The 72,089-nt window shown below is 37.4% G+C and overlaps 3 protein-coding genes across 3 annotated transcripts; 1 reads left to right on the top strand and 2 right to left on the bottom strand.

The window, feature by feature from the left end:
- Positions 1 to 985: 985 nt before the first annotated feature.
- On the bottom strand, positions 986 to 11,806 carry LOC140244741 (uncharacterized). Its single transcript, XM_072324353.1, has 9 exons — positions 11,721 to 11,806; positions 10,895 to 10,966; positions 8,057 to 8,131; positions 6,883 to 6,977; positions 6,025 to 6,060; positions 4,918 to 4,990; positions 3,681 to 3,846; positions 2,567 to 2,761; positions 986 to 1,366 (listed from the first exon to the last, which is right to left on the bottom strand). The coding sequence occupies exons 1-9, from the start codon at positions 11,730 to 11,732 to the stop codon at positions 1,071 to 1,073; spliced, it is 1,020 nt and encodes a 339-aa protein (XP_072180454.1). The 5' UTR covers positions 11,733 to 11,806; the 3' UTR covers positions 986 to 1,070.
- A 2,125-nt stretch (positions 11,807 to 13,931) lies between these two features.
- Positions 13,932 to 33,803, top strand: LOC140244967 (alpha-1,2-mannosyltransferase ALG9-like). The gene is made up of 18 exons (XM_072324574.1): positions 13,932 to 14,098; positions 14,308 to 14,383; positions 15,009 to 15,171; positions 16,386 to 16,520; positions 17,217 to 17,287; positions 18,136 to 18,224; positions 18,864 to 18,937; positions 20,978 to 21,039; positions 21,432 to 21,519; positions 24,278 to 24,383; positions 25,174 to 25,262; positions 26,705 to 26,824; positions 27,560 to 27,631; positions 28,235 to 28,364; positions 30,364 to 30,511; positions 31,008 to 31,137; positions 31,734 to 31,864; positions 33,343 to 33,803. Exons 2-18 carry the CDS (start codon positions 14,331 to 14,333, stop codon positions 33,521 to 33,523), a joined length of 1,842 nt encoding a protein of 613 aa, XP_072180675.1. The 5' UTR covers positions 13,932 to 14,098; positions 14,308 to 14,330; the 3' UTR covers positions 33,524 to 33,803.
- Positions 33,804 to 38,052: 4,249 nt separating this feature from the next.
- Positions 38,053 to 57,219, bottom strand: LOC140244547 (26S proteasome non-ATPase regulatory subunit 1-like). Its single transcript, XM_072324173.1, has 8 exons — positions 57,109 to 57,219; positions 56,451 to 56,567; positions 48,251 to 48,353; positions 42,298 to 42,467; positions 41,647 to 41,817; positions 40,675 to 40,992; positions 39,514 to 39,589; positions 38,053 to 38,826 (listed from the first exon to the last, which is right to left on the bottom strand). Exons 1-8 carry the CDS (start codon positions 57,145 to 57,147, stop codon positions 38,753 to 38,755), a joined length of 1,068 nt encoding a protein of 355 aa, XP_072180274.1. The 5' UTR covers positions 57,148 to 57,219; the 3' UTR covers positions 38,053 to 38,752.
- Positions 57,220 to 72,089: the final 14,870 nt, after the last annotated feature.

The raw sequence follows: 72,089 nt of genomic DNA, 5'->3' as shown, positions 1-72,089 counted from the left end.
CATTGTTATAATGAGCTTGCTTACAACAAGGTATTGCTTTTATTGAGGTGAATTCAGTAGTCTCACTTTTCCATTACTGTAATGAGCTGCTCTTTCTTGTATGTTAACAAGTACCTGCTATAAAATGGTAAAATCGGCAGTCCCGACAAGCCTTGTTATAAAGGGGTTTCCATCTAGCTGCTCCATACAGATGACTTAGAATGGCTCAGTGATATGTAAAAATGTAGTGATTCAAAAGAGTAAATATTTTGTTCATTCTGCCTCATTCTATTCAGATTTGCATGAATTGACAAATGTAGCCTCACTATCTTCATGTTAACAAGATATCCTGTTGACTTCTATTCTCCTTAACATTCATTTTCAAATACCTGGAGACAGTTATGAGAATATGTACTTTAAAGAGCTAAGCAATATTTAAACGAACGAACAAACAGAACAAACAAAACAAAAATAGCTAGAATCAGCTTCTTGCCATCTGCTATAACCAATTTCTGTGAGTGTAATCTTACATAAGTTATAAATAGGGCAAAATTCCATTCATGACCACAAACTTCACACAGGTGTATTTCAACAGTAGACAAATTGACTTGTTAATTCTTCAATATAGTATTTCTCATTCAATGAAGACTTGCTCCAAAATGCAACCATAAGTTATATTCTTTTCAGAGAAGTGCATTCAATGCAATGAATCCTACTGAGGAGCATATCAAGATATTCAAAATAAGATTACATCAAATATCTGCAACATTATTTTCATACATTGAAAGGGTTAATTTTTCCTCAGCACTGTGACCCAGCAGACTCGATGCCAGTATAATCTTCTAGTAATAGTTTAGAGTGCTCTGGGTTAATCATCAGTACCTATTCCCTTCCACGTTATGTAGTCAAACCTGTCAATGAAAACCATCAGAGATAGAGAGAAGACACAGCCTACACAGATACATAGAGTTCACTGGACAGATTTAATTACATGGGTATGCTATTCAATAAGTATCAAATTGAGCTATGCTCAAAGACAGGTGCTCAGTATAAAAGTGCTAAAAAAGGTTAATTGGGTAGAAAAAATTTGCTTAATATGCTTGACCTGGCCTGCCATAAGTCACTGCCCTTCCCCCTACCCCTCGTGCCCCACCCGGGGGTTGACGGCTCTGACTAACAGCCATACCTGGTCCCCTGGGTGACGACACGCCCTGCCCCGCCCTCCTGGCTCCTGATGATGATGATGATGATGCCCTCTTAGTTTGCTCCACCCCACTGGTCTGCCTCTGTCTCAGCTGGTCCTGCTTGTGAGATGCCATGTTCTCCTGCAACAACTGCTGGAACTCCCTAAGATGCCATCGCTGGATTTCTCGCAGGTCATCCACAACTAGTTCAGAAAGCATCAAAGAAAAAGGGGTAGAGAAAAACGGTTGGTAAGACTACCCTTAAAATATATCATATATATTTGTAGCCGGTAATCTAAATCTACTGACTAATATGTTATCTTACCTTACAGCTGCACAATTTGCCAACTGCCCACAATCTTTTTCAAAGTCTTTTTCTACTATTTTGTGCCCTTCCCTATTGAATGTACCATTTGGTGTCAGGTCAGAACACAATTGTTCCAACTTGTTGTTGTTGTTGTTGTTGTTGTCGCCGTCGTCGTTTAATCAAGCTTAGGTCAGGGTGGTCCACAAGGGATTTGAACATGTTACTGTGGCATGCTCAAATTTTGTGCAACATCCTAAAAAGCCAGCAACATGCTACACAACATCCTCAAGAATTGGCAACATGCTCAAAATAAAATGTAATCAAACATGTGCAAAACTTGAGAAACATGGAACTACTCAGAAAATTTGTGCACAAAACATGAGACAGAACATCAATTGTAAGCAGAACAACAAAGAAAAAGTGTGCAAAATATTGCCCGCTTGTGATGTGCACTCTGTGCACATACACTTTTCGCAATACTCTCACATTCAGAGTTTGCAACATGCTCAAATTTCAAGTTGTGGACCACCCTGCTTTAGGAATCAAGGAACAAATTTATTTTCTTAGTTTCCTTCCAGCATCCTTGAATGCTTTGAGCATCTCACAGTAACCTCAAGATAAAAATGTATACTTCACAAAGTGGATGTTGTAGGGCCAGCACGCAATGAAGGTTGCCCACCTCCCCTCCCATCCTGTGATTGGCCAAAGAGGGCCATTGCCACCAAGCCAATAGCGTCTTAAAGTGCTCTGTGAACATATTAAAAATATCAGTCAGCTAACTTTATGGCACTTTGTGGCTACTAAAAATCACTCTGAACAGGTAGAAAGAGGTATGTTGTGTGTACCATCCTTTGGGTATAGCTATCCCCTACCAACAGTTCCAATATCACCACTGTAATGTCACTGCTTTCCCTCATTGTTTGTGTCCCAAAGGATAGGACAATCTTATGCTACATGAAACAAGGTGCAGCGACACAATCTTATGATAGGAGTGTGAATAAAGAGGCTACAGCTACTTAACCTATCAAACAACTATCAGAGCTGTCTGAAAGAAAAAAAAATGTATAAAAATGTAAGTGACCAGTAGGCTACTTACCCAGACCACTGAAGGACCTGTCACTGCCCTGAGAAACAACACATTGAAGAAAGTAGGCCATGGCACCCAAGGCAATGACTCTTTCACCTCTTTCCAAACCCTCAAAGTAATCTATGTCCACTTCAAAGGGGTTCTTGGGGGCGGGGCGTGTGCACAGCTTCACCAACTCTGCCAGGATCTGCCAAACTTTAACGTCTGAATCCGAAGTGAATTGGAGACAAAATAAATAAAATAAAGCATGAAATAAAGAATTAATGAATTAAAAAGTTGAGCAATTTGAATAAAAAAAAAGAAAAATAATAATAAAGTTCACTGTCTACACATTATAGCATTGTCTTTACAGGCTTTGCCTAGAGGTCTATAAGATGTTTTTGTTGCAAATAGTAAAATTCTGCATTCAATGACTTTGATTAAATATTTCATTTAATTTCTTTATTTCAATTAATTTCTTTATTTGTCCAAATTATATATAAAAACATGGCACAGAAAATTGGTTTCGTCACACATTCATAAACACATATTGTGTGTGTGTGTGTGTGTGTGTTCATACACAATAGCTCAACAATAATAACAATAACAAAAACACCACCAACAACAACAAAACATATGAACATACATTAGGATGACACATTTATCAACCAAAATGAACAAAAAATATGAAGGCCAGAATTTTAGCAAAAGATAACTACAGTATACAAATTGAGATTAGATGACCTAACTTACCCACACGTTTTGCAACATATCATTATAAAAATGAATATTAAAATATTTAGTCTTCAGTAAAAGTCTGTACTTTCTCTTCCTATTGCTGCTAGATAAAATTCATGAAATATTACACTATTTCTACATGATCAGTAACTCAGCACAAATTGCAACAAAAATGACTCTACAAGCAAATTAGTCAAAGGTATAATGGAAAATCTGAATAAAACAGTCCTTGGTACTGGACAATATTGCTATTTTCAAAGTGACTATATTCAAAGGAACATGTCTCATTATGCCCACAGAAAAAAAAAAAAGTGTTACAAAGAAAGGATTTCATCATATCACATCCCACTTGAAAACCAAGTTTCTCATATATATAAAAGACTGAATGTTTGGAAAGTAGACTAACCCTTTTCTGCCCACATGGCAGTGGATTTGAGCCTGAGAGGACTGTCCTTGGAGAAAGAAGGATTGTCCGATAGCTTGATCAGTCTCTCATGGTTGCTTCTCACCCAGACGTAGGGGCAGGAATACTTGCCGTAACCAGCTAACAGGAACAGAGTGGACTCCTTGCTCTAACAGTATAGGATTGGTCAAAGAAGCAACAATATTAAAGTTCTTGCGTCCCTGTTGCAACCCTGAAAATTGGATTCCTTTCACAAGCTGGTATACTGTAGAGGTAGGCAATTTAGGCCTTTCCTCAGAATGATAAAACAGGAAACTTTTTCATGATGCGAGGGGGAACAATTTCATAGATTTCCAGTGAGTTTATTCAGACCCTAAAAATTCCAACCGTTGTTCTCCTTACAAAGGGGGAGCATATTTTCGAGTGACATGGGTTTAGTTTTTAATTTTAAACAAGAACAAACTCAAAGGTGTATTACCCTAAGATTTTATACAAAATGTTGGAAGACATTATTCTTTAACCATGCAAAAGCTTGTGACATTTGTAAAAGGGATGTATGACCTTTAACACATGCTTTGACTGCCTGTTTGGGTAAAACCTTAAGGTTCACAAAGTAAACTGCAAAGACCACTTGGCTGGTTTTACTTTCATATTCCTCCTTTCCTTCATTCAGTCAATACATACATTTATGTACATAAATGTTAATCTCTGATTACTTGATCAATTCAATACAATTCAATTCAATTTTCCATGATTTTTTTGTACCGTATTTCATAGGTTTGTCTGTCAGAGTCTAGACATTTTTTACTCACTGGGTATGAAGTCTCATATTCCCACAATGTTATGCCTATCGAGCTTCACAGAGGAGAAGACACAGTACAAAAAGACAAGTAAAACTGCACGATCAACAATGTCATATCACAAACTCTGACACCACACAGTCAAGAACTCAGGATGAATTACATCTGACTGGAATATCTGTTTGCTGACACTGATACCAGCAGGTTATAACCACCAATCTACTGGTATTCCACATGTGATGGCCTATGTTGTTGATTTAAGGCCTTCTACTTTGACACCATCCCAATATCTTTCAATTTTTAATGCAGCTGTTTATCAACTAAAAACATGGAGGAAAGAATCCCAAATGATGGTAATTTAGGCAAATGAAAATGTTGGTTACACAACGACATTCTCATTCTCATATGTTTACAAAACAATTTATTCTTGGAGTACTTACAATAGGACCTATTTCACGCTCACTAGGAGAGGCAGGGGGCAAGCCAATATCCATGTAACCAAATCCACTCAACCTGATAGAAGATAAAGAGAGAAATAATCAACTGCAATTATATTTCAATTTCAATTTTCAATTTCAATTTGTTTCATATTTTCCATTAAAATTTCACACATCAACATTACAAAATACAAATGGTGTGAAATTCCACCTGAATGTACAAGTGTCTCAATGAACAAAAAGGTATGTTTACAGTAGTATGAGACAATGTTCAATATATTAAACAGTAGAGGACGAATCCGGAGTACACTCGGGCAGGTGTGTATGGGAAATGCGCATTGTAGCAAAATCAGTCCGTCTTCAATTGGTTAATGTCCCCTCAAGAATTGATAGATCGCATGATAACAAATGAAGTCAATGGCACCATTAAAGTTCAACTGGAAAAAAAAAAAAGGAGGAAACATAGTACACATTGTTATCTGCCAATAGACCTGCAGCTGTATTTGGTTATAAAACATTGAGAAATGTTGGCCATAATTGGAGGGCTTCCAACATAAGAAGAAAAGATGATTCAATGAGTTATGCAATGGGTCAGGTGCATTACTATGTTGGCGCATAAGTTAACTATTATCAGACATGTTAAAGTCCCCCCCCCCCCCCCTTATGGCTGAAATAGACATTTACATGAAACATATAGCCATAGTGCCCAAACCAAACAGGTCTATAGAGGCTTGCAACATTTGTAATTCATAAGACCGTTCCATTCATGGCAAATGGTGGTGCACAGTATGCTAACAACAGGGATATCTCTATTAAAGTATGATCAAAATAAAAGTCCTGTATGTTGATACAAAGCTTCCACTGTAAATCTGACAACAACAAAAAAAGCACTTCAGTTAGCACTGCAAATTCATCAGATGCTTTGAAAACTTTCATTGGGTCAGTTTGATTATGGACAGGTTGTCAAATGCAGCCCCTGCTGAATTTACATTTCCAATTCTGAAATGGCAAATTGGGTTAATTAAATAACTTAGTAACAGGTCTACTCATCTGCATTTTGAAATGCATTCTGAAATTACTCTCAAAACTTGTGAGACAAATGATACTCACTTTCGTTGTGTGTTCTGTGATAAAAGCAGTTCTTTTCTGGAATGAGGATGATTCAGAAAAAAACAAACAAACAAACAACAAATTATGCATGCATGAAAGACAAATGAACTAAGCTGTGAAGTGGCAATGAAGGACATAAATGGTTTCCACATTACATGAAGTGTACAAAGATTTACAATCCTGTGAATGTGATTTTATTGCAATCATGACATATTAGTAGTTTTTCAAAATTGCTGTGTACTACATGCAAGACAGACTTATATAAAAAAATGATAGCAAATAAAGCTGCATCCACTTACAGTAAAACCAGAAAATTTTTGTGCGCATGAAACTCTGCGAATTTTGTGAGGGGGCAAGATTCGCAAATTATGTAAAATGCATCTAAGGAAAGATTTTGTCTACACAATGCATTGAATGCAAGAAGCAATTTGCAAAAGTTTGACGCTGCAAAAAAAGGCTGTCGGCTCCAGTTTACAAAAATTTCATGCCGCAAATGTTTCTGGTTTTACATGTGCATTAGATCATACTCTCATGCCCTCATGCTGTTGACACACATACCTAGACACACACTCAGAAATGACACTGGTCTGCATGACACAAATGACAGTGCGAGTGTAATGGAGAACAGAGAGCGCTGGAGGGACATCATCTATGAATCTCGGGAATACATTTGTACTACTAGTACCTGACTTAAGTCAAGAAAGTCAAGTCTCATGTTGTCAGGAGTCAAGGATGTGAGGATATGCACACACAAACACACATACACACATACAAACCCTCAACATTTATGAGATGCAACAAATGCAACAAATGCAAACAACACCAAATTTCTCTGAGTAACCACACGTATGTACTTACTGCTCCAGTGGTAGTTCATCATAGCTGCCACTTTGAGTTTTACTGAAAGAAAATCTGGTCTTGTCAACAGCAGATTGGGGTGCAGCTCTTAACATCTGCAGATAAAGAAAATTTGTTGGATTCTATCAGAGTAATAACAGACATGCATCTAGCATTAGTAAAGATGTTATTTTGTAGTCTGACATACAAATTGTAGCATATTAACCTGTATGAAATTCAACACAAGATGTTTTGAGTTAGAGCGTCATTTATGCAGTTACATAAACTGATGACTTGTTAGTGACAACATGATTCCTGAATATATTTTTTCCATCCTTATGTGATTATTTACATAATATATATATATACATGTATATATATGTCATGCTTTGGTTTTTGATGAAAGTTGTCCTTCACGAAAATTGGCACAAAATAATCACACTGATAAGCAAATCTGACTTCAGTACAAGCACACTGCTGTAAGTAAACACTTAAAAAATAAAGAAACAAACACAACAAGTAACTATTTCAGGCGACATCAACAGAATATGCTTTCTAAATGTGCACAGGCGTTTGTTTCATCTATGAGTATACAAAGTTTGATATGTGTTTGTCTCATTGGCTGTGTGTCTACTAACAAGAGAGTACTGAACTGAGTTCACCAGGTGCAACTTACTGGATGTTCCATACACTTCATGGGGGTTTTATTTGAACAAATTTCATGAGCAGGGTGTTATCGCACAAACAAACTAGCTGGCGATGCAATCCTCTACAGCTCCCAGGCTGTGGAATAAGCTCCCTCCTCTTCTGAAATCATCACCAACACTCGATCACTTCAAACAAAATTTGAAGATCTACTTATTTTGATATACCTATATATGCACTGGACTTATACTGTCACAGCCTGGTAATTTGTATATATATTTTATCTCCTGTGGCAACCAGGGATGACATCTCATAACGTTTTATATCCAGTGGAAAAGGCGCTCTAATAATATTAACTATTATTATTATTATTATTCATAAAGTCAGTAACATGCTAAAACATTAACTCTGATCACAACATGAATGTGACATGCATGCGTGCATATACTGCTGTGGAGACTCGCTAGTGAAATAAAAAAAAAAAAGAAGAAATTCCGGGGTAGTTCACCCGTTTGCTGCAAGTCAATGACAAAACTTAGTCAACACTCACCACTTCATCATCATTGAGAACAGTACATATCATCTCTTCTCTCCCTCGCATGTAAGTGTTGAAATACTTGAAGCCCTGTTCAGTATAAAAAGTTACAACATTCAAAACAAAATCTGAAAGCAAATCAACTCTTTAACTTAACCATATCTTTTAAAAGGTAAACAACATTGCAGTGTATTTAAACGTGTAGTACAAGAAGCTTCCTTTACCAGTAATACAAATATTGAATGGTCTACAAAAATATCAGTCAGTAATAGGTCATGATGTAATCTTGTGACTAATGCAGTGAGGATCGATAGTGTTGAAAATATTGCTTGCAGTTACATTAAGTCAGGTGATATGCATTGTACATATGTAATTCCCGAATTTGACTGGCTGCTGATGGGGCTAGAAAGAAACAATATTTATATACACTATTGTATGGTAGACGATATGATATAACAAATATTGACTTGTCTATCATTGTAATAAACACTAAACTACAGTCCCTTGGGAGTTACACTTTTCCCCTCAGCGCTGAGTGCTTTGGGATTATACTCTCTTGAGGAAAATATAACTTCTGCGGGGATGTCAAGTTTTACATATCATTGCACCTCTAAAAAGACCAATATCTGTATGATTTGCTCTTTAAAGTGTCTTTTGTGCACAACCTTTGTAAAACTGTCGTGGAGAATTCTTCAAATAATGCTGGAATGCAACCTGAAAGTGGTTGATTCCAAGAAAGCATCAGTGGAAACGAGCAGATATCACTGCCTGACACAAACACAGAGATATTGCAAATGGTAAACTGCTACAAACGCAATTGTTAAAGGGGAAGGCTAGTAACTGATCAGTGGGAATCAGTGTAAATACTGGGAGATGATTGTTCCAATCCTTATGGGATTCATTCAAGAGTTCATCGTATATCTATTGTTGTGTGAAAATGATTTGCTTCAGAATGGTCTCATATTCAAATAATATGCAGTTTAATGCTTCCAGGTTAGCGTCCCTGGTCAGTGACGGAGCATTAATCTGCACATTACTTGAATATGAGACCGTTCTGAAGCAAATCATTTTCACACAACAATAGATATACAATGAACTCTTGAATGAATCCCATAAGGATTGGAACAATCATCTCCCAGCATTTCCATTGATTCCCACTGATCAGTTACTAGCCTTCCCCTTTAAAGTAACTTTAAACATTTCTTATACCAGTAATTAACTGAATTACATAGCAGAATAACCAAAACAGCACTTACTGGTCATGACTGTTGAAATGATATTTACAGGTAGGTGGCATCTGATGGCTTAAGAGGTACATGTAAAGGCCGTGTCACACCATAACGCGGGCTTGTGGCGAGGAGGTAGTTTCCAGCATGTAGAAGATTTTCAGCGGGCGAACAAGAATGTTTGCAATTTTCATTCATGCCTTGTCATACCGTACGGGGGAACTTCTGCGGCTTGACTTGCGGGGAAACAAATTTACTCCAAGGAGCTCTCCGCAGTTGGTCCGCACCTGACAGTATCTAGCGCGTAGTTGCCTGGAGGTGCTCACGCAAGTCCGATTTAACCGCAGCCAAGTTTTGAGCATGACCAAAACTTTTTCCGGGTGAGTCGCGGGAGTGCCCGTAGAGGTTCACGCAGAACGCCAGTAGGAGATCCGTAGCGGTAGTACTTCCCGGGCAATTCCAACGCAGGTACTTCGCAGTCCCGTATGCAGCCAAGATAATGAAATTCTGTGAGATTTCAGCCATTCCATTAGAGGAATTCCTTCACTAAGTTGTCAGCCCCCACGCGACTGGTACAAAGGTCACACAGTATACTCGCAAGTATAACGCGTCCAGCAAGTAAGACACATGCGCTGACTCGTACAAATCCTTTTCCGCCCTCAGGAATGTCCGGTATGCTAGAAAATCCCTACACGTAACAAGCCCGAGTAGCTTGCCCGGAAAGGTGTGACAGGGCCTAAACACGGTTGCGGGTAAAAGAATATGCGTGCGCACCTCCGGGCGACTACTTTTGAGATACATGCTAGGTACTGTCATGTGCGGATATCTACGGGGACCTCCGGGTAGTCAAAATTGTTCTTTGCAAGTCGCACGCAAGGCTGGTGTGACACGGCCTTCACAGTATGTGGTCCATTTCAAAAACATACATTATATGTACAAGTGTAGTTATAATCAGAGATGGCCAGGCCAGAGAGCAGCTAGGTATGAGAATTTATCATGCAATAGAGTAAAACACCCTCTCTGCAGCAGGCTTTGTAAAGGGTGCCTATCTGCGGCAGGGGCCATCTTATTCATCGATGAAAAGGCCCAATCAGGTGTTACTTCCCATAACACTTGTGAGTAACTGCTCCTGCTTGTGTTCTAAAGTGGGACTAAGCAAACATGATGTTTATTATCTGTTTTATTGAGGAATGAAAGTGCCCCTGCCAGAAATAGACACCCTGCCCACAAACAGTTGTTTAATACTCTATATATACTATTACTAGTGCCCCATCTCACAGTAAGGAGGTTTAGCATTTTCAAGCTGTATATCATGGTATAATATGATGCATTGTTTATGTAAAATATACACTTTTTTATTATTGTTGCAATATAATGGTGGCTAGAAATCCATGTTTTGTTTTGGTTTGGTTTGGTTTTTTTAGGTGGTTGTTTGTGCAATATTTGAGCGTCTGCTCGCATTCTTGTTTGTTTGTTTTTCAAAAAGTTTTTGCAGTGAGAAAAAGCTTGTCAGGCATGTGAGCATGAGAAAGACCCCTGAGGTGGGACTCTCACATCAAGTAGAAAACTCGCATGAAACTTGTCTTGGTAGGTCTGCACTAGTTACTAAGTTACATGTAATACTCACTTTCACACACCCCATTTTTAGCATCTGGGCCAGGAAATACTGTAGTTTTTTCTTTGCAGCTCTTTCTCTTTCCTTCAAATGGAAGAAATTCAAAGAAAGAAAGAAAATTGCTGATTGAAAAGAAACCATAAAACAAATCAAATTGACAACGACAGAAGAAGAGTGACACTGACTAGACTGAGTATGGATTCCTTACATGTATATTCAATGTTTTAAAAACTCAAAGTCGACATCTAGCTATACAAAGGAAAATTCAAGAAGATTTAACAAGCAATCCTTCCACTCAGTGGCCCAGATCCAGCTGATCCAGCTAATGTAAAGGATTATTTACTGTTATTGTGTTAAACTCGCTAACGTTAATGTTGGCGTTAGAGCCACGTCTACACTATTTTGCAAAATCAAATTTGACAATGAATATCATCACTGCACTGACGTCTGTGTGTGGGTGCTAGGCCTAGTGCAAATTTACTTTCGAGTTTCGTATCCATCAAACACCTTTTGTTACATTATAACGTTATAGGTAAATTACACTGTATTCGACTAGACCTAGCTCTAACGCGGGCCCGTTAGACGAATCTATATATCTCGAACTGGCTAAAACCAAGCTGTACGCCATGAAATGCACAGAAAGACCTTCCCGCACCAATTCAGAGGCGGGTTTCCTTATTAGAATATGGTACCGCATCCACATTACATATACACGAGCATTCAACGTACTTACATTGTAAGAGACGCGACAGATAATTTTTCGTTTCCGAAAACATTAACTGAGTAAACATTGGACTCTCGAAAATAAAAGGGTCTAAAGTATCTATACTCTGCTTACCTCAGCTGCCATTGTTGGGAAGTAGAGTGAAGGGAACTACTTCAAGCAAATGAAATTGACCCGGCCTTTAGTTTTTTCCCTGCACCAGAGTCAGCGAGTGAAGATAAACACATTTGTTGGAAAGTAGATCACTAATGAAGATGACCACTTAGGCTTATTGCCAATTTGAAGAGGACACACCGTATTTTTATTCTATAATATTATTATGCCTAGATAATTTATACACACAGTAAAATTCTAACAACGTTATTGATTGATTGATTGATTGATTCATTACCTTTATTGTCCATTATGGAAATTATTCGTACACTATATAGGCCTAGATATTACATATAATATATATAATATAATAAAATATAAAATACACTCCGCAAAAAAAAAAGAAAAGAAAAGAAGAAAGTAAACACTTTTTCAAGCTCACACTTCTCATAGAATATTAGGCTAAAATGCTTTATACTACCATGTTAAAGGCAATTTAATTGGCTATTAACTTGGTAGGTCAGTAGAAATGGAAGTTTTTCTCTTTCAAGGCACAAAAGTAAAAATTGAAAAAAAAAATAATGGACAATTTCTCATCAGTATGCGTATGTGCTCTTTCACACAACAATGAGAACAAATTAGACAAATCCATCACAATAGGAAACACAAATTAATGTTATGAAAATTTACTCATTGATCTCTATATAATGACAATGTCTTTGCAGCCCCAAAGATAAAGAAAAGCAAAAAATAATGGAGAAAATGGAGAATCTTCTGTCAAACACAAATTCAAATGACATTAGAAAAGAGGCAATATCAACAAAAATGATAAAAACTTGAAATGTTATTTCGAATTTAGCACATTGAATATGATAACTGGTTCTCGAATTTGTCTAATGATTTTTTAAATCCCTAAAGTAATAAAATGATTTATACCACTGTTGCATCTTACTCTCTTTTACATTTCAATTTGACCTGACAGAAAATTCTACTCCTTCTTAATTAGTTTCCTACTTTGTTCTTGTTTGAGGATATAAAGAGATGCAAGGGAACAAAAACTTTATTTTTGCTATTTATTCATGTCTCTCATTGTGTTGAATTTGTCTTTTGTTATACCATTGCTATCTTGAAGGCAAGTTGCCAAATGAATCACTACATGTAAAATTTTGCAATTTTTACTTTAGTGCCTAGGAAGACAAAAACGAATGTGTTCACCCATGTTTAAAATGTCTCTGTATTAACCTACCAGGTCGACAGCCAAAGAAATAACTTTTAATGAGGTATTATTATGACACAAACATTTTTATCAAAATCTTCTATGCAAAATATGCCTTTGAAAAAGTGTTTATTTTAATATTTTTATTTTTTTATTTTTTTATTTTTTTTTGCTGAGTGTACGTAAAAGTAGGCCTACACCCAAATTGAAACTGAAACATATTTACAAGTCATAGGTCATGCCATGGTACTAGTCAAATTTATGAAGATGTGTGCAAAATCACCGCTTTTTTTTTTTTTTTTTTTTTGGGGGGGGGATACATTTTTGCATTGGTTGTTTCTATCCCTAACTCACATTTTAGAACTAGTTTAAAGCACTAATGCTGGGTTTTTGTTCCTCTGCAAATTGTAAATAGGCCTAATGCCTTTAAGTGACAAATTTTCGGACTACCGAAAATAATGTAGGCAGGCCTATTACAGGGATTTTTTTTTTGTTTTGTTGTTGATATAATGAACTTTACGAAGCTAATAAGCTCTCGTTGAATGTTCAAAAAACAAAATATATGCTTTTTGGTAATACGGTTGACACTTTAAATAGGGCCTACAGACATAGTTTTGGATGGCACTCATTTAGAAAGAGTTTCACATTTTAAATTCCTTGGTGTAATTGAAGATGAGGAAATTGCATATTAATCATGTTTGTAATATAATTTCACGTAATACAGGCATTATCAATAGACTAAAATTGTGTTTCCCTCAAAAATCATCATTTATGTTATGCTCGTCATTGATATTGCCTTGTCATGCTTGTAATATCAGCCGCCGCGCCGCCTCAGCGCCGCGGTATGTGTTCACACCGAACCTCTTTGGTTCACACCGAAGAGATTTTCACCAGTGACTGGTGGGGAGGAGAAAACCTCTTTGGCTCACACCAACCTCTTTGGTTCGGAACACACCTATGGTACACACCTACACGAGAGTATTGTGTGTGTGTGTGGATCTTGCGCCCAACCCACTGCACTGTACGGCAGTTGTACGCCACGCCACGCGTACAGTACGTTCTCTAATCAACACACACGAAAGCAGTCAGGTGGGACTGAGAAGGAACTTATTGGACACTGCCTGGGCCTGATGACATTTTTGATAGAAGTACTTGAAGTCCAGCTAAACTGAAAGGATTCTTGGTACTCTCCGCTTAAGCTTTTTCTGACTAACAACAAGGCATAAACAGTAATACTTGAAAGCTAACAGGTATTGAATGATCGCCGTAAGTAAGACCATGAGTGATTGTGTGATTAGTGTGAGACTGACGATTCCATCTAAGCTTGTGTGATCACTGAATTGTTTTGTATTTTGATCATCTCTTTTTATGTTTTTTTTTTTTGTTACATAGAAAGCATTCTTGAATCTGCAGCCATGAAGTCAACTAGGATAAGGAATGCTCCACGGAAAGAGGAAAAACCACCAAGGTACGTAACTCGGCTCTCGAGTTGGCTGTCATGACATCCAAAGCATCTGTGTAATGTGGACAAAATATGGGTGCTGCACCACACCTCCATATCACTTTATTAATTATTTTTGAACACACAGTCTTTCTAGGCCTTTATGAAGTGTATCATTTTATTGTTTTTGCAACTGCAATATACATTGTACATGTACTGTTTAGTTTAATAGGCATAGGCCTAAGGAGTTACACCTCCTATGACCTTATCATTACCTTACACAGGGATCTCCTTTTCAAATAGTCCTTGGGGAGTTGTACACTGAGATGCTAGTAGCTGTAAGAACTGAAAGTACTCTCTTTTATTTGTTTATTTGTTTGTTTGTTTTTGTTTGTTTGTTTGTTTGTTTAGGAACTTCTATTCTGAAATTTAAGGACAAAATTATTTTGAGAGCATCATGATTAATCAGCATTAACCATGGGGATGTGATTCTGAACCATATGCTCTACCATCATCCCTTCATGTACACTGTAATCTTTTTTTTTTTCAAGCATGTTTGAATGGTATGTTAATTTCTAAAAAGCTAAATTAAATGATGAAGTCAAAACTTTGCTAGAGAATCATTTCCTGAATATTTGTTTCTCTCTCCAAGGCCACCTGAAGAGGAGGGTGGGGCCAAGAAAATGCCTCCCAACCTGTACTGCTGGACCCCGTCCTCTGGTGCTGCCCTCAAACTTCTCATGGCGGTCAGGTTTTGTGCCGCACTCCTCAGTAACATCTCAGATTGTGACGAGACCTACAACTATTGGGAGCCGGTGGGTTTTACTTAGCTGCTCTTTCTTGGAAAGTGTCCAAATATTCAAAAACCCAGCAGTGTGGAGATTCATGCAATGGGAAGGCTGGCCAGATTCAGATTGTAAGAGAATCTTCATAACAAATTGTCAGTGATTTCTTGCTGTAAGTACACACAGCCAAAGATTCTTGACTGGAGTTGACCATGACTGATGAGTGTATTAAAGCTACGATGCACATATTTGCTGACAGGTGCTATTTATGGTTTTCAAATGTACACCAGTGAGCAGCAAATTAGGTTACCCTTCTCTCATGCTGCCAGGGGTTTGGTTCATGAAATCATCACTAAATCTCAGAATGGCCAAGGTTGCTCATGTAGCTATGAGAGACTTTCAAAGAGAAGTAAAATCCATTGCATGAAGTCTCTCATAAGTGTGTCTTTTGAGCAAAAAGTGTCTCATAAAACTTTCATGAAATGGATCCCAGGTCTTTCAGTATTTCTGGATGTTTGCCATTCGTGTTGTGAAGTTCACTCAGCTTCTATATTCCTTCAAGTTAGTTTTTAAGTTGTTGTTTTGTGCTTGAGATTGAACATAACAATGCAGTCCCCTGTACTCCACTTTCTGCTCATTAAAGTTCAGTGTAGTTTCTTGTTGAGTTTACAATTATTAGTTAACGTTTGAAATGCTTGTCATCACCACATGTTTGTAGTGGAAGTAACTCCAAGTGGAGTAACATTTTAGTGTTTCATCTTTATGATGTGCTGAGTTTGACCCTCACCGTTGTTATTAAAACACACAGACTCTTAACTAGTGAAGCAAAAATTGTTCAGGTATTGGTCAAAATCACTGTACAGAATATGTTATCTTTGTAGGGTAAGGGAAGGTTTCAAAGTGTGAATCAAATTATGTAGGACAAAATGCTTGATGAGAAAGGAAATAAAATTATGTATAATGACAGCATCCCACTGTCACATCATTGTAAGAGTTAGTGTATTTGTTTGGATTTCCCTGGCATTTGGATTTGGTTTTTACCTTTGATAAATGACAGAAGCAGATCTGAAGAACAAACGATACTACTCTGTAGTGGCTCTAAACTTGCTTGGTTGGTGTGTGTGCTTTCTTCTAACCATGTTGATGCAAATTTATGTTTAACTTGATTAAGGTCATGTTAAAGCAAATAAAAAATCACATGAATGTAAACTAGTCTTTATCAATGATGTCTTTGTCATTCACAGACTCACTTTCTCATCTATGGCCGGGGCTTTCAGACGTGGGAATACTCTCCTGTGTATGCCATTCGATCCTATGCCTACATCATGCTCCATGCTATCCCTGGAAAGATTTATTCCTGGATTCTTGATTCCAACAAGGTATGGGATGGGACATGAAGTTCTGACACAAATTTCTTCTACTGCCACTAGCCATATTCTATTAAGGCGAAGTAAAAAAGAAAAAAAAGAAAAAAAAAAAAGAGAGAGAGACATGTTTAGCATCCCCACCTTTTTTCCTTTTGGAGGCCACCTACTTTTGTCTTTTCCTTGTTTTTAATTGGGAAAAAAAACTTTAACAACAAAGACAAACAGAAAAAAAAATGATCCCCCATTTTTTCATTGAGGAAAAGATTGCATTTTATGTTTAGAAAGATTGTATGTATCAATTTATCATAGTCTCTTGCATCAACTTTTCCAATTATGGGGTCCATTAAAAAAAAAAGAAGAAAGAAGAAAAAAGATGCTGATGGCCATCTTTCTTTTGACTGAGAATCAACACTCTGTTATAGATTACTGGTACATTTCTTGTGAGCGTCTATTGTAAGTACATGTATAGTGATTTAGACCCGTGGAATATATTCTTGATTTAAACCAAGTGCCTTGCGGAATGAGGATGGATATGAATTGAATGAACTAGGCAATACACAAAAGGAAAGATAGAGAATTTTTCTGTGACATGAATTGTTTGTGTTAGTGTGTGCCTAGGCATAAGCAAGTAGGAAAATAGATCTGCTAGACTTGCTGATCTTTAATGTTTTTTATACTTTCATTCTATGTTCTTTTTTTTTTTTTTAGATTCTAGTCTTTTACTTCATAAGATGTCTCCTTGGAATGATTTGTGCTGTCAGTGAATTCTATTTTTACAGGTAAGATCTGACACTATTCATCAAAGAGCTTTTAGTTGTAACTCCATTCAGTGTAACATAAAGTTCCTTTTCAAGTAAAGCAGATACACATCTTGAGAAGTTTTTAAAGACCAATTACAAAAAAAAAAAAAAGAATATAAAAGCATTTTCTTTTTGTTTGAATAAGCTAGGTGATCTGAGCACTTACTCTGAAACTTTGTATCGGTTCCAAGCAACAACTGATCCTTCAAAATCACTTTGGTTGTCAGCTATTGAGAACTAACAGGAGAGATCTCAGCTCAGTGTCTCCAGTTGACAATAGTAATGATTGCTTCCTCATCAGCCCCAAAGGTGGAACAAGTGCCATGACATGAAGTGATAGTGAGGATTAGTTACTTTCTTTCATTCCTGTGCATATATGTGTTTGAAGCTTGTTCCTAATCAAATGTTTCACCCTGAGTAGGCCTAGAGTTTTGAGAAAAGAGACATGGAAAGTAGATATTACCATGAAAGTCCTCTTGGTGTCCTGACTGTACACCAAATCTTATCTGACAGTGGTATTTGGGATCGGTGTTCAGTATCTTGATCTCATCAAGTTCAGCAGAAAAATCAAATTCTTTATGGCGAGAGCAGGTGTTTGCCACCCCCTCCTGCATGTCCTCTCAAGAAGGCAATGCTGATTTAATCGCCTCCCAAATATCTGCCATTTCAGCTGTTAGTTTTATGATAATCAAGTTTTTAAAGAAAGGATATTGTTCAAGTGGGGTAATGTCTATTTGTGTATATGAAATGCTGTCTTTTCCTTCATTTCTGAGTCCCACATGTAATTGATAAGTGAACTTTTTTGTGTTATTTGTTTCCCTCCTCAGGGGTGTGTGCAAAAATTTTGGAGGAAGTGTTGGGAGGCTCACACTGTGCTTTCTCATTTTGAGCACAGGAATGTTCATATCAAGTACAGGTAAGATGTTACCAACTTTGTTCTGGAGGCAAGCTATTGATCCAACTCAATTCTTCCTCTTTCCCACTGATATATTGCCAACAAATTAAAAGCAAGCAAACTTGACAAAATGATTTTGATTTTTGCTTGCACAACATCCCAGAAAGATGATACTACAGTGTGAGTTTATTGCTCAAATAGCAGCTGATTTCCGAAGTATTCCTCAATCTTTAAAAGAGCTCTGTGTAGACATGCATTCAGACTTTCTCAGCACACTGCATATATTTGATTATGAATTTTTTTAATGATTTAGATATATTTATCATTCTACTTTAACATTTATTGAACATTTGATGATCATCAGGTAGTTGTGATAGACTTATCACATGGTTTCCTAAGGTAAGTCACTGGGCAAAAGTTTGCTTTGATGTGAGTTGAATTTTGTTTCTCAGTGTTTTCATATTTTTAACTTGTGAAGAGTTTTATTCCAGAGTAATGTGAATTTAACTAACATTTTTTTTTTTTTGTCAGTATGTGTCTTCTTAGCACAGAGAGAAGATAAGATCAGCACAAATGATAGATTTTGTTGAAATGTTACTAGGAGTAAATGAGAAATTGTTGTTTTTTAACAGTTTCAATCCTGCTTTTGCTTTTTTCCAGCCTATCTTCCCAGTACATTTTCCATGTACATGACAATGCTGTCCATGGCTGGCTGGTACTTGAATAATCTACCTGTGAGTATTTCAGAACCATGATAGTTCATTGTCAGCTACTCATTCATCAGACTCACATATGAAGTATTTTCTCATATAATTCTTTGTGTGCATTGTGCTTACTTGTGCCTTGTTCAATATGTTAAGTGTAAAATGCAAATGCACTAGAATACAAGAAAAGATTCAACCTGGTCTGATACTTGCTGCTGTGGTAAAATAAGAAATGAGGTTGGTTTGGAATGTTCATGCTGCATTCACTCTTTGAGGTTTGATACTTGATTTTTTTCATCATTGTCTGGATAATTTGAAACTGAAGAATAAGTTACCTATTTTAAATTCAAGCAGTTGAGTCAATTGAAATAAGAGCAAATCAACAGATATTCATTTTGAAGGTTGTGATTGGAAGTATGGCAACTATGTTTTGAATAGAGTGTCCTTTTAGTATCATGACCAAATTTCAAAGTATCATTCCGATTCCCTTGTTTTGTATGTGAAATTTTGTTCATTACACTTGCTGTGTAAACATTTTTGTCCCCGCCGAACGAGTTCGAGCAGGGGACTATGAAACGGGCTCCGTACGTGTGTGTGTCCGTGTGTCCGTGTGTCCGTCCGTGCGTCAGTGTGTGATCAAAATGTTCAAAATGCTACTCCTTCGCCATTTCTAAACCGATTTTGATTCTGTTTGCTTTATATGATAGCACTACATGGGAGCTTTGAAACTTCTATACAGAATTTCAGTTGTGACCTTTGACCTTGACCTTTGACCTATATTGTACATTTTGCTTCAAAATGCTACTCCTTCGCCATTTCTAACCCGATTTTGATTCCGTTTGCTTTATATGATGGCACTAGGTGAGGGCTTCAAAATTTCTACACAGAATTTTGACCTCGGACTTCTTTGACCTTTGACCTTGATTTTTGACCTATATTGTACATTGCCTACAAAATGCTACTCCTTCGCCATTTCTAACCCGATTTCGATTCCGTTTGCTTTATGTGATGGCACTAGGTGAGGGCTTCAAAACTTCTACACAGAATTTTGACCTTTGACTTCTTTGACCTTTGACCTTGATTTTTGACCTATATTGTTCATTTTGCTACAAAATGCTACTCCTTCGCCATTTCATCGGTTGAGAATGATAAGGGCGTTCAGTTGCCACAAAACCCATAGGCCCGAATTCATGAAGGTGGTACAAACGAAACCATGGTCTAAACCATGGACAAAAACCATGGAGCGCCAAGTGTCAAACAGAATATTTCGTTACGAAATTGGTCATTTCGTCGACATAATGACTGTTTCGTTAACGAAATTATCATTTCGTGGACGAAATGTTCATTTAGTTACAAAATGTTGTCATTTCTTCACAAAATAATCATTTCATCGACGAAATGACTGATTTCATAGCGAAATATCCCATGCGACACTTGGCCTTCCATGGTTTTTGTCCATGGTTTAAACCATGGTTTCATTTGTACCACCTTCGTGAATTCGGGCCATAGTGTTCAAGACCACTTAACGCCCTTCTCATTCTCAACAGACGATTTGTAACCCGATTTCAATTCCGTTTGCTTTAAGTGATGGCACTAGGTGAGGGCTTCAAAACTTCTACACAGAATTTTGACCTTTGACTTCTTTGACCTTTGACCTTGATTTTTTACCTATATTGTACATTGGCTACAAAATGCTACTCCTTCGCCATTTCTAACCCGATTTCGATTCCGTTTGCTTTATGTGATGGCACTTGGTGAGGGCTTCAAAACTTCTACATAGAATTTTGACCTTTGACTTCTTTGACCTTTGACCTTGATCTTTTTACCTATATTGTACATTTTGCTACTAAATGCTACTTCCGGCGGGGACATATATTACGCACCGCGTAATTTCTACTTTTCCTTGTTTCTTTTTTGATCATTCATACAAAATGGTGTCATTGTCTTGATCTTACATATTTACTCTGGCAGAGAAAGTCCAAACTCTCCAGCCACAGTAAGAGTACTGTAAATGTTATCATGGATAACAGTGTAAACGAAGCAGTTTGCTTCAAATCTCTTCAATTTCAGATTGCAATCATCGCTACCGCAATGAGCACTTTCATCAGTTGGCCGTTTGCTGGGGCCATCGGGTAAGTGATTTTATCTGATATTTCTCTGGTGCAAGAAGACTGTAAAGCATTGGTCAACTTAACTGTGATTTTAGTGTTATTTGTGTTTTTGTTTGTTTTTTTTTGGTTTGCTTTTCTTGTAATTTTTTTTTACTTTTAAATGTCAGTACGTAAATCTCTTGTAGTCTCTCTGCAATTAAAAATTGTGATTTTGTCAAGTAGATTACAATGTGGTCATGATTGGATGTACAATTATTTAGCATAGATATTGTTATTGGTAAAAGCATTTTAATGTTAGAAAATCTTCAGTATGGTTGTTCAGTGATTGGTTATGAATATAAATAACATGTTGCATCCAGTTGTGCTACTGACGTGCATATTAGAAAGAATCAATATTATTTTTCTTTTCACAGAATTCCCATAGCAATTGATATTGTTTTGAGGAGAAAGCATGTTGTCTACTTCATTCAATGGTGCGTTGTGGCAGTCATAGCAATTCTTGTAAGTAAAAAACCTTTCTTCTGTTAACCCTCAGGGAATAGAATCTGTTATTAGACAGCAATATACCAAAAAGTGGAAATTTTTGCTCATATCATGCAACCAGGAACAAGTGCAAAAATAAAAGCACAAGAATATATTTGCTTGTTATATGAACCACTACAGTATGTCCCAAAAAAAATTACAACGCAGCCTTCGGCAATGATATCTTTAAAAATAGTGAACGAATCTTAATAAAAATTCAGGGTATGAGACTATAACTCATTGCCGACATCTTATAGAAAACCCCATTCGATTTGCTTCAGTGGTCAAAGAGAAATACGGAATTTTGTAGAGGATATCGGGAATCTCTTCTGTCCAAGTTCTGTCTATTGTTCACACACAAGATCATCGAAATGCTAAACTCGGAAGAATCCGATTCATGACATGCTTTACAACAATCCACATTTCTCTGTGACCACTTAACCAAATTGAATGGGGTTTTCTGCAAAATAGAGCTAAGATGTTATACCTTAAGACTCTGAAGTAGCACGTATACAGGTTGATCATAATAGGTGTTATCAATTCGAAAATCTGATTGTAATTTTTGGGGCGACTTACTGCAGTATGTCCCCCCAAAAATTACAATAAGATTTTCGCATTGATAATGCCCAATATGATTAAATTTTTCAAATGCTACTTCAGGGTCTTGAAATATAACATTTTAGCTCTATTTTGCAGAAATCCCCATTCGATTTTGTTAAGCGGTCACAGAGAAATGTGGATTGTTGTAAAGCATGTCATGAATCAGATTCTTCCGAGTTTAGCATTTCGATGATCTTGTGTGTGAACAATAGACAGAACTTGGACAGAAGAGATTCCCGACATCCTCTACAAAATTCTGTATTTCTCTTTGACCACTGAAGCAAATCGAATGGGGTTTTCTGTAAGATGTGGGCAATGAGTTATAGTTTCATACCCTGAATTTGTATTTAGATTGATTCACTATTTTTAAAGATATCATTGCGGAGGGCCCCGTTGTAATTTTTTTGGGGACATACTGTATTTTGTCTTGATTCTGCAGATTGAAAAGGATGCGAAATTCATCTTAGTTGGCAAAACGTGCAAAATCATTTGCATGAAAATATCTACTTTTATAGTAAGTCAAAAGTTATATGTCAGTATGAGGTTATAGTTTCATTCTAAGGGCATTATAAGTATTATAAATTTAGGGGCATTATAAGGGAAAAGGGCATTATGAATACTCCCCTTTATAGTTATTATTATCATTATTCTCAACTTTTCTCACCATGGAAAATTTCGATTCTCTGCATGTATTAACATATTATGATAGATGAAGACCAACATTGTCAGGAAATAGGCCTCTGAATATTTTAGGCATCTTATGCCTTTGTGTTTGTCTATGGCTGTCAGGGTTAAAAGAATGAGCATGTAGTAACCATGGATTAGTTTAGTCCTGTGTAGTCCTGACTTGCAGCATAAATCATTAGTTATGTTCAGACGACAAGCCCTAACCTCGAGGTTAGGAAACCTCGAGGTTTAGCTCTTGCCCCCTAACTTCGACGTGTGTCCACACGACGAATCTTAACCTCGAGGTTACGAAACCTCGAGGTTACATTCCTTCCCCTTTGAGTGTGTTGATTTTTGTATCCACACGGTGCTTAACTACGAGTGGGGACCCCCCGCGGCTCGTGGTTAGAGTGCTAACCATAAGATTTCTCGTGGCTCTTAACATCGAGCTAACCTCGAGGTTAGCTAACTACAAGTGCGTCTTCACGGTCCCTAACTACAAGCTCAAACCTCGAGGTAAAGGCTTGTCGTCTGAACGTAACTAATGACTTTGCCAAAATGAAAAAAAACAACATCTGGACAGATGTTATATATTCAAAAGTGGTTTGACTTACTTGAAAGTAAATATAAATTTGAGTCATGGGTGGAATAGACCATTTCTGTAGTGTATACAAATTCTATGCATTCTTTACTTGCAAATTTGCTGATGGCTTGCCCTACATGGAAACAATTGATGAACACCAAGTGAAATCCTGCATAAGAAATCTGATAAACCATTTCTGTAATGCAATTTAACTCATGGGCCTGAAATGATCATTTCGTAACGAAATAAATGACAACATTTCGTTGACGAAGTGATCATTTCATTAACAAAATGACTGATTTCGTAACGAAATAGGCCATGCGACACTTGGCGCTCCATACAAATTGTCTATGGTTTAAACCGTGGTTTCACTTGTACCACCTTCGTGAATTTGGGCCATGGTGTTTCTTTTTCCTACAGCCTAATAAACCATTATATTCACCTTCTCCATCTAATTAAGTTTTTAGAGCAGGAAATTCATTTAGTTGTGTGCAAGGTCGGGCAAACCTCCGACAATCTTTGTGGTTGATAAGGGCAACTTTTGTGAACAAAGCATGCTTAGAATTTGAATACATTACTAAAGGGGGGGGGGAGCAGGTAAACTACAATTGTAAATAGCTTGTTTCTAGACAGTAGGAAAAGAAACATCCATGAATACATTACAAAAGCAGTCCATTATGAAGCTATCACTTAGCTGAGTGTTAGATTCACAGGAACTTGATCTATGTACTGAATTGCAGCAATTCATTTGCATGTAAATTTACACATGCTGCTCTGGTGGGTATCTGGATGTGTTGATACATTGTGTATATATGCCTCATACTTTGTTGGTCTGTCAAATGCAAATGTGACAATCTTGTTTTTTAATTTCTTAAATTGATTTCCCAGATTCCCCAGGTCCTGATAGATACGTACATGTATGGAAAGCTGGTCATTGCACCTCTCAATATTGTTTTATACAATGTGTTCAGTGAACATGGTCCAGACTTATATGGTAAGAATGTTCATCTACCTCCTTGTGGTTCTTTTTATCTGTATTATGTGTAGATGTAAAATGTCGTATATCAGGGATATAACCGGATTCATGAGCACTGGATTAAAAAGTGACCAACAGACACATCTATAGATATCATGTGAAATTGGATGTCATTGTTAATGAAACTGCCAACCAGTTAAAAGTGTCTTAATTCCCTCTTGTTGCAATTCTTTCATTGCTAAAGCTCTCCTCCTGGTCCATTGATGACAACATTTCAATGTGCTGTGATTGCAACCTAAGAGAGATAAGATATTGCATTTATTGATTTCATATATTTCATCTGTTGTCACAATGCCGTTAGAAAATAAGAATTTTCTTTCCTATGTGGCATTTAGACATCCATTGGACACAAAACTATCAGGATTTGATAAAATTTCTGAAGAAAATATCAAGCCTGAAAACCAGAAACCTGCTGGACTTCAATTCTTTAACATCCCTACGGGACATACATGTACTACTGGCTGGTGAGAAAACATACACAGTTAAGAGTTACACTATCAATATTGATAGTCAGCATTTCTCCTTAGTTTATTTGCTTTTTTGCTTTTCTTTTCTTTTTTATTTCCACATTGTTTTTTCTAATTCTTCTTAAAGAGATTGAATGAGCTACAAACATTGTAGAAATTTGTCAGGTTGTTTCTTTGTTAACCTTAAAAACAGGATGGGTTCTCCAATGCTTTGAAGTAGCAGTAGAGCAGTCTTTGTTTCTGCTTTATAGTTTTTGCAAAATATTGTCTTGATTTTTCAGGGGTGGAGTCCTGGACGTTTTATTTCTTGAATGGGTTTCTCAATTTCAACATCGTCTTCCCGCTTGCCCTTATAGCACTTCCACTAGCAGTGAGTATGATTATCACATATCATGTAATACTTTTACTCACCTTAGTCAATGTTTCTATACGTGAAGAATATATTTTGAATTTTAATGAATATGAAAATGAATGGAGTTGCAGTGTGGACAAATTAGAATGTTTCTATACATGAAGAATATATTTTGAATTTTTCATGAATATGAAAATGAGTGGAGTTGTGATGTAACCAAATTAGAAAGTCTCTGCAATCAAACATTATTTCGTGGAAAATTTACTCATAAAACCAAGTGTTAAAGGAAAAATGTGATGAATAAAGTTAAACAATTTAGAAGACATGGAATATTTTGGCGTGTCCCACTTGTACATGCAAGTCTATTGTGTACATTGTTACTTTGTTCTTCTCTTACCCATTGAGGATGAGTCCCGAATATAATCGGGCAAGTGTATATGGTTAACGTGTGTTGTAGCAAAAATCAGCTCATCCTAAATTAGTTAAATACACTTGGATGTACTTTTTGGTTGATTTTGGTTTCATCAGGTTGGGAGAGAGAAAGAAGATTTTCTAACCTCGTAGCCTTTAGGTTGACTCTCTTCAAACCCAGACAGCCTGGAAGGCAGACCCAAGATTGAGATATGTCTCTTTCTGTCTGTGATCTAAATATATTGCATCTTTATTTACTCATGGATTTAATCTGTTTTAATGATTATAAAAGGGTTTGAAAGTGACCAACAGCCTTGTGATCATGCAATCATGAAGATCACTTTAATCTTTTGTGCAGCATTGAAACAAACTGAATTTACCCAGCCAAGAGGATAAGAAAGTCATAAAGAAGTCTTGTCTCATGAGAAGAAGTAAAATGAATGATCTCTGATGCTATTTTGCAGTCACATTCATTGACACAGCCAGGGCTACCAGCATCCTTACATCAAACTCATCAAAGTTTCTATGAGCAATCATGAAGACATTTGTGTTTCACGAGCCTCTCAGTGGGTAAAGATAGTTCCCAAATCGGGGAGATTTTTATATTTCTCCTGTCACAGTGTCAGGACATGAAGGGATGATGTCTTGGTTTTCAGGAAGCTCCTGCAGGATGAGGGAGTCTCAGCAGCTGTGAGGGGGCATTTCATGAAGCAGCTTGGTCGGATATTTTTCTGACAAACTGTTACAAGCTACTGAAATTCTTGCATGTGATTGGCTGAGAGCAAATTTGTCCGACAACTTTGTTGGACAAAATGCTTCATGAAATGCCTCCCAGGATACATCTCCTCTTGTGTGTTTGTGATTTTGTTGATTAATTGATTGATGGATTGATCAATGGATTGATTGATTGATTGATTGATTGATTGATTGATTGATTGATTGATTGATAATTTGTAGATGTTTGTAAACTGGGTGTCAAACAGCAGTGTTGTTGAGTGATTGAATGATAAATTGTTTGTATACACGTTTGTTTGTTTGTTTGTTTGTAGATGTTTGTAAACTGGGTGTCAAACAGCAGTGTGGTAGGCAACAAGAAAGCCGTCCCACTCTGGCTCACCATGTCATCCTTCTACATCTGGTGTCTCATCTTCTTCACCAGACCTCACAAGGTGAGTGAACTCATGACCTCTTTGAAAGTTTCCCCCCTACAGGTCAAAGGTTAGAGGTCATATTGTCATTATTATGATCTTCATTTACTTGTAGACTGTTGAGATTGTTTGCCTGCTCTCTTGAGTTAAATTCAGTAAATTGGCAGTCAATGAGAAACTACAGAGAATTTGGATTGGCAGTACTGCCACATAATGAGAGTATTACTGTTTATGATGATGATGATAATTTGACTTAGAAAACAAGTGCATGTCTACCATCTAAAAGTTATGTCATGCAAACTCTGCCATTTATGTCAAAGTGGGAGATTCACTTGCAATTGTTTAAATTTTGCACATTATTTTAACTCAAGGGAAAGTATCAGTAAAACAAGGTTGGAAGTTCTGGTTCTTTAGAGTCTGTGCTGTGATTTTCCCTATCGGCAATGCTTGATAGCACTTCTTCTGCAAAGTGGCCCTCAATGAAACCAAAAATTAAGGAATTACAATATATGATTATCTACAGTATGAATTTATTACCTTCAGAGCTAATCCAGCTGAATCCACTATATGCAATATAGAGTTAGATGTATGCACAATATTTTGATTTCTGGCACATCTCTATTCAAAAGCTATTGGCAAAATACATATCTGGTACTTATACTAACAATGAGACATGCCTTTGACGAGGTTTTATGGTGTCTCATGGTGTCTCATGATATCTTATAATGTCTCATGATGTCTGTCTGTGTTTGGCAGGAGGAGAGGTTCCTCTTCCCGGTCTATCCTCTCATCTGCCTGGGAGGGGGCGTGGCAGTCTCAGCTGGACAGGTGGGTTACATGTACCTCCTGTCTTCTCTCACTGTAGAATACTAGTACAATTGTTATATCCACCGTGTCATCCAATGTACCAGTACATGCTGGCTACATTATTGGCATGAGTGCACAGATGGTATCTCATGACTTATATGCTTTTCTTCAGCTAGTAGACCATTTCTGGAATGTATTCAAATTCTGTGCTTGCTTCGTTCACAGAATATTGCCTACATTGTACATTTGTAAACAACCACAAAGTTTGCTAAATTTTTGTATACACTGCAGATTTTAGGGTAGACTGAAGATTGGTTTGTTTGCTAATGATAAGTGTCTGCTGTAAAGATTTTGTGTTAACTGTGATAATTTTAATGAACTCTGGAAATTTTAGTGTAGACTTTAAGGATCATAGTGTTGCTTGTGAAGACTTTGTGTACACTGAAGGATCTGAGTTTCTGCTACAAAAATGTATTTGAACACTGTAAAAAGTTTTACCATAAACTTTGATGCTTTTATAGTAGACACATAGACACTGTTGTTCAGTCATGCACTGCCCCATCTGTGGGTAACACTGGAATCACACTCAAACCCAGCCTGATTCTACCACCACCTGTCTTGCAGAAATTATACCACCGGATCTTCACACCCCATCTCTCCCAGCATTACACCTACTCCTCCAACCATCTGGCTTTGGCTTTCTCCTTCCTATTTGGCACACTCTCCCTCTTGCGATCCGGAATGCTCTTCTATGGTAATACTTTGAATCATCCTCCAGTTCAGCAAGTGTCCATAGAGTCGTTGATCTTAGATAGTTACAGATAATTACAAATGGGTAATTACAGATGGGTAATTACAGATGGATGTAATATGAATTGCCCTGCCATCATATTGAGATTTGATTAGTTGTTGCAACTGATTAACAAATTGCCCTACATCGATGTAAATAAGCACTGAATTGTTTTGAATAAGCATTGAAGTGTTTTAGTAGTAGCCATGACAACAATCGTGGGCATACATACTCGAGCAGGATTCGAACCTACGACCTCCTGATCACTGGACAGTATGTACGCCCATGATTGTTGTCATGGCTACTACTAAAACACTGCTCAATTCAGTGCTTATTTACGTGGATGTAGGGCAATTTGTCAATCAGTTGCAGTGAAAAATCTCGAATTTCATGAATTTGAATAATTACGGAGTACCCGCTGCATACTATAAGGATTAGAACCAACACTTGCTGTCAGGCGAAAGCTCGGTGGTCTAGTGAAGATGACGCCTGTCCAGTGATCAGGAGGTCGTGAGTTCGAATCCTGCTCGAGTATGTATGCCTATGATTGTTGTCATGGCTACTACTAAAACACTGATCAATTCAGTGCTTATTTATGTTGATGTAGGGCAATTTGTCAATCAGTTGCAATGAAAATATCTCGACAGAAGAATTTCATGAATTTGAATTGATTAGTTGTGTTGGCCACTTTCTTTTCATGTCATTACCTCCTTACAACTAAAATATCTATAACAAAGTCAATATTCTACATGTACTATATTACTTCTTCAGAGCAGACAAATTTATTTCATCACACATATTTTGTTTTAGGTCGTTTGTGTCTCGCACATTTTAAGTTGAAATGCTAGAAGCCACACTGAATGAGAGAATTATTTCTTAGTTTGTCACATTTACATACACTGACTATGATTACGCGGTTGTGTAACAGATATCAAGCTGTTCAGATATTTCTGAACACGTTATGAAGCATATTGTTTTATTTATTTGAGGCTTCTTTCTCTTTGCAAATTGGATTATAATAGAAGAAATATCACAAGAATGTTGTGCTGGTCACAAACATAACCATAGCAAACCTGCCACATGGGATGAACAGTAGTTTAGCAAAGTAATCCTTTTGCACGCATCCAATTGATTGTATTTTTCCAAGGCTATTTCAAAAGTGTTTGACTAATCATCATCCTCCCCCCCCCCCCAAAAAAAAGAGTACAAACAAACACAAAAAATGGTAATTTGTCAGTAATGAGAGCAAGATAGCCCAGCCAGATGGAATTAAAGCCAAAGTTCCCCTGGAATGTCTTAGTTACACATTGGAGATGAAGAAGAGTGGTATAATATGCCATATATTTTGCGAGTCTAGATTTTCGTGAATTTGGACTTCCTGACGATTTTGCGAGTGGTTCAATTCGCAACCATAGAATACAGCACTGAACAGAGAAATGTATACGTGCACGTCATGTTCACATCGGGATCAATATTTTCGGAGTCAATATTTTCGTGTGTCTTTAAATTCGCGAATAGCACCTGACTAGCAAAATTTGTGACACTAGGGTTTCTGGGACAAACACTGTACTAGGGCTTTCTGTAGCTCAGTCAGTAGAGCACTGGGCTAGCAATCCGGAGGTCCTCGGGTTCAAATCTGAATGGAATCCCATTTTCTTTGCTCATTTTTCCACGAATAATATAAAAAAGTTGCAAAATATTTGGCATATACAGTACATGACTCCAAGTCACTGCCAGTTAATTTCATACTGTGTGTGCTAATTGGCACATAATATTTACCAGCAGATGTACAAGTGCCAACCAGAGAACAAAATACCGGTAATGGGAAGAGGGAAGGTGTATATAAGAATTACTAGTCAAATGAATACAGGTGTAAACCAAAGGCAGTGAAGTATTGATCAGATTTGAGTGTGAGCTTGGCATCAAAGGCACAATCTGATAGCAGCCTATTTCTTCCATTCAGCCTACCACGCCCCCTTGGACCTGTACCCCCAGCTAGGAGCCATTGCTGGTAGTCCAGAGATTCACACACTCTCATCAGATAAAGTAGTCAATGTGTGTGTCGGCAAGGAGTGGTATCGGTTTCCTAGCAGCTTCTTCCTACCAGACAAGTGAGTTTTTTCCTCTTCTCTAAGATTTTCTCATTTCAGAGCAAATAAAATCATCTCCAATTATTGAAAAAACTTGTCCAAAATTGAAAATATTAGAGTAATTGTAAAGGCAATTAATTTTGCATAGATTGAATCCATAAGGTTGAAAAGGAAAAAGAGATTGGCCCTAGCATACATGATGTTGATCTTTCAGGTCAGTCTATATTCATTCAGACCAGAGTTAAACTGAATACTTAGAAATTAATTCTGGTTTGTGACAAAATGTCATCTTTATTATGTTTCATTATTAACATTCGCAAAAGTAACAATTTCTATTGCAGTGTCAATTCAGTTGCAATCAATTTTTCATAGATTTGTGACAATTTAGTTATTTCAGTGTTTGTGTGAAGAAATTTTCATTCTGAAATGATTCTGTCAAAACTTTACATAATTGAATTCTCTCAAAACTTACGTTTTGTCTATCTTTGTCTCATTGACCGATATTTCTTGTTTTTAGTTGGAGATTACAGTTTATCGAGTCAGAGTTTAGAGGTCAGCTTCCCAAACCATACAGCCTCGGGCCAGACGCTACGGTCATCATCCCCAGTGATATGAATGATCTTAACAAGGAAGAAACATCCAGATATGTGAGTCACATTCTTCAACGACATCTAGAAAACATTGTACAATTTAGGCAGACTGAATGCCGAGACATAATTGTTCACTACCTGTTTCATGGCATGTGGTTAAAAAATGTATTTCCTGTAATTTATAGAGAACATTCATTTTTTGATTGCAGATCTTTTCATGTGTGTTGAAAAAATCCTCGATCTGTATTGACCACTGATTTAGCAAACTTCCTGTAAACCCCTACCATTTTCCAAAAACAAAACGAAATACAAATCTTTGTTACTACATAATATCGATACCCATATACAGTGATTGGTTAATCATCATTTCAAACAACTTATTTGGTTTTCTTTTACCTTAAGATGCATTATCATCATCATTATGTTGTTGGATTGTCATGAGTGTGATTCTTCTGCGCAAGTACCCAAATAGATTAGATTGAATTGGATCGAGGTTGAAATTATCAATGATCTGAAGTTGCTGTGCTTGCCCAATGTCTGCTATGGAAAAGAATTTCTGTTCTACCTGTAAACAGACATCATTGTCCTCCACATTTGTTGCATGATATTCTTCTTTCATCAAAGTGTGGATTCATGCTTCTCATCTTTCCTAGATTGATATTTCCAAGTGCCATTACCTCATCGATTTGGATCTTCCAAACGAATCGCCACGGGAACCACGTTACTCCAACCGTACCGATGAATGGCAGATCATCGCTAACCAGGGCTTTCTGGATGCTTCGATGTAAGTTTCTCATCAGTCCTTGTGGCAATGAAAATTCTACACTGTCACAAGACTGGAGTAAAAAGTTGTTGTTGTTTTTTTTTTTTTTTGTCTGTATATTTTCAAGACAAACATTGGAACACAATTTCACTTAAAGATATTGCTATTGAATGAGGGCAAAAATTACTCTGTCAATCTTTTTTGTGTAGATAATAGATGGTGTTTGATTGTGCTGTATTTTACTCAAGAGTAAGTGAAATGTTGGTAGAACTTAATTCCGACGATATTGTGACCACATCAAGTTAATTGTCATGGATTTGTCTCTTTTTTTCTTCTCTCTCTCTCTGTTTGGTTTGGTTTAGTTCAGTAGATATATTGTCAAGTTTTTGAATTCTTTTGTAATAGTGTGAGCGCTTTAAATCTATTTTGACAAGGTGCTATAAATACTGGTTGTCATGTCATGTTGGTGCTTTCTGACTTATGAGGGCAGTATTGCATATTACTGTAAGCATTTACACCTTCCTGCTGGTATGGTTTTAAAGGAATGTTTTGTCATATCCTACAAACAGTGTAATGATGCTTACAATGAATGAATTCCTGATAATGTCTGAGCCTTTGAATGTTTCTAAAAGAGATATAATTATGGTGCTATACAAATGCTGTGGATCATCATCATCATAATGTATGCAATAAAGTGAACTTAACATGAGTCAAAGTCTTTGGAATTGGAGAAAATGTTCAAGTTAAAATTAATGATAATCGCATCTCAGGTGGGTCAGTTTTTAAAACGTATTTTATATTTTTATTAATTTGGAGTACTGTAAAAGCTATTATTTCTGCAAGGAATTAATTTTTGTGAATCATTGTGGGAATGCATATTTAACAAGTGAAAATATGAATGGACAGGCATTAGTGAGCTTATGATAGCTGCGGTTTCAAATTGCAAAAAACAACATCTCTTGAAAATGTCTTTGATCTCCTTATTTGCGAAAATATCCGTACACAAAAATGACAGCTTGTACAGTAGCTGTTACTGAAGACATTCCTTTTGGATGTTGCTGTTACCTAATCATATTCTTTTTCCATGAATTGTACACCGTTACCCTTGTGTTATATTAATTAGGTAGGGGAAAAATACCATGTACCACCAAAAGAAAAGGAAGCTTAACTCCAACTCACACAGTGACTTGATTTTTACTTTGGCTCTGACTCTGTTTAAGGGAATGCTTTCTTCTTTGTAATACATAAATGCATGGGGGAAAATTAAGGACTTTCATCTGGCTTCCAGTCAATGGATGTTCGGCTCACCTGCGTAAAGTTTTATATACAGCTGTGGATGTAGTAAATTCAATAGTTAACAGTTTTTACATACACTGTATTTTTCCACCTGCATGGGTGCATATACTGATTGATGATTGCAGGTGAATTGAAAACTGTGTATGTTTGAGAAGCAAGTCACAAACTAATCTACTTTCTCTTGCTGTGTTGTTACACTCCAGCAGCTCATACAAATTTTGCAGAGCATTCTACATCCCGCTGTGCACGCGTCGTTACACCTACTTCCGAGGTTACAACATCTTGAAGACGAAGAGGAGGAAACTTGTACCGAAGCCGGGCCAGAAAAAGAAAAAGATGATACAGCCGAAGAAAGCAAAAACGGAAGATGATGATGAACTATGATGCAGTCATTTCCCTGTTGTTTATGAGAAATAGAAATCAATATTTTTGTCATGATATGTGATTCTTGTATAAAAGATTAACAGGGTTAGGTGGGATAGAATCCCAAATTTGAGGATTTGGAAGGCCAAAGTTTGGCATGTTGTCAATCAGGGCCTGAAATCTAGAAAACTTGCAATCTGTCAACAGTTATAAATGTCACAAATGTTACAAATGTTACAAATGTTACAAATGTTACAATCGTGAACAACCACAACCAGTCGTGTGTGTATATTTATGTTTTATGACAACTTTTTCTACATATCGAGGTTGTGGAATGTTGGTCTTTTGTTTCTGGTTTTTCTTTGATTTTCTTGTTTTGGTTTTTATCATCACGTGCTTTTCGCAAAGCCATAATCCTTGTCGGGGATGTCTAGGCTTGTGACAAGGCTCTTTGCATTGTTGTGAGGTTGCTGCATGTCACATACATACACATTCACACTTACACATACACACGCTGCCAGATTTAGCCAAGTCTTGGGCAGTATGTCCACTATGTCCAATTGGTTTTTGATAACTACACTATATTTTCAGCTATCAGGGGGCCCTATCAATGCATTTTGATATCATTGTTATTGAAAAGCAAAGCAAAAGTTACTCTACCTACTCGCTTCTCTTTGAATGAATGGATACTCAATCAATATGCCATTTTTGTCTTTGGACTACATAGCATCTAGATATCATCTGGCTGTACTTATGAGACAAATGTTGAATGGCACTTTAAAGTATGCATTGTGTTACAATGTGTGTGCGCTGTTCTTGCCTATGTTGCCATGGAAAACTTAAAGGGGAATTCATCTTTGGCAAATTATGTGATGTTAATTGAATTTTACCATACTCTTCATTTGCCTTGAAAAGAAAACATCACAAATGTCCATTTCTCTTGAGAAATTTATTTTGCTCATCATATTCTACAAATCTCCCAAAGATCAGTTCTTCTGTACAGATTCAATTTAATTAAGCTTTTCATCTGTTTCAAGGCAAATATGAAGAACTTTTTATTGAATAGAATCAAATTCTAGAGACCCAAAAAACTTCATAGACAGTCCTTGATCAGGCATACCCTAGGTATTAGATATTAACTCTTAACATTGAAATTGTTCAAACTTTCTTGTTGGACCTCTTTTCAGATGTTTTACTTCCCTTAGAACCCATTCTATGCTACTGTATCAATCCATCACTTCTGTCACTTGAAAAGAATTGAAAAAACCTCCACATTGGGGACTATTCTCCTCTTGAGAAAGCATTGTGCTTATGAAAAAGTGTTGAATGATATTTGGAGCTTTTCCCCAGTTCTATCAAGACTCCTATGACCTTACATATCCCAATACATGTTTCATGAGCTGTGAATGGAATGAAAATATCCTCTTCCCATAGATGACATACTTTCTTGTCACACAGCAACTTGTAGCTTTTTACTGCACCAATAATTGCTGGAATTACTGGAAAAAAAAATAATTGTGTCTTGCGAAATGACAGTTGCATCAATCATGTATGATGGTCTGGTCAGGACTTGTTGATCTGATTACAGTATCGGGCACTGAGAGTCATCATTTGTACTGCTTGCATTACAATCCATATGCTTATTGTGTTCACTGCCCTCTATACATCTTACATGTACAATGAAACCTTGTAATACATAATATATATGGCACATATTATGACAAACCCTCTCATAATAAGGCGATTTTGCATGTCCCAACTCTTTGTATGTGTATTTCTTTGTTTCTGTACCCTCATTTAGTGACAAATCTGATATAAAAAGGTACATCTTTGTAATTGTCATGGTTTATAGGTCCTCGTAACGAGGTTCCCCTATATCTTTGTTTGTTCAACGTCTGGAAAATCATGGTTACAGTAATTCTGGTGTTCTGTGATTCTATCAGTTTTGATAAGATTTTGTAAAAATCCAAATGCCCTGCAAACAAATAAATACACACACTACTACAGCCTTGCCTTCCATTGTACTAATCTGTGTCTGTGTCTGGGGCTTCCCCTTCAGTCAGCTCATCTTTCTGGTATCCTCGCATTACACTCTCTATCAGTACAGTGGAACCTCATTAAATAAGCTCGAAGATAGCGAGATAGCTCATACGTTATTTTGCATACGGTATGTCTTTATTCTTGTTGTATTCTTTTGTTTTCATTCCTGATGCAACAAGATATTGGTACCAATATACCAAGGATATTGATGTGGTCCCAAACAGCTTCTTGTGAGGTTCCGCAGTGTACCTTATCTCTGGTGACAGTTTTTGTGTATCTGGTTGCTCTGCCTCTATTCTTAAGTTTTGTTCTTTCAATCCCGCTTTTTCTATGTGTTTCTGTCTCACACACACACACAAAACACACACACACACACATGTACAAATATTTTACTGTTTCATTCTGACTCTCACAATTTTAAAATTGCCTCATAACTTTGAGTTTGTTTGGCTTTTGTCTTAGAACATAACTGAGCTCAAAATCACATACATGTACAATGTAGATAGCCGAGGAAGGGTAGAGCTCTGAATTTCATAATGTTAACCTCCATAATTCTTTCCAGGGATTTCCCTGACATGCACTCACCACTATGAAGGTCAGTGAACCGATATTGATGGCCACATTCATACATGTACATAATGATAGATTTTATGAGCCAAAGCAAGAATATAATTTAAGTAAAATAGTAATCTTGGGCTGCATGTAATCACTTCTATGTAAGGTGCCCAACAATGGTTACAAATTGAAACGCAATCAGTATAAACCACAAAGCTTCCACATCCTTGTACCAGTATTTCAGCATTGTGATGTTCAGATGGATGTAATTAATCATACAGTATGTTATTTTGTGGATAACTATACTATATGTCAACCAAACTTTGTCAAGATATTCAGTTATTGAAGGAAAGTGTAGCCTTAAACTACATTTGCATCTGTAAAATTAACTGATGCAGAATTTCAAAATCAATAAACGGACCGTATTGATTTTGATAACTTCTGGAACAATTCTGGGAAGTAATACATTTATTGTCCGAGAATGTAAGAGACTTCCAGTTCATACACAGACAGCAAGTTCACACAAGGCATGTTAACTGAATGGAAACATTTATTCCTGTTGTATTGTGCAATCTTTCAGTACATACAGTATGTCTTACAAACATCACACTGACAGACAGACAATGCATTCTATGCATTTTACAAAAGTCTATAAGTTAACTGTGGTCAGGAATTGTCCTCTCATGGAAATCCATCACAAAAGTGTCATAACATATGAATCTATCAACAATGACAGAAATGATACAAGTAATCAATCCTTGATATCATCAATGAATTAAATGATCCAATACATATTTGCCACATCATTTATTGAATGAGCATATTTTTATGTAATGGAAGCAACCCCATTCTAAATTGCTGTCTTCAGTCACAAAAATGCAAGCCATGCCATCATTACCCTCAATGACTTGTGTTTTGACAACTTTGGTCAAAGGAGGAAATATGACGTCAATATCGAAGAAGCTGATTCACTTTGGGGATTTGCAGAAAGTCAAATCATGACTCTCAGTGGATGATATAAGAATACTTTTTTTTTTTCATTTTTGTTGGAATTCATCAAGTACCACAAAGCACCATGTCAGTTTCGCGGTAGATCTCACAGAAATGTAAAATCCCACTGCCATCCACACATTTACTGCACTTCTAAAGACAGTGATACTCTAGACTGTTTATGTAACACCCATAGGACAAAAATGTCCTTGATATCAAACTTTGATTTGTGTTTACCTATGACTGCAGAAATGACATGGAGATCATGTAGACAAAAGACATTCTGTCACCAGGAAAGTATTGGTACATTTTTTTCTCTGAATGCATGCATACAACACACATGTATCTTTGTTTCTTTTTATCTGTGCACTGACATGGTGAAGAATAGCCCTGGCTGACAGTTGTACCATGCTAAAATTGAATGAATGAATGAATGAATGAATGAATGAATGAAAGAATGGCATCTCTCTATCCATCATACAGAATAGCTCAACTGCACACCCCTGATGAATTGTGTACAGTCAAATACACTCCACTGACAAATGGGTTTGGATGAATTCCTCTCCCCTGACTCTATTCATGTGTGACTGATTTCTTTAACCCATTGAGGACGGTTTGATTTTGCTACAACACGCATTTCCCATAGACACCTGCCCGAGTATACTCGGGACTCGTCCTCAACGGGTTAACTATTCTCCATCCTGATGGCCTGTTACAGGGCTGCAGAACATATCTGAGTGTGTGTGTGTATGTGTGTGTGGGGGGGGGGGGGAGTCAAGGGTAGTGGTTGGGTCAATGGTATCCCCCCTCCTTTTTACGGGAGGAATTTTTCATGGGTTTCATTTTGGTTTTTTTTTAATATAATTTTGTTGACATTTCTTTCTTCATTCTGTTTCTTTGTTAACAGCCAAAACTGGGGGGGGGGGGGGGGGGGGCTGCCCAGTTCTGCAGCCTTGTTTTAAGCAGTGTCGAGTAAGAAGTTCATAATGCTACAACACCCACTTTTCCTATCACTTGCCTCCGTGACAAATAAAACTCATGTTGGGCAAGTAAAATTAATGGGTAAATGGCTGCATTAAAGTCTGGGTTCCTTGCCCAAATGCCCGTTTGGGCAAGTGGCAGAAATATCTTTTGTCATGCCAAGCTGTAAAGTTTCATAAACGATCATCAAGTCTACAGTCCATTCAAATTGCACTTTCTTAATGGAAAAATGTAGACAGCAGAAGTAATATGACAATTTGACATGTGCTAATAGTGTTGGCCTCTCCATAGTTCAACATTGACAAATTATAGGTAGACGATTTTCTAGTATTCAACCACAGAGGACAATCAAACTGACAATCCGAGCAAGCATATGAGGTCAAAAGGTCAACATCCAAGACAACATTCTGCCTAACAAACTTTTATCACTGCTTTGCTAATTTTGATTCTTGACAATGCCTGAAGTAATGTACAAAAGTATTCACACAAAATCTTACCCATGCTCTCTGTTTATTTCCACTGTCCAGCTTTCATTAGTTTATCATATAGCATGGATATGAATCATCCATAATATGGACAATAATTATATCAACATCATTTAGAACAAGATTTCTGTTGTTTTGTTGCCAAGTGGAAACCAAGATGATGGGTGCATGGCAACCAGCATGGCAACGGATATGTCATCTATTCATCAGTCCACTCAAATGGCTCAGGGGGCTCGGGTTCATCCTCCTCCTCTGCCTTCTTTGGTCCTCCGGCTAGAGAGAGGCAAAGATTGGAAACGGGTCTTAGACAGGCTAGACTACAAACAAAGAAACGTAGTAACAAATATACAAACCACAGACTAACACATTCATTAACCCATTGAGGATGGGCTGATTTTGCTTTAACACGCATTTCCCAGACACCTGCCCGAGTACTGTAAAACACATTATTTTTGTGGCATGAAATTTTCGCGAATGGGGGCCCAACGGCCGTATTTGCAGTATGAAATTTTCACGAGATATTCAATGCATATAAAGTAGATAAGAACTATAGCATGCATTTTTATTTCGCAAATCTCAGCTCTCGCGAAATTTGCGAAATTAAAATGCATGCCAACATTCCTCGTCTTACAGTATACTCGGGACTCATCCTCAACAGGTTTTAGAAATGGTACACCAATACCCAGGAGAGATTTGTACCATGCAAACTTAAGCCATAAAGAAATTCATCCACTTACAATAAAGGAAGTTGAAAACTTCAGCCAGAAAAGTGGGGCAGGTATAGGGGTAAGAAACAAAAACCTCATCTCATGAAGCAGAGAAAGGGAGAGGAAAAGTAATATTAAGAGCTATACAATTAAAATGACTAAGAGGGTATGAGAGAGAAAAAAGAGCACCAGATACAGGGAACGATGTACCCCATGATTGCAAAGAAGAGTCCTGCTCTTAAAATCATCTCACCTGGCACATCTTTGACAATTGTCTGAGGCTCGGAGTCTTGGAGATCCTTGACCATGAGAATTCCTCCAATGGTAGCCTGAGAACAGACAAGATATCATGGTGTCAAGCATCACTTGTCTCTTTACATACAAAGCACTGCAACTCATATTCATTGTTAGTCATCTGTTTACCACAAGCTATCCATATATCCAAAGTCATTCATTAATCTAAAGTTATCCAAAGTCATACATCTATTGAAAGCAGTCTATGTATTCAAATTATTTCATCCATCCAAAGTCATCCATCTATCCAAAGTTATCCAACCATCCAAAGTCATATATCTATTGAAAACAGTCCATGTATTCAAATTATTTCATCTATCCAAAGTCATCCTTCTATCCAAAGCCATGTGTCTATCCAAAATCACCAATCTCTCTAAAGTTTTCCACCTATCCAGTGTCATCTGTGTATCAACAGTCATCAGTCTATCCAAAGTCATCTACATACCAAAAGTCATACATCTATCCAAGTCAGCCATCTATCCAAAATCAGCCATCCATCCAAAGTCATCCATGTATCCAAAGTCATCCATGTATCCAAATTATGTCATCTATCCAAAGTTAGCCATCTGTCTAAAATCATCCAGCAATCCATAGTCATCCAAGTATCAAAAGACCCATCGATCCAAATAATCTATGTATCCCATCTATCCAAAGTCATCTTTGTATCCAAACTCATCAATCTATCCAAAGTCACCTAGCTATCCAAGGTCACAAATACATGTTAAGGTCAAGTATGGTCAAACCTCTCTATCTCTCTTTAACCCTTAATTTGAATTCCAGTGGATGATCAGTCTACAAGCTTGTCTAATGAAATCCATTCCATACAAGCCTGCATAATACTATCACTGCATCTGACTGGCTTAGAGTGAATGTATTGTGCAAATGATTTCGGTCAAAAACATACACATCAGCAGTTTCACTATCACTTCCTTTTGACAATTTGGCACTGAACAAACAGTAAAACTATTGCACAAACTACAGAGTCTACGGTAAACTTTACCAAGAATTCATTTTCACACATAGCAGGCTTAACAGTGTCTTCATGACCACTCTGGGAATTCTGTATTACTTGGAATCTAATGAGAAAGGTTGACACCACACAGTTCCCCTGATGACTTACTGCCTTGATTGGTTGGTATCTGGCTGACTCTGGGACTGAGAGAACCTTCAGCTGGGATGTCATCACTCGGGCGGGGTTCCCCAACATCTCAAAGAGTGGTTCCTCCTCCTTCTTCTTCTTCTCCTTCTCTTCCTCTTTGCTCTCCTTCCCGTCCTTTCCTTTCTCCTCCTTTCCATCCTTCCCTTTCTCCTCCTTCGCCTCCTTCGCCTCCTTCCCATCCTTCGAGTCGCCACCTTCTTTGTCTTTCTTGTCCTTCTCCTTCTCGCTGTCCTTGCCTGGTTTCTCCTCTGCCTCCTCCTTCACTGACTCAGGATCATCCTACATCATCAATCACCATGGCAACAAGTCAACATACATGAAAACTTTGCATTACATAGCACTATCGCTTTCACATTCTAAGTAAGTGTTATGCAATTTTAACCCGTTGAGGATGGGCTGATTTTGCTACAACACCCATTCCCCATAGACACCAGCCCGAGCATACTCGGGACTCATCCTCAACGGGTTAAGACAGAAAGCATATTGAAACAAGATGTTGAAAGCAAAATGTGTCACATTCACATGATTACTGAAATAGTCATGCATTTTTCTTTGCAAAGATGTCAAGGAAAGTGACACTTCAACAAACTTGACACACATGATTTGGCGAATGCTGGAAAGCCCTACAGTGAAAGTCTGAGATCTACCAGTCAATGCACTAGTTTAACCCATTGAGGATGGACTGGTTTTGCTACAACACGCATTTCTCATAGACACCTGCCTGAGCATACTCGGGACTCGTCTTCAAAGGGTTAAACAAAATATCTCCTTCATAATCTGTTTGGAGGAACTCTGGTAAATAGAAAATGAAAAATGTGTCAGTTGCATAATGAAGGTTAATAAATGGGAACTAGGACTTGATGGAGGAAAACAGTGAAGACAGGACTGTACATCCGGAAATAAGAAAGAAAGACTGAAGAGCAAAGGACTCACCACTTGCATCTTCTCCTCCGCATCTTTCTTCTCCCGTTTCTTGGCCTTGGCAGTGATTGACAGAACGGCTGTGGCAACCTTCTCCTTTTCTTTCTCCTTGGGTACTTCCAGAGGGGGTGGGTACGCATAGTGGGATGGCTTGGCACTGGACTTGAATTCCATCACAGGCATCTGTGTATCAAATGGTATATTTTGCAATATGATGAAAATAAGATGCAAGAAATGCAGTAATTTTGACATCTTAACAAGACTTCATGACCGCACCCCCATATTGGCCTCACATCTCCTTCCATCCCACTAACACCATGACTTGAGACTCCCTCCACTGTGATGGAATCTTTCCTGCATGTAGGGCTACTAACATATTTAAATCAGGGAGGTTCCGGAAGGCTATCTAGGAGAAACTTGTGTGCTACATGCACCTACACAGGTTCTCCAGTGCACTCCAGTCATAACAAAATTCTTGTACAACAAAGTAAAAACTCATGCCCCCAAAATTAATATCTACATGTATACCAGGTATACATTGTATCTTTACATATCATCTTGTTCTTCTACAACAACATTTTAATACAATGAAAGAGAACTGCAAGTCCTGAGGACTTTGTTATAACCGAAGTTGCCTGTATTACTTTCAAATTCAAACCTGACCTCTAGGTCGGAGTTGAGAGCCACAACGGTCGTTGGAGTGAAGGCTAACGAGAGGAAGTGACCCAGAGGAAACCAGTACCAGAAGTGAAGGAAGACCAACATCCCAACCACCGACGACAGGTGGGTGTGGCCAGTCCTCGACTGGAGACAGATGGTGACGTTTCGTCCACCTGAGGGTATCAAATAATATCACAGATAACATATCTTACTTCTTATAACCATATCAAAGCAAGCAGACTTTCTTTGATATGAATCAAATTACAATTTTGTCAATTCAATCTCAATCTCTGCCAGTGAAATGAACAAGGAGACAAACATCAAGAATTTAAGATGGGGACAGCCACATTGAAAATGATGAGAGAGACCCCAGGAATAGAACACAATTCACGATAGGTCTTTAAGATTGTTCTCACTGCATTTATCTCCCTCACACATCACAGAGAACAGACCTCCCCACTCAAGACAGCAATCTAGATAGTTAATGACCTTATGACACAAATGTCTTTTGTTTTCAACTGTATTACAGAACAATTTAATAAGACTGAAAAATTAGTTGTTGTTTTTAAAACTAAAGATTACAAACTCAATTGGCATACAAATAAGCAGAGCTGATGAAACTAGATTCACTTTCATTGCTTGAGACAAAAGATGGCGCTTTTCGACTGTTTAACCATAGAGATGGCTAAGTGCCAGGTTTAATAACCGTTAACGTAAATGGCACAATACATTAATTCTGGGTCAGAAAAAAAAAAATGATGCAAACCTCTACTGTGAATTTTGCAATAAAATCTGTGTGAGTTCATGTAAGCCTAAATTATTCAGACAGGAAAGGTTGATGAAAGGAGAGATAAAATGGTTCTCTCAGAAATTTCTTCCTAATCCTCTTTCAATCTTCACAGAAATATAGCTAACAGTTTTCTCTCTCGATCTCTGAGATTCATTTCAGGAATCAGAAACAGGAAAAGTGCTTGATATTTGACAAAGCTACAAATTCCTACAAAATTTTGAAATTCCTTCAAATTCAGTGTATCAATCATTAATGAAGTTTTTTGTTTGGTTGGTTCAAAATCATTTCACATCTGATGGTTTTAACATATGCACCAAACAAGTGTAGAAGACTGTCATGACTTTTGAACACCTTTAAAATATCATGTGGGAATTGTTGCAGCAAATACAATCCTTGTATCTTTGGTTGTAAGAGACCAGATAATGATGTGTTTTCCTCTAAGGATACCATGAGATGATTGCAGGACAGAAATAGAAACCTTCCATGGTCCATCTCATTAGGCTTATGACACAATTAATAGTCTAGACTCTTTATGGCAACCAACAGGAAAGAAGAGGTAGAAGTCTGAGGGTACCCTGCGCCCCTTGTTAGCTCCAGGACTGCCCCCACCAATAAATTATGATCTATGCTAATGCATTTTAGTACATCCACATAAAACTGTTTCTGTAACATTAGCATTATTATTATGGGCACCAAGGATGCGTTTAGACCCAAAGAGCGCTGGCAAAATGAAAGTGCTTTTGCCATGAAAAATGAAGAACAAACCTTTTATCATCAAATTATACAATTCTATCAAACTAAATTTATTTCTTTCCCAAAACAAATGAATTAGTTAGGCTTAGTTACTTTCAGACTTTGGCCCTCTGTAAGTTTGCAAAATAAACTCTAACATTTGAGCTGCATTTCTGATAAAACACATTCCCCAAGGATCTGGTTGAAGAGTGAGAACTTGAAAGCATTAAGGTAATGTAGTGTATTGGTAAATCTGCTACTAACACTAGTATGGCTTTTCAATACCAACAAATACTCAATCATCAGTTCAATTATTTCCATCTTTGGGGCAACTACTATATAGGACTTACTGATTTTTTATTGCTTCTTTATATTCGATATGACTTCTCCTCACCTATATCTTACTAGTAGGCATTACATGATATCTTTTCAAATACATATTTTGTTGTGACATAAAGCAAATCATTCAAACAGTTCTACTGAGTATGGTGTAGTTTTGCACAAACGGGTAATATCACTTGAGCTCAATTTCTGACTGTGAATGGGGTTTTCTAGTGAGGGTAGGGAAACATAGATGTCCTTCCTTGGCATTTCCGGACGGCACGTACAACACATGCCTCGGGCTGATTCACTGCATCAATACTACATTGAGTAACCAAACAGGCAGCTAGCGAGAGCATCTAATTCATTACTCATAAATTGCTTCACTGTCAGACTTGTGCTGAGCAATGGATTGAAAGTCTGAACAAAGCATATAATCTTGGGCCTCCTGACTTAAATTCACACAAATGATTAATGTGCTGAGCAAGAGGCTGAAAGTCTGAATATATCAAAAATCTTGGGCCTCTTGACTGAAGTCACACAAATGAATCATTTCACTTCCCTTCTATCAAAATCACATGAAACACTCCACTCACCAATACCATCACCTCGCAACAACAACAACAAAATCTCAATATGATCAAGCTGCGGTAACAACTTGCACCTCTTATTCTCTTTGCAATCAACTGCTTTGGCCTATTTTGTAAATAACACTATTTTCAAAATACATCAATGCTATTACTTGCAGTTTCGTGTTGCTGTGATAAGCATATTCACATTCCAAATTTCCAGAATGGACAACAAATTATTCAAGCCCATTCACACTGAAAGGAGAATGAACCTATGAAAAATAAAGTCAACTATGTCTCTAAGTACATCTAGAGCTCTTATTTGATATATGGCTCAAAGCAATAGTTTATGTGGAAGTCAGGCTAGGCCCTTGCAAATACTGTGATATCAGCTCAACAGCAAGAGATCTAGAAATGTCAATGAGATCACCATTCATTTGACAATCTTGTGGAATTCCAACGATATTGTGATGTTACATGCGGAAAGCACAGCTTGAAGGCTCAGCTTCAGATACAATGTGTGTTTCCTATGTGTACTGTAATACTGTAAGGGAGGATGGAGTACTACTTATATTTAGAGCAACTGAAAACAAGAGACCCACGGGTCTAGCGCTCACCTGAGTATCGCAAGTTCACCTTTCACGCAGTCACTAATCTAAATTATTCACAGCTCTACTAAAATTTGACCACGCATTCTCAAGTAGAAGATGAAAATGTACAATAAGGGCCCATTTTTTTTTTAAGATTCCTTAATTTGGGGGGGGGGGGGGGGGGGGTTGGGGCCCCCTGGGGCCCTCTGGGTGGGGCATGGTGCCCATTTTGATAAATTGAGATCCTGACCCCCTAGGGATGCTACCTGCCAAGTTTGACGAAAATCCATCATGAGGTTTTCAGGAAGAAGATGAAAATGTACAATTCAGGCCCCCATTTGGACCTTCCCAACCCCCCCCCCCCCCCTGCCCCAAAGAGGGGCATCCCTGGATTTGCTATGAACAAACTTGAAACTACAGTCATTAATGTACTCACTCATAGTATTATCTTAGCTCTATAACTTTTGATTCTAGAGAAGATTTTTAAAGATTCCTTCATTTTGGGGTGTTTGGGTCCCCTGGGGGCCCCTGGGTGGGGCATGGTGCCCATTTTAACAAATTGAGATCCTAACCCCCTAGGGATGCTACCTGCCAAGTTTAGTGAAAATTGGTCATGGGGTTCTCAAGAAGACGATGAAAATGTACAATTTAGGCCCCATTAGGACCCCTCCCCACCCCCCTCCCCTGGGTCCCAAAGGGGGCACCCCTGATTCTGCCATGAACAAACGTGAAACTACAGTCATCAATGTACTAACTCACAGTATTAACTTAGCTCTATCACTTCTGGTTCTAGAGAAGAAGATTTTTACAGATTTCTTAATTTTGGGGGGTTTGGGCCCCCCTGGGGGCCCCCTGGGTGGGGCATGGTGCCCATTTTAACAAATTGAGTTCCTAACCCCCTAGGGATGCTACCTGCCAAGTTTGATGAAAATCGGTCTTGGGGTTTTCAACAAGAAGATGAAAATGTAAAAAGTTTACGCACGACGGACGACGGACGACGCACGACGGACGACGCACGACGCACGACGGACGCCGGACAAAGGGCGATCGCAATAGCTCACTTGAGCTTGGTAGCATTCTTGCAATGCCCTGGTCACAGTGGTGAGAGTACAACAATCTTTTTGATACGTCACCACAATCTACACCTGTCCATTCCCACCCGCTGGTCACTGAGAGGCAGGTGTACAGTGACGTAAGTAAGTCTTGGTCAGTTCCCCACTCCCAGGTCAAAGACTCTTTCAGCAATTAACACGTCTGACCCGTCCAATCCTAACCCACCTCAAGACTCTTTGAATACATGTATTTGCCTCAGTCCAGCCTGGAGGGGGGGGGGGGGGACTTTATGTTTTTAACTGCTAAACTCTTGGAATGAGATTAAAGGAAAATGGGCCACGAGAGACGCTTTAACCGCATGACTAAAGAAAAACTCAAGCGACTTGGCATTGATATTTTATGTACCATCAGACACATTTCAAGAAAGTCATGGCCGACTGATTGTCCAGGTAATATCAAGGCATCCAAGCTATTCAATAGGAGTCATCTTTCTCACATGAGTGACTGGTCACCTGCTTTCTACTGGCACATGTTTGGAGCATGACTCGTTTAATACTCATCCTACATTTTCTCACCAGACATGGGATGAATTCTTCATGAATGCCCTCAACACATTCCAGATTTATTGTAACTATGAGTGTTAAGAGATAAATGAAAATGATCCTTTCATTCATGCTTTTTAAGTGGATATTTTAGAATGTTCTTAACATTAGCACAAAATAGGATCCCCTTTTCTCTCGTCTCCACAAATGCGACTTCACATTCCAACTCACTGCCCCCCCCCCCCACTTATCACTATTTGCCTTCTTTACACTCTGCCTGTGTTGCTTCCCTCTTCGACTCTCCTCTTTCTAGGCTCTTCTTTTGTCAAACAACGATCCCTACAAGGACTACATACACATGGTGTTACCACAAACCTGTCTCCCTCATTTATACTTCACCATGCAAACCTTCAAGCAACACATAAAGGAGGGTTTTTACCTCAGCACATTTACATTCATGTGATTAAGACAGCTTAGTTTAACCCTAAAGGGCCGGGGGCGGGGTGGAATTCGCCCCCCCTCGACATTTCGTGCTATAATTCTCTTGCGAAGCCACGCCCGTTTTTGTAATGGAATGTCGCCCCAAAACGGGCACAATTTTGTGATTTTGTGTACATTTCCTATGGAAAACAGTGCTCTGTCATGAAAGTCATAAAAACCTGATTATTTTTACAATTAATCACTTACATTGATTAGTTTTGTGCTAATTATGGTAGAAAAGTGGTCAGTGACCCCCCCGGTCTGAGCATAGCCAAAAAAGCCCGGACCCTTTAGTGTTAAGTTTCCCACACAAGGCCATGTCTTATTAGTATTTAGAACGAGAAAGAAATGTTGTCTGCGTCTTCCTCATGAAATTCTACCTTTAACCCATCAAGTCCCAGGAAATTTTACACCAGATAATCATCAAATTGGCAACTTTGAATTTTACTCCGGTTTCTGTTTTAACTGAAATTAGATGGGAGTGATAAAATTCATTCAATCTGCATAATAATAGAAAAAGTATAAAAATGTTCTCAAATTGAGACAAACATTTACATTAATCTTCTAAAATGGGGCACATTAAGTATAAATGATTAATTTAACATTACTGAGGATTTTGATTAGTCCCCAACTGAAATAAACGAAGGTATATGACCAAAATAGTTACACTCGACCCTATGAAATACCAATATTGATTATCATGAATTATAGTAAAAGATAGGGTACAAATGACAGAAATGTGGTTTGTAGCATTTACTATTGATTGTATCAAATTATAATGCATGTACTGTTTTGTTCTCGTTTGTATGTATGCTTTTTCTTCAATAAAAACATTAAAAAAAAAGGATAAAACATTTGCAGGGATGGGTGAGGTCATACCAGCATCAATGATGCCCTGGGCCAGGATGGCACCAAATTTGGCCATGAGGTCTTCATGCTTGTCACTGATTGTCTTGCTGTACATACTGCGGAAGTGAGCCACCTGGAGAAGGGTGTGGAAAGACGAATACAGACGGGAGAACACATTAATCACATCTTTTCAACACTGACAGTGACATAATAATGCCATTCTCATTGCAAACATTTCAAATTTTGGTCGCGATCAGGATCATGTCTTTTGATTCAGCATTCTCACTGTAAAAAAAAAAATGAAACTTTTTAGGTCGTGCATTATTTGTGAAGAGGTGACCTGCGCATATCATAAAATGGTATGCTTACACAACTAGTCTACGTCTCAAGGCCAATTTAATATAATGCGACACACCAAAGAATGGTAAAAATAGCAAGGAGCCACAAATGCGGTTCATTGTGAGATATCAAATCTCAAAATTTTGTGCAGTCACGGTTTTCACTGCACAACTTAACATCTTTTTGAAAAAGAAAATCACAAAAATTTGTCCAATTTGGATTATGACCCAAATCTTACGAAAAATTTTTTTGATTTCTGTTCTCATTGCAAAAAGATCCTCATCCCCCAAAACGTGTCATTTTTTTGTGTAATAAGAATGGCACTATAGTACAATGAAGAATGATTTGCTGTCAAACATGGAATTTCTTGTTCTTGTAAAACTATCTACACATTCACTCAATATTGTCTAGAATCATCAACATTACAGCTGAAGAAAGATGATATTTAGGGGCAGCCAAGAAAAGTTGTGAATTTCATTCACAGCATCCGGAGGGATTTTGACCTAGATAGTTCTATTACTACAAAAGCTGTTATATTTTGCATACAGATATTTTCTGGAATGAGGAGATCACAGGCATTTTTGCGAGATGTAGTTTTCACGATTTGATAAACTAAACCCTTGTGAAAATCAGAGCTTTTATAGTATATGTTTATCTGTGAACAATTTCAACCTGTTGCCTATCAATAAGATAATGCAAGTACATTAACAGAGTTTGCACAATATATGACAACCTCGTAATTACTGTAACTTTGTTTCTGCTATGGAATAAGATTCAAATACCTCTCCAAGTCATTATTTTACAACCCAATCCAGATCAAGGGAATCAATTATCTCACTGTCTGTAGGAACCTTGTGGAACCAGTACAAAGGACTTGATGATTTCAGATCCTCATTCTAAGGAATTGTTACAATGCCCCAGATCAACTATTTAATGACATGTGACCTACTCTTGAGGACTCCACTTTCTTTATTATTTGAGTGCGTTTTATTTGCCTTCAGAGCAAGAATCCAGTCACCCCCTGACGTGACCTGATGAAGTATTCATCAAATCGTCATGGCAACTGTTACACCAGTGGGTGATCATCACCTGCACCTAGAACTATGATTACACAGAGACCCCCATATCACTATGGCAACTGCATAATCAAGTATCTTCTGTACTTGTGAAAAAAACAGCAAATGTTTTATAATTTATGTAGAAATTTTGGCCTGCTAAGAATAAAACAAGGTAACAGAGAGATAATTTAAGAAAAAGGCAAACAGAAGGAGAACCGAAGGAGAACCAAGGACAGAAGGGGCAAACCAAAATTAGATTTGTTAGAAATGTTTTCAATTTTGTGCTTATGTACTGACCAACAAAAATACAAAAGTGCACACAACTCTTCTATTTGCTCTGTCTTTGGTCAGCATTCTGTCCAGTTTTGTGTCTCTTCATTACCAAACCTGTGCTCTCCTCTAGATTTTCTATATTTTGACTCCTTGTTTTTGCATTTGTTTGCTTCATTTGACTAACACTCTTATTTTAGGATGTTGAAGGTAAGAATACAAGCATGGTATGACACAAAATACACTCACATGTATCATTTTTAAAATTCATATACGGCCTCTGATGTGATGCTGTTACTTGCACAAAAATAAAATCAGCGTATGTGAAAGTTTCTCCATTGCCCACTGCCTGTCCTGAAATCACGATATAATTTTGAGTGATGGTCATATGACAAGATTTGCTGCTTTTGACAAACTTGACCTCAATATTTGACTTATCAACTACTGCCAATCAAAACAAAAGAAAATTATTTTTTTCTACCCTGCTACCCAAGTCTATTGATACATGTGTATGTCTGGGGGAAGAATAAGTTATCATCAATCTTGGCCCAAAGTCAGACGTCACTTGCATGCATGAATCTATTCAAGCAGCATTCCATCATGAGGTAAACACAGGACCCTTTCACACCTTCTAAATAATATGCGAGGGAAGTGTTTACAGGAAGGTTAATATTTGAAGTCAGCACACCCCGACTGTATGTGCAATTACACAACCAGAGCAGGAAAAACAGTTAGTGGATAATACTTGAAGAGACTGTCTTGCGAAATCACTCCCACACAAATTCCCCTTAGTTGATCATTTACAGTCACTCTTAAATACATAATGTGAAGAGAAATGGGTATGCTTGGTGGATCTTGAATTAAAGTAAAGGCAGAATTAATCATCTTGTGGGTGTGAATTGGGTACTACCAACACAAGTGACACAGTATTCAGGGATGAAGACGCTACAAGTTCCCCTGGTACATCACTTTGTGGAATACCCGCAATACATCTGGGCTAGGTCCTTCATACCCACTCATCGGAGTGCTTATAGCAAGATATGACCTCATTAAATCAAACTTTGTCAATTTGAGCCCTGACTCCTTCTGGCTAGTTGTGAATGGGAAATGACTGGTACCAGGGTATGACTGATGTCGGGTAGAATAACACTTTCTTCATCATCCCACTGAGAGAGCCTGTAAAAGACATTTAGCGCTGAATAAACAAACATCATTATAGGTCAGAGTACCTTAGACATGAATGCCTACGATGTTTTGGTTTAGAGCCTGAAAAAAGGAAGAAGAAGAAGAAGAAAAAAAAGGGAGCTGCAATAAGTTAGTGGCTTAAAGGGTGTGTACAGTTCTGGTCAAGGCGAGGATTTAGCTTTTAACGTTTTGCGAGATATTCAGAAACCACTCTATGAGATGTCAAAGAGCATGCAATTCTTGGGGGTATCAAAAGTTTATTTGACGAAAATCGGTTTCGAAATGGCTGAGATATAAAAAAAACAAGGTAAAACAAAGAGATCCTAATAAAGTTGTGGCATGTCGCCTTTTATTATTATCACTTTTTGGGATATCTCAGCCATTTAAAAACCAATTTTCATCAAATAAACGTTGAATCCTTCTTAAAATTACATGCTCTTTCATATTTCATAAGAGTTTTCTCATTATCTCACTTAGAAATGTTCAAAACATGAATCCCCACCTCAACCAGTACTGTACAGTCCCTTTAAAGTCTGAAGTTATAAGGCTGTAGTGTGTAATAATCAATCCAGAAAAGTGGTACTCTTTCACCTTCCTGTGCACACTGACACTTGCAGTTGAATCATAATGAAGAAGAAAATCTTGAAATTATGATGGTCAGATGAAATTAAGCTCACAATAAGAGAAGCTTTCTTCTTGACATACTTGTGCTTCATGGTTTGGGGCTGTTTTAGTGAGGGAAGGTTATTTCACTTTTGTCAAGAATATTATGTCTATCACTCACAATGTAAGAGTGGCTGTTCCCAAAGAGGGCATTCAGCTTATCTTTTCTTGATTCCCAGAAGTAATGAAAGTGATAAATTCCTGACTATAGAGATGCAGTATTGCTCTGTACCTTACTCAGTTAAAAACACTCTCCAACCTATTATCTTTTTGCAGTAAACGAAAACATGTTTGAAAGTCTTCCACCATAGACATTATACACCGGAGGGTGCTTTCATCTTGTTTTTGTTATCGTTGTTAGGCTGCTTTTTCTTTTTTTTTAAAGAGACCGTATCTATGGGTCTTTTGAATGTGCAAAGCGTGGGTCCCTTTTGGAAGTACCCCCAACTCGGCCATAATGGTGAATATTTACAAAGGAGATCAACACACTCTCACACAGCATTTATCTATTGCAAGGTTTGTTTGGAAATGCACACAGTGCTTCTAAGGACCGTACTACATTGTAATTCACAAGATGTAGCTGTTGCCAATTTGAATACAGGGAGGATTAACATGTTGCCTAAATCATTGTTCTTGTATCCTATCAGTAATCATGGACCCTGAATAAATGTTGCATTCAAGGACAAGAATCTCCGTGTACTGACATCAAAGTAATCAACTCAGAATTAAAGAGTAGACCTTGTAAATTCACATAGTTGAGAGAGCTATGTTCCTCTTGCGATACAAACAAACATGGAACTAAATTACACAAGAACCTGGTAATCATTCAAATTGTTGGCCATGGCAAGTATTTGCTCAATAACTATGCCATGTGCCATTATCCACTTAAACTTGTAGTTCTTCCTCCCATTTTTTTTTTTTTATGTTTCACATAATTGCCAAAAAAGGAAATTCAATCTCTTCCCAAACATCCTCAGGCATGCATGCAATATAGACATACACATTTGTAATAAAGCATAAAATATTCCACTTTTTTGCAAAAGTATACTTTGTATTTTCTAATCATAAGTAGGCACTGCAGAAGAATAAAAAACCTTAACTCAGGAAAATAACTCATTTCTGAGTGGCATTAAAAAAAAAAAAAGATTACAGCATTCTTCAAATTGGCAATTCTGTTCCCCCCCCCCCATCACAAAAACAAAACAAAGCGAAACAAAACCTACTTGTGGCATCAAAGTCCTGAATATATTCTCTGCTCAAAGTGGGGACCTACAAGTAGACCCACTCCATAGAGCAGTAGTAATCTAACAGAGCTCAGGACAAATTAGTATCAGACCTGCAGAGCTCTAGCCCCCAAAAGACTCGGGACAGACAAAGTCAGTGAGAAATTCTCATCATCCATTTCAGCTGTCAGCTGTGATGATCAAAAAGGGGGAAAAAAATCACTACCTTCATCTGATATGATATAATCTAGACGAGGTGAAAATATACCTCTGATGGGCAGTTTCCTTATTACAGCTTGATGCAAGACTAGCACCCCTGACATAATTACCAAGAAAACTTATCTGCAATTGATCAATTCATGCTTTCATTCACATCGCTTGATTGGGACAAGTTAGAAGCCCCTAGTGACAACACACATGGTGTAATTGGAAGCAATTGTGGAAACCATGACACAGTCGCTCATCAAGGTGACAAGCTCCTGGGTTTGTCTCTTTCCTTTCATTTTTCTTTTCCGCCTCCACTGCTTCCTTTTCTTATCCAAGAAGCTACCAATGCCAGCTTCGCCATGTGTCAGGGTATTTCTCACAGCTAATTCTCAAAATCTGATGGAACCCTAGAGGCTAGAAGGAGATTAATCCTGTAATGACAGCAATAAACAGGGAGGTGGGGATTCAGAGCATGAGGGAAAAAAAATATGGTAAAGAGAGTGTCGAGTGTAATCCGTTTTCAATGAAAACAAATTTCTGACATATTTAAGTGATTTCACTGATGATTGCTGCAATTCATCTACATCCAGCTTTACACAAGGTAGTAGAATCCAATCATGATTAATGGGGAGAAGAGTGCAGGAAAGACCATTTCTGTAATAGAAGTTCTCACATATAGTACCTTGAAAGGTCACACTGTTTGCTTTTCCCTAATGAAAATCTACAGGGTGTTACAATCTACAGGGTGTTAATCCTGAAGTATCCTAACTATTGATGCAATTCACTTTCTCACTATGACAGCCATTTACGATGAGATCACAAAATTTGATGGGGGAGAGATTTTAAGCCTTAAATGTCCTGTTTACCATTGGGAGTAGTGATTAAAAAAAACGTTTGAGTTATCACATTTGATGCATACGTGTACGTCAGTTGTATCACAAGATATCCTACCATATAAAAATTTAGCAATAAAGCCTAAAATACAAGGAGATATCACTATTTTCTCAATAAACCATAATTGCAGATGGTTTATTCTAGAAGTGAATTTATTATAACTATTGTTCACATTTTGTATATTCAACATTACTTAACACTGATTATACTGATTAACATTTTTACATTGGTGGTTTCTATCCCTAACTCACATTTTAGAACTATTTTGAAGCACTCAAGCTGGGTTTTTGTTTCATCTGCAAATGGGAAGTAATGTCTTTCATGTGCCATCTGTCAAGTTGGTCAAAGAATCAATGAGGCACGTCTGTAACTTCACATGGAGTGTATGATGCAGGAGCATGCATGATGAGAGAAATTCCAGTACATAGATGTACAGACAAGAATGATCATACAGTTCGAACTTAAATTAATTCGAACTTCATTAAAAGAAAGAAAAAAAAAATTAACACTTTCTGGAAGTTGCTCCAACCAACAATTCTGGCTTGATAAACAAAATTCTTGAAAAAACAAAAATATGTTATAGTGCAGCAAACCTTGGATAAGGATAATTACAATGTGGGCCATCAGGATTGGTAGTTTATGCAAATGATAATGATAACAATGATTAACAATACCTACAGCTGTATATAGCTCACACATAGTGTTATGTCAATGCGCCCACATGTAGAATCGCACCCTTTTATAATTTCGCATACGGACAAATTTGGCTTCAACTTTTACACAAGACATTCAGAGAAAAACCAGATCACCTTGACTTCAGAAACAGACAGAAGCCAGTAACTGTATCAGTCCTTTCATCGCCATGGTAACAGAGATGAGTTTCGGCTAGTAGGCTGCAGAGCGCTTGACTGTTTGTTCATTTGGATTACGGCATGGGATTTTTAATTCATAGAATGGCAGTATCTTGTCGCAACAGGACCAGTATGGCTGACATCAATAACGGATCGGATACTTGTATTTCAGCCAGGAAAGATGGTAAGGATGGAGCAAACTAGGTCACACCATCACACACACAAGTTTCATTTTACAGTTCATAAAAATAGCTGGCTCTTCAGTCTTCCGATGAATTGTACACATCTTTGTTGTGAAACAACAATAAGTTGAAACTGCACAAATGTAAACATAAAAGTTTTAACAAGGAAAGTCAAAAGAAAGTTTAATTATAGCTGGGGAAAAAGTGCAACATCGTCAGGTAAGTGGTCAGTCACCAATGACAAGGTCAGTTTCATGTGAGAGACAAAAATAGGCATCAATAATTGATTTTTTTGCCCCTATTTATGACAATCCTTGACATTCCTTGCCTGTCATAAAGCCAAGAGCGAGGCCCCTTCATCTTTTCCTCATGGCTAAGAGTCATTCTCTGTCATTTCTAGCTACCTCAGCCATCTCACTGTTTGATTTGTTTCTTTAACCTGACCTCTACACACAACCCAGCAGGCTCACAACAAAATTCCTCATCACACACTTGGAAAAAAGCCAAATGGTTTAATAGGACATCACATCTCTGTATTTTATTGGTATCTCTTCTCTTTCATTTTGTTAGCAAGTTTTCTACTGTTTTACAAAGCAGCAAGCTGAATTATCACATACTGAAAGATGTAATATATAAACATATAGTATCTCCTCCTTTAAAACCTTTTCGACAGCTTGGCCCATTTAACATTCTTATTATTGTGCCCAACTAAATTCTAAATATCCATCTCCTCAAAACCCTTGTGCACATTATCTGTACACCAGTAATACATTTTAAACATTAACAATGCATGCACATATACATTCATATAAATACTGTAAAACGAGGAATGTTCACATGTATTTAAATTTGCGAATTTCCACAAAGCTGATTGTTAAGGTATGCATGACTTTTAATAAGAACGACTGGAATATGGCAAGCCAAGTGAGTTTCCTAATCATTGTTAATTTCAATAGCTAAAGTTCAGATTTGCAGATGATGATGATTATTTTTACATGTTAACACACATTTTTAGTTGAAAGTGTATTTTTGCCCAACTGTAGCTGAAATATTGACATACAGCTGTACTTTGTTAAAAATGTAAAGAAAAAAAAAAATGGGTACACATATTGGCACTTCATATTCCAGTCGTTCATAAAGTCATGCGTAACTTTACGAACAGCTTTATGAAACAGGGTCCTGGGGATGTTTCATAGAGCTGTTCTTAAAGTTACAAATGAATTAAGAATGACGGGAACATGTTCTGATGTGCTATACTTATCAGAATTTCAATAATTCAGCACAAGAACTGCAGGGCCCTGGAATATGAGCAAATGAAGATAGACTTGGGCACAAATGCAAATCATAAGAGAAAGTACCTTTGGACAGGTGATCTCATTCTGTTGAATCAGCACCATGGCCGAGGCAATGAGGGCACCCTGTCTCACGTAGTTGACAGAATCGTTCAGCATTGGTTCCAAGATACTCAGCGCATCCTGATGACATAGCACACAAAACACCAGCAGAAGATAATGTAAACATCAGGATTACAAATTACATTTAAGGCATCATTTGGAAGGTTCGTAAAAAGAAAACCAATATAATAAATCAAACTTCCGTGGCCTACCAACAGTTTTCTAACATCATCAACAGAATACTACAATGTGTAACTTTTCTTCATGATAAGAGTTACATACATATGATATCGATGGAGTTGGACTTTTAAATATCACCTGACATAAAGTGGATGTCATCATCATAACAGCATTCACTTCGAGTCACTTCACTTTGAGTTCTCAATGAAACACTCAAATCTCACATTGCTGAAAATGCAACACATTTGATTTCTGATGAGAAAGACACTTGCTACAAGTCAAGTTGAAAGCATTTGGTAGATTTCAAACTTTTATGAGTTTAATTAAACTTTACATTATTGCTCAAATAATGCAGCCAGGTATGCCAAAACACAATGCCCCTCTAGCTTTATTGTTTGTCGATATTTGATGTATTTTTTTGTTCTTTTTGACAATCACAAACCTTATTTCCGGTTCCAGCACACGCAATGCCGAGAGCCATGGCTGCTCCATATCGGACATGGGGGTTGTAACTCTCTGACAAGAGGGACACCACAGTTGGGCATTGATCTGGGGTTCTGGAAGAGAGATGGAATATAACAAACATAAAAGAGAGATGGAATATATTAAACATACAGAAGAGATGCAATTATAACAAACATACAAGACAGATGGAATATATCAACACATGCATGATTCAATCAAAGTTTGAAAGTTAACTACAATTTCAATTTTCCATTTCAATTTCATTTTCAACTTTAATGCGAGGGAGGGAGAAACCAGTACAAAGGGACCCAGCAAAACTTTGCCATAGTTCCATAATTGGTAAATACAATTTAGTAAATACACATATCTCAAAGTTGAAAGTGCTACATGAAATATTTACTAAAAAAAACCAAACAAACAAAACACACACACATACAAACAAAAGAAACTGGGTTAGATATGTAAGAGATAAAAATGACAGAAAAAGAGATTTGTCAGAAGTTGAAATTTCAAAAGAAAAAAGGCCACAGGAATATGTATGTAAAGCAACCTGTAAATTCAAAAGAAATTGATCCTGTAAATAACATTTACAAAACAAAACAACAAATACATGTAAAAAGCACCATAAATTATAACGGATTTTGATATGGGGTGCCCTAATCACTCACGCACACAAAACATGTAGGCAATTTTGGCCTGCAAGACATTATAGTCATCTACCTTTGAAATATCTATCTTGAGCATTTTTGCCCAAAATTTGACATTTTTCATTTCAAAAATGCTTTTGCACCTAACAATTCTTCAAGAACTAATTCATTTCATACACTCAACAGAAGCCACTGGAATGCATAACATTCACACACACACACACACACACACACACACACACACACACACCCACCCACACACTTATATCCATAGATACATACATAAGCATACACAAAGAAAGGAACACAAACACTCAAATTCTTGAGTTGCAAATCCTCCACAAAAATTGAATAGGTCACAAAAGGTGAATAGGCATCATGAAAGAGACTGCAGACAAAATACACCAACAACAGAGCCCATTCTAGTCTATTTCCTATGAAATGATATCCAGGCAACCAGACCAGTAAAGACCAGCTAATAAAAACTGACCAAGCTGAAATTAATCTCCTATTTTCATCTGCTACAACACCTGAGCCTAATCAATTACATCTGGCCTTGCAAAAGGACGCAAGTCTCTCTCAGAGTCAATACGGCCAGCACACCTGCACTTGGTGGGGGGGGGGGGGGGACATGGTGAATGGTTAAAGACTACATCAAGGGTCAGTCAACGGTCTACCAGGAACTGGAGGTGAGTAGAGTAACTTTTGGATTCTCAGAAATCAAATCACAACAATAATCCCAACAGGATGCAGTAAAGTGCATACTTCGGATTCATAAAATGCTTTGTGCTGAATATTTCTTTTCAGGTTTGTTTGCGACCAATTCCTATGACACAAATAAACACTGACGTAAAAGACCATCATTGGATGTTTTGAAAAAGCTGTCTGGGTCAGTCTTCCTACTTTGCCACAAGGTCAATATTTTCTTGCAACTGATTGACAAATTGCTCTACATTGACGTAAATAAGTACTGAATCGATCAATATTTTACTAGTGGCCATGACAAAAGAAATCATGGACATACAAACTCAAGCAGGATTCAAACCTACGAAATCCTCATCATCGGACAGGCATCTTATCTAATAGACCACTGAGCTTCCGCCCAACAGTCATGCAGTGCTGGTTCTAGTCATTAGTAGCATCTGGCAGGTACTGCATAATTTTTCAATTTTATGAAATTAATCAATTTGAATAAATATTTTCATTCTGCTTGAGTAAGTATATCAGCTTGAAGTATTCATCAATGGAATTTTCATGAAAAATCTAAACATACCATACCATCAAAATTTTCAAGAACAACACAGTAGTGGTAACTCATCAAAAGGAGATAATACATGCTAATTATCAACTGTGTCTCAACAGTTGATACCTTTGAATCTGACATTACATTGTATGAAATGAAATTTCCTGTAAATTACCCTCTACACCTGTCATGAAAAAAATTCTTTCATCTTAATCAAGCCTCGATGTGTCATTGATTTTCCACTCAAATACTTGCTGGATGTAATTACCCATAGCTTAAACATAACATACAGCTGTAGATATTCACCATTAAATGGGTTCTATTATATTTCTCTACCTTTTTCTTGTTCTGAAACCACATGACATTGATGGCCACAGGTTAGTTTGGGTATGCTTTAACATACTTTCTTAATGTGCAGTAATCTTTAGTGTATACAGTATGTGTGCATGTTTATCACAATGTCCCCATGTTAATGAGACAAGAAATATGAAGAATGAATTAAAATGAAATTCTCTTTATGTCCTATCAGCTCCCCTGGTATGTCACCTGTGACATATCGGTAATAAAATACACAGAATGACTGACAAAATTACATTACAATTTAGCAAGAAATTACTGAGATGTCATGTGTTGCCCAAATATAATATACATATATTTTTTGGACACTTCATGTTCCAGGAATCCTTTAAAAACTGCAGTAAAAAAAAAAAAAGGTACTTTATTCTTTACAGTAACGTAACATTCCATCTAAAGGAGATTAATCATAATGTGAAGGAACAAAGTAGTGTATTTTTTTGAATTAAAATATGGGCCTTGGGGTGCTTTTTTATAGTAGCAGAGATCAGAACTAAGAGATCTATCTAATTCAATTACTACCAGAATGTCCAAAATTATCACGCAACCTTCTACCTCATAGCATGCCTGCCATTCAGCTAATTATTTTGGGGAAATGGCAAAATGTGCTTTGACCTTTTGTATAGAAATGACCATCTGAGTGCATTATGGTGCCTTATTCCATGTGCCTCCACCGTCATCACGGATGAATTTCTGACTAAAGACTGACCGATTAGACGGTCAAACAGCACAGACTGCATTGACATTCAGGGATCTTTCCTTGACGGTTCAGTGCTAAAAGCATGGCATCATAACATGGGGAAATCACTGGCTATTCTTGCCGGGCAGTAATCAATCCATGCTTGACCATGTGGCTTTGATTCTTTAAGGAATCCTGATTACATGTCAGGCTTCTGGCCTGCTGTCATAGGGCGACTCGTTGATTACTTTAAAAAAAAAAAGTAAAGAAGATGATCTGTGAATCTTTCCCACACACAGCGTTCATGGAGGATCCTTTTCAATATTTGGAGTGTACATACGGCTACATGTACATAATGATGAAATACAAGTAGACACTGTGACGTCATTTTCGTCCACTAGCCACGATAATCTTCATCCTAAAGGTCACCACACTAGCCTGAGGACAGTGTGGGATATCTCATTAAGAACAGGCCAAAGTCTTGTGTGGGGTTCTTTCACTTCTTGTTCTAATGCTTAATGGTGAAGGATGGATGAGAAAGCCATCATTTGTGTCCTTTGTTTTCATTGTATTTTTTTTTTTCAAGGGAGTCCAAATCATTCAGAAAAATTGCAATGAATACTTAGTAAGTGTGTCATTTTTTGAGGAAAAATAATTTACACAGAGTCTTTTTATCCCTTACATTCAAATTTTATCACTTGCTCAATTGAATGTTTTCTACTGTAGTTAATGATAACAACTGTACTTTTTTTTACAGTTGTAAAGTTGCAAATTTTAACTTGAATTACTGAACCTGTCAGTCAGTCATTCAAATGATCTGATCTACACAAAACAAAAGATCACCATAGTTACTGAAACACTTTCAAGAAAACCCACAGAAATCCCTAAAACAAATTTAAACATACTGTTTGTCATTGGGAACAGTGAGTTTTAAAAAGTTTGAGTTATCACATTTCATGCAAATGTGTAGGTCAGCTGTATCACAGAACATCCTACCACATGAAAATTTTGTAATAAAGCCTAAAATATAAGGAGATATCACTATTTTTCTCACTAAACCATGACTGTAGATGGTTTGGTCTAGAGACAATTTGTATAAGCTATTGTTCATTTTGTGTATTTAACAATACTTATCATTGATTATCCTAATTAACTTTTTTTTTTTTTTTTAAACACTGGTTGTTTCTATCACTAACTAAAGCTGGGTATTTGTTTCATCTGCAAATGGTAAATAATGTCTTTAATGGATTCCCAAAACTTCTGACCACAAAGCACACTCCTCATAAGCTTCCTATACTTGGAAACAAGATTATAAATATAGCTTTCTTATGGTGTTCTACCACTTGGAGTGATCCCCACGTATGGGTCAGACTCCGCTTGTGGAAAAGAAAGTGCTGGTGTTAACACGCTGAATTACACAGGGCCAAAGAATTGTGTAGGAAAGTGTCTTGAGTGGAGGTGACTTCCTGCAGTATATAGCTCAAGTGTTGTGTGACAGTATTTCAGTGTCAAAAATAGTAAAAAATATCAAACAGTTTTATCACTGGAAGTTTGCATAACTTGACAAAGTCAAGCCCCTGCTCTCCATTCACATGCAAAAAGAAATTAGAGAGTCTGCCCCTGTGTGGGGTATAAAACCACCAAATTGTGTTCACACTGCATTAAAAAAAAGATGTAATTACTCCAGCATGACTTCTGGAGGTGGATAATGATGTGAACACAGTAAAAGTGACAAGAGTAGCAGCTGTGATATATGGCCTATGACCAATGGACTCTGCTCAATCGTCCAATTAATGCACAACGCTGGTCATCAAGTCATGAACGTGATACAAGGCCCGCCCACTATCTCCACCCTCAGTGCTGACAGGCAGAAGTTAAGATTCCAAGGTATACTTTCAGACCTCTTGTTAACCTGTCATTCACTTTCCAAGAAGCTCATAACTAGATCATTCAAGCATCATCACTGGCCATCATAACATACTAATTGTCTGAGAATGGACCTAGAAGCTGGCATTAGTCTTTTAAACATCATAGCAATATTACTCATTAATGAGCAAACTGACCTAGATAAGCGACTAAGATTGATGAAATATGGCATCTGTCAATGCCAGTGACTAGAGGTCAGCTGACAAGCAGAGATGTGATCGCGAAAGGGATGGGGTATCAACCTTCAGTGTCAGACATGCATGTAGAGTCAACTGGCTTAGTTGGAACAGCGAGGGTACAGCAACATAAGTTTCAGAAGTTCATGCCATATTATGTCTCTTGGCAATGGAAAGCTGCCCAAGGAGTAACACTACGATAAAAAAAAATAATGAAGGCGTGCATCCATTTTCACAGCTAAACCTGAGAGAAGTTTGAGTTGGCGTGGCATTCTGGTACTGGGTGTCATTTATCAGCCACTCTCCAGTCATTGGGACAGCTTGAACAAGGATGTTAAGATCAGTTCATTTTGTTTTGTTTTTTTTATTTTATTTTAAAAGCATACTATGATGACAGCTTGCAAAATATATCATCATTATATCATTCCAACCAAGGAACAGGATTGCTGTTTTGTACAGAATCAATTATTTTACCACTCTAATGACTAAAAGTGCAAGTACATACCACTACGTGACATAATGCACTCTAATTAGCATTAATTAGCATTCTACCACGGGACAAGGTGACACTCTTCTGCTTAAAACACTGTATAACATTGGAGTCCTTGTCACCATGGAAACAAACTATGATGTCATAATCATGAGAGCTGGTTCACAGTATTTCATATCTTGCGAGCAACAATGAGGACAAGTGCTGGACGTGATGCTACATGCTCTACCTCGCCTCACTGACGTATGTGAATACTCAACACGTTCAGTAGCTCTTTGGACCAAGAGACCAGGAAGTGTTTCTCATGACATCAGCCGGATATCATGATCTATCCATTACACACTGATGCCTGCAACTCCACTTCAGTTCCTTTTTCTCTCAAGGATAGAATACGATAAAAACAATCATAAATACACGTACATGGAAATTACATGGGCTGATTATGTAACATGCAGACCCATATAGCAATTTTAAAGATGTTCCTTTCAGAGAAACATTCAAAATGAAAACCAGTCTTGGATATATTCTCTATATTGACAAGTAAGGGTTTGTTCATGAGAATTACCCTTTTCCTTTAATCAACAGCTTACAAGATGTATTCCTGCTTTTGTGTTTTTAAGATAATAGTAACCAATGTGGTACCAATAGGGCCTATATAGTAGTAGTGCTGCTAATGATTATGTCAAACAGAAGGTTACTTGAATGCACCTAAACAAAAAAGGAAAGAAGAAGAGAGGAAAAAGACTATGAGCAAAAATATATGTTATATTAGACCCTGCATACTTCATAGCAATGACACAATCTTATTTGCCTGGTCAAATCAACTTTTTAATTGTTTTATAGGTATCAATGTGTCATTCATATCATAATGTCATGCCAAAGACATACCGCAGATGAGTAAAGTTTAAAGCCCCATGTTGCAGAAGGTATGACACAGCAATGATAGATATTGCAAGGACAAACTAAATTTATGAAAAGGAGGCACCTGGTACGGCATGAACAGATATAATGAGTTTGGCACCATAGAATCTGTCGAGGAAGATGTATAATGTCCTCCAATTGAGCAAATGGCAGGATGAATTTGTATCTCTGTCTTGGTTGAAAAAAAGAACAAAAACAAACCAATTCCTAGGACAGTGAATACCTCCCTCCATTTCCTGTAATTAAGATGATGGGGGAGGAATGGACAAATACTTGGTGTAAAATCCCACAACCTGTGCGGTAAGTACATCCCTGTTGTGACCAGCAGTCCCACCCTATCACGCTTTGGTTATTAAAGAAACACGCGATCGCAATGGTCATTTAAGCTCCGGTCTGTATTTTAAGGTCATCTGCTTCTAATGGTTTCCTGACTTCCTAAGATACTATAAAAGTGGACATTTTTTGCACTGAGAAAATTTTCACACATTTTGTGCCACACGAGACTAATCCAAAAATAAAAGCACACAAATATATTTGCTAGATATATGTAATCTTATTTTTAGGTTTTTATTCTGCGGAATTAAAAACATGCAATATTCATCTTACTTGGCCAAGTGCAAACTTTATCAAAAATGTTCACTTTTACAGTACACTTAGTGGATGTTACAAAGCATGCATGCAATGACCATCAGAATCTGGGTTGAGCCTTATCCATGGCATAAATTGAGATGGGGTAATCTTCTTTCTGTTAGCATTGCTAAATCACACATAACATGCTATTAGAGGATCAACTACAGCCTGTACTGATATCCCTGTCATAAGCTAGAATCCCCAAATTATTTTTTACAAGCACCCATCTGGATATAAGAGGTATAATGGTCATGTTTACTGTACACATGCCCCTCAGATGATGATATTCCTATGTGAGGGAGAAATCTGATATTTTGAGGATATCTTGGAAATAATCTGCATTACTTTCAAATTGCATTCACAAACTCCCTGTCTGTATATTACGCAGATATAAGAATCAATTGCAGCGTCAAAATTGTGTGGATTGCTCTAGTCCTGTTCCAATTTTATGACCAAGTAATGCAGATTATATTCCCAGTGTATGACAGGGGCATAAAATATTCATCAAGAGCCGAGAAAGAAAATCAAGATTAATGTCTCCTCATCTATTACATAGGATACAATGATTAGCAACATGGCATGACCCTTTGTATACATGAATAAATGGCAGACACAACTGTTGTTTTTAAATGCTGATAACATGCTAAGAATTTTATGGGTTTGAATAACATGCTATGATTTGAGAAGTTTACTTCAACCTGATTGTGAAAACTAGTCAGTTAGTTGCTTCTCCACAGTGATCACAAAAGAGAAAATGGGAAGGGGATGTTCTTCCTTGATTACAGGACACAGCTCTATCCCTGCAAACAAAATTTGAGAGTTATTGCTCCCTACTTTAAGCCATGTATTTTGATTTCAATGAACATCACTGAGCTTCACTGAGTCCAGTGAACTGTCCCTGCAATATCCAAGAATTCAATTCAAGCTACAAGGTCATCCATTAGTGTTTACCTCAACAAAGCATAGCTACGAGCCAAAGTCATGAGCAATGGCTTCTAAATCGCTCACAAAAGTTGAAAAAAAAGTGGAAATTTCCGCCTTATTGATCTTTTACAATAACCCCAGAAGAGCAAATCTTGATTGTTTTGTTTTCATTTTGTGCAAAGCAAGATAATCACATCGGCGATGCACGCTATTATCCATGCGCTGTTACCATCTTCCTGGAAGTTGAGGTCAAGAGTATTCTTTACTTACAATAGTGCATCAGAAATACACACAGTTTAATCACACAATGTTTATTTTCTCTGAACATAAGATAGTCAAGAGAATGGGACTTGAACAGTTGAATTGGCCCATAACTGAAATTGATTTCTCAAACATGATTTCCCACATATTTACTACAAGTTACAAGCAATGTCTAGAATTATATCACAACAGGAAAGAGCAATGGTGAAATTGCATCATTGCCCAACTACACGGTCAGCACTAAGCTGAATAGTCCTTCTATCCAAGGAGAAATAAACAGACCAAACAATGCCAGAGTGACCATGCACCATTGCGTTCTTCCCTGTTTCCTATGAATTCAAACTACGCACAGCATTCTTTTGCGGTCGGACACTCAACCCTTTGGTATGAGGTCAACTTGACATCAAGGAGATCTTCACTCCAATACGAAGTTTCAAAATTATGAATAATTATTATTCAGAGAAATCTGACTTAACATTAAACACACTTGGTTCTCAGTGACCAAGTTAGAGGCCTTTGACATATTTTATCCACAAAACAAACTTTGGGATGAAATTCTTATTAACCAGAGTTGAAGATTGATAATCTTTCAGTACGAAGAGATAAACATGTGTTGTATACTATGTATAAGATTGTCCATGAAATGATGCCTGGTCAGTTTATGAAATATTTTGCACTTAAAGAATTTTATCATGGTTTGAGAAATGTAAAGTTTTACTAGAATTATCAAGACCTTGGACAAATTTTAAGAAATGGAGCTTATCAAATAGAGGTACCACACGATGGAATCAGCTTCCTGCACATTTTAAAATAATAAATCATTTGCTGGATTGATGAGTGTTCCAGTGTTAGACGGAAATGGTGTTAATTTATGAAACATATTTGATGAATAAAGATATAGTTATGTGAATATTCAGTATTATGTTATGAATAGAAGGGGGGATGGGGGAGGGTAAACGTTTGGCATTTTCGTCTTTTTTTTCTTTTAATCAATGTATTGTATTGTTTGTTTTGTTAGTATTGTTATTTTTGTTATTGTATAATGTATGATGATGTACATGTGATTTTATCGGGCACGGACCAGCTGAAGAACAGTCATTGGCTCAAGCAGGTTCTGTGCTAAAATAAAATAAACTGAACTGAACTGAGTAAGCCTGACCCTGAACCACACTTCCACATCTGCCTATGGCTGCATTTATCAACTTTCCAATGTTTGAAATCACAAGCTCAATATGGATGTGAATCCAAACAGTTGGCGAGCCCACGCTTTTGCTTATTCCACTTTGCGGCAGCATAGCAAATCTTGCACATGGGCTAAACACAAATTTATTGATGCGGGTTTTTTTCCGGCCTACTTCACCCCTTGCAATACTGTTATGGGCCTAACCTTCAAAGAGTCATCAGGCAGGATATTAGCACAAGTGATAAAAGTAATAGTTCTATTACTTTTATCACTTGGTACGTGTTTAACAGGATTTCAACTGACGGTACATGAAGAGAAATTTCAGACTGAAAAATTCACTGGGTGCACCCACTGAAAATTCCTGGTGTAATAGGAATATACAGGTAGAATTTTCAACCGAGTGAATGACCCTTTATTCACGCTACTTTGATCTTTTCATAATAAGGCACTAGTTAATGAGCTCCCAAGGTTAGAAAATTTACCTAACCTTCCATTCCTCAATTATCTCATAATTCAAAGCTAACAGGACTTAGTCTGTAGTACCAGACCTCTGTACATTCAAATGCGTTGCAACAAGAATTACTTTGTAGATTCATAGAGACACACAGTGTAGCACTTGGCACATGCCTTGCATGTACATGGTGTACAACCAGAGCATCTAGTGGTAATAGGTCCAAATAATTCTAAATTTAGGTGGACTACGAAGTTAGAATAAAGACTGTGGCTCATTTCTGAGCTCCTGATATGACAATTCATAAAACTGGTGAAAGAAATGCCACAATTCAAATTTCAGGCTACTGCTCACAATGCATCAGCAAGGTCAGTTTTCATTGCAACTTTCATGAGTTTGAATTAAGGTTAGTTTTGGTCTCCACTTTGTTGCCATTTCAAACCAACACTTACTGTATCTATCACAGCTACATTTGTAGGTGTGTCAAGATTCAAACTGCCACTAGCAGCAATCACAGCCAACGTTTAGTCATAGATATCACTGGAGCAATGAGGTATTTTGCCAGAAGCCATACAAAAGAAGAGCCACACAGCTTTGACAATGACAATCGACTGGATGTACTATAAATCTACATCTATTCACAGATAACTGAACAACTTAAAATGAATGAATGTAAAAATTGATGTGCTAGTAAAAAAACAAACAAACAAACAAAACCAGACCTTCAAATCAAAGTACACTGATTTAGATTACATAATAATTAGGTGATCTTGGTAATAGGCCCTACAAAATAAAAACAATATCAATCATACAATTTGACATATATACATACAGCATATTCAATGTCATTTCATACAAGGCCAGGTACTCACTTGTACACCATGGTAAAGTGTGCATCATGGCTTAAAAGAAAACTGTACTGACATTTTCTAATTGTCTGATAATTCTAATCTACATTTTTTGATGCCTACTACTGGAAAGAGAGGATTGTAAAACCCAGGATACGCCTGTAATTATTTTTTGAAAAAAATGCAAACGAGCAAGCCATGGAACGATCCACACAATTTGGCCTACGTCACAGGTGCTCTCGGTGCACAACTCCGACATTAGCAAGACGAACTACATAATGCCAATTTACTGATGAAATCTCACACGAAGTACTGCAAAAGCTGTTATTTAGTATAATTGCAATATGGAGCTATAATAAACATGTTAAACAATATCTATTAATCTTTAAAAGCAATCTCTTCAACAGCTTTTTATTTAGATAAAACTTGTGGGGAAATTCCAGATAAAAATGCAAAATGAAATTGGCATCGTTATCCGAACTGCTGCCCATAGAAGACTGTGTGTAAGTAACGTTACGCATTGATGATGATCATGATCGAGCGATGGTTCGCCAGTTCAAACTATCTAACGTAGATGAGGGCTGAGAAATGTAGATAGACTCTCTTCAGCGGCACGCATGATTTACGCTTGGTAAGATGAAAACGGTACCCAGTACACATAGACTCTGAAATACTAGAACTAGGACTAGACTACTGAGCAGTCAAGGAGTAGGTTCTACGTGGCAGTCCAAGTTTTGATGAGTAGGCCCTACACTCACTCACCGTCGACATTGCAGCTGTAGGCCCTATGTGCACAGCGCTAATAAGGCACAGAGTAACATTACATACCCCTGCTGCCAGAACTTGAAGAAAGTCCAGACGAAAGTCCAGACTCCAGATCTAGATCTGGACCCTTGTCCTGCAGGCACTGTTGTTCCTGTGCTGGATTTTTCAGGTAAGGTATCTGCTTTATGGATTTCCGATGTTTGTAGTCGAGATAAATCTCATAGTGGTGTTATTTACACCAAGGACTAATGTTAGATCTAACAGTTTGTTTCAGTAGGCCTACTAGGACCCATATCTCGGAAGAGTGGCCTGACCACGTAGATTCTAACACAGTGTCGCCGCTTCGCAATCCCAGCGCTGGTGTAGGTATAGTGCTAGTGTACTTCCGTATCCATGTAGATATCTCAAATTTCACCTTGCCAAATGGCACCAAACTCACAGGAAATACTTTATGATACATATCCAATAGCTCACGTTAATTGGAAACAAATCACATGTCGGGAAGCATAAGTGTAGATGTCGACTTTCCTGTCGGCGTCGGTAAAAATAATCTGCTCTACGACTAACACGAGTGATTGCGGCCAGGCCCTACCTACCTGCTACGCACGCACAGACTGAAGTTAGCCATTTAATATCATGAGACAAATCTTTCAAGTAATCAGGGGCAATAAATAAATTTACAAATTATTTGTGGTAAGTTGAATGAAAAATGTAGTTCCTATATCACACGAGTCGCAAAAAACATTACACTTTTGAGTTTAGTTCTCGCGTAAATTCCCCGTTCGCACAGCACCAGTCGGCTAACTTCAGTTCTAGATTGTGCATCTTGCGTTCGCCAAGATCTCTCGCGACGAGTGAGTTTTTTTTGAGTGACGACTTGAAAGTCGACGTAAATATTGATAATTCTCGATTGCTGATTTCGTTCAAATATGAGAATACTTTGAAATATGCTATGAAGTATATCCTGTAATTTTGGTGCGATTTGGTTTAGTGAAATTTGAGATATCTACATGGATAGAACAGTACACAAGCGCAGCCTGCTAGCTAAATTAGGCTTAAGCGTCGTCTGCTACTCGATACGAATTAACGCACGCGTATGCGAGCACTTGTAATCAGTAATAGTGAGAGCACCTGTGACATCATAACATTCGGGCTCGTCAGCTCATTAGCATAATTCTCACCTAAAAAGCTCCATTTTTAACATTAAATTATGGACTTAATCATTATGAAATTTTGATTTTGTTTGCACCGCTGGGTCCTTTAGAATTAAAAGAACAACATACAAAAAAATTAAAAACCGGTACAATGCCCTTTTAAAGGCATAATTTACTATTTAATTTGCAGATAAAAAATCAAGCTTTAGTGCTTCAAAATAGTTCTAAAATGTGAGTTTAATAGGGATAGAAACAACCAATATAAAAATTTGAATCAGTATATTAAATGTTAAGTATTGGTGAATAAACAAAATGTGAACAAAAGTATAAATAAGTATAATGAAAATGTTTCCAGACTAAACTGCCTACATACATGTACAGCTATGGTTTATTGAGAAAAATAGTGATATCTCCTTATATTTTAGGCTTTATTGCAAAATTCTTACATGGTAGGATGTTTTATGATGTGCAACTGACCTACACCACACATCAAATGTGATATCTTGAACATTTTTTAAATCACTACTCCCAAAGGTAAACAGTACCTTTAACAGAACTCACTGATGTCCAAATTGCTCCAGTACAAAGTAATGGCCAAATGAATCCCTGTATACAGCCTCATAATCAATGTATTTGGATGGATTCTTCAAACTATTCTTCAAGGCCACATACCGATGATGTCTATTGTAATTGTGATACTCATTATTTACTTTGAGTGCAATGGACTAAACCAAACATTTTTTACTCAATAGTGGGGTACATACTGAAGTGAATAGGCTGGCTGCACATCTCGAGATTTGTGCATGCGTGGACGTACAGTGAATATCACTAAATAGCACGATTAGCATCGTGATCTAAATCCAAAGAATTCTTGCTATTATTGTGGAATTCAATTGTTGTGATAACCTGAGAAATAGCGCGATAATTCTCACTGCAGCGAGTGTGTGAATGCTGAGCATTTTAATATATCCTGTCATTCAAAACATGCTTGATTGAACAGCGCAAGAACGCAAGGCTGGGCAAGGGGCACCATTTTTAAAGATTTTGTGCAGTTTGGTCAACTAGCTACATTTACGTAGCAATCATGTCGAGATCAGAGTTGATAATTTTGCGTGTTGCTAAATTCACGAACCACACCCCACTCACAAATTTCGCAAAAACAAAAACTTTGTGAAATGCAGTAGACCGTATTCAAGTGGAATAATATAGCATTTTTGGTTATATTCACACAAAGATCACAGGAAAATTTTGATCTGTAACGACTCATTCAAAAGCAAAGATCAATACTTTGACAGTGAGTTTGTTTTTGACAGTACTCATAGTTCAGCAGGTGAATTCTCCCCTCACAATCCAATAACACTATAAACATGAATTTATCAAATTTCAGATGTCATAGATAGCAACGATTCGGTTAGTTTTCCTTAATCATATTCAAGTAAAAAACAACTTTCTTCATGGGGTAAGCCCTATATCCTAATGATACCACATTAAAGGATTAGCTATACATTTTCAAACTTACATAGGAATGGACCATTACACCTCTTGAGTCGGAGATTGGACAATTTCACGGCCTGAATACATCATGGTGCATCTCATCACCAACAGCAACAGAAAGCAGTTAGCACAACAGTATTCAACCTTTGACTTTGGCTTCTTTGCTCTCTTTTTTTTTTCCCTCATCTGGTAGGATTTGGCAGAAATACATCATGCCACTTCAAAGCCTGTTGCTGTGCTTTTTTTTTTATTGTTCAGGGAGCTGAAATAATTTAATTATGAAAGGCAAGCAAATATTAGCACACAGCGAATCCAGCATGATCCTGAATACTAGTGCTTCCTTACAATTTTTCAGGCTTCTGCAGTTTATAGGTGACTACCACAAACATTATTGTCAGGTGTGTGTGTGAGGGGGGGGGGGGTGGGGGCACTGAATGTGTAACATCTTCAAACATGTATTGTTGGCAGGGCATTTCATACACTAATTTGAAAGCATCGTGTAACAAAAGCACCGCTCTCAATACCCGACAACTCTAAACAAACAAACAGGTCCATCCACTAATTGCTGTGATCACAGGACACATCTCCTGTTGAGTCTGATTGGCCAACTCTTGCTAATTACTTGTTTGCATTGACTTGAAAAGGACGATACCCTCTGGATGTTAAAAAAGGACAAGGATAAATTCTGACCAATCTCTTACAAGACTGCAGTTACTATGACATCACATCATGGAAATCAAACCACCCATCCAGAAACATGCCTTGCCACATGCCTTTTGAACAAATCCTCTAAATCCAGAACTCTTAATTCT

Source organism: Diadema setosum, chromosome 21 (assembly GCF_964275005.1).
Source record: "Diadema setosum chromosome 21, eeDiaSeto1, whole genome shotgun sequence".
Taxonomy (NCBI): Eukaryota; Metazoa; Echinodermata; class Echinoidea; order Diadematoida; family Diadematidae; genus Diadema; species Diadema setosum.
This window is presented reverse-complemented; position numbering and strand designations above follow the sequence as displayed.

What these genes read in the sequence shown, in the direction of transcription:
- LOC140244547 (XM_072324173.1), bottom strand. Translation starts at nt 57,147, where the DNA reads ATGGCTCTCGGCATTGCGTGTGCTGGAACCGGAAATAAG. An exon ending in ATGAGATCACCTGTCCAAAG is followed by an intron (nt 48,354 to 56,450) that starts GTACTTTCTCTT and finishes ACCCTTCTCCAG; the next exon opens with GTGGCTCACTTCCGCAGTAT. An exon ending in CTCTCAACTCCGACCTAGAG is followed by an intron (nt 41,818 to 42,297) that starts GTCAGGTTTGAA and finishes TTTGATACACAG; the next exon opens with ATGCCTGTGATGGAATTCAA.
- LOC140244741 (XM_072324353.1), bottom strand. An exon ending in TGCCATGTGGGCAGAAAAGG is followed by an intron (nt 2,762 to 3,680) that starts GTTAGTCTACTT and finishes CTTCGGATTCAG; the next exon opens with ACGTTAAAGTTTGGCAGATC. An exon ending in CAGGTCCTTCAGTGGTCTGG is followed by an intron (nt 1,367 to 2,566) that starts GTAAGTAGCCTA and finishes TTTCTGAACTAG; the next exon opens with TTGTGGATGACCTGCGAGAA.
- LOC140244967 (XM_072324574.1), top strand. Translation starts at nt 14,331, where the DNA reads ATGAAGTCAACTAGGATAAGGAATGCTCCACGGAAAGAGGAAAAACCA. An exon ending in CCTACAACTATTGGGAGCCG is followed by an intron (nt 15,172 to 16,385) that starts GTGGGTTTTACT and finishes TGTCATTCACAG; the next exon opens with ACTCACTTTCTCATCTATGG. An exon ending in AATGTTCATATCAAGTACAG is followed by an intron (nt 18,225 to 18,863) that starts GTAAGATGTTAC and finishes GCTTTTTTCCAG; the next exon opens with CCTATCTTCCCAGTACATTT.